The 62,350-nt window shown below is 34.8% G+C and overlaps 4 protein-coding genes and 2 pseudogenes across 12 annotated transcripts; 3 read left to right on the top strand and 3 right to left on the bottom strand.

The window, feature by feature from the left end:
• Positions 1-4,601: 4,601 nt before the first annotated feature.
• Positions 4,602-10,916, bottom strand: LOC108459820 (probable protein phosphatase 2C member 13, mitochondrial). Of its 6 annotated transcripts, XR_008281666.1 has the most exons (5): positions 10,627-10,916; positions 10,410-10,514; positions 10,216-10,341; positions 9,625-9,741; positions 4,602-4,965 (listed from the first exon to the last, which is right to left on the bottom strand). XR_008281666.1 is itself a non-coding variant. In XM_053027174.1 (3 exons), coding segments are annotated over exons 1-3 (231 nt in total). In that variant the 5' UTR covers positions 10,629-10,916; the 3' UTR covers positions 9,820-10,217. The 6 variants fall into 6 exon arrangements, 1 of the variants encoding a protein (XP_052883134.1); XR_008281669.1 differs by lacking the exon at positions 10,216-10,341 and having other exon boundaries at positions 9,625-9,783; XR_008281667.1 differs by lacking the exons at positions 4,602-4,965; positions 9,625-9,741 and adding an exon at positions 9,820-10,132.
• A 1,491-nt stretch (positions 10,917-12,407) lies between these two features.
• Positions 12,408-19,334, top strand: LOC108460562 (cyclic nucleotide-gated ion channel 1-like). Of its 4 annotated transcripts, none has more exons than XM_017760086.2 (8): positions 12,408-12,686; positions 13,486-13,619; positions 14,093-14,660; positions 15,123-15,335; positions 16,239-16,519; positions 17,406-17,517; positions 18,060-18,296; positions 18,432-19,334. In XM_017760086.2, exons 2-8 carry the CDS (start codon positions 13,591-13,593, stop codon positions 19,128-19,130), a joined length of 2,139 nt encoding a protein of 712 aa, XP_017615575.1. In that variant the 5' UTR covers positions 12,408-12,686; positions 13,486-13,590; the 3' UTR covers positions 19,131-19,334. The 4 variants fall into 4 exon arrangements, with proteins under 4 accessions (XP_017615575.1, XP_052882946.1, XP_017615579.1 ...); XM_053026986.1 differs by lacking the exon at positions 12,408-12,686 and adding an exon at positions 12,759-12,912; XM_017760090.2 differs by lacking the exon at positions 12,408-12,686 and adding an exon at positions 13,016-13,135.
• A 2,513-nt stretch (positions 19,335-21,847) lies between these two features.
• On the top strand, positions 21,848-24,421 carry LOC108459868 (protein phosphatase 2C 51-like). The gene is made up of 3 exons (XM_017759265.2): positions 21,848-22,774; positions 23,453-23,558; positions 23,631-24,421. Exons 1-3 carry the CDS (start codon positions 21,977-21,979, stop codon positions 23,924-23,926), a joined length of 1,200 nt encoding a protein of 399 aa, XP_017614754.1. The 5' UTR covers positions 21,848-21,976; the 3' UTR covers positions 23,927-24,421.
• Positions 24,422-32,588: 8,167 nt separating this feature from the next.
• On the top strand, positions 32,589-34,902 carry LOC108458338 (rust resistance kinase Lr10-like; annotated as a pseudogene).
• A 247-nt stretch (positions 34,903-35,149) lies between these two features.
• On the bottom strand, positions 35,150-37,857 carry LOC108458337 (LEAF RUST 10 DISEASE-RESISTANCE LOCUS RECEPTOR-LIKE PROTEIN KINASE-like 2.4; annotated as a pseudogene).
• A 3,745-nt stretch (positions 37,858-41,602) lies between these two features.
• LOC108459227 (glutamate synthase 1 [NADH], chloroplastic-like) lies at positions 41,603-58,567 on the bottom strand. The gene is given in 23 exon segments (XM_053027046.1): positions 41,603-42,392; positions 42,790-42,824; positions 42,827-43,046; positions 43,268-43,535; positions 43,744-44,049; positions 44,303-44,571; positions 44,669-44,880; positions 45,238-46,843; positions 47,120-47,281; positions 47,554-47,708; positions 48,008-48,060; positions 48,062-48,875; positions 49,028-49,497; positions 49,589-49,659; positions 49,755-50,098; positions 50,168-50,350; positions 50,533-50,633; positions 51,174-51,283; positions 51,772-51,868; positions 52,110-52,330; positions 57,164-57,277; positions 57,523-57,642; positions 57,756-58,567. Coding segments are annotated over 23 exon segments (6,603 nt in total). The 5' UTR covers positions 58,158-58,567; the 3' UTR covers positions 41,603-42,122.
• Between the last annotated feature and the right edge of the window lie 3,783 nt (positions 58,568-62,350).

The following is a 62,350-nucleotide window of genomic DNA, read 5'->3' as shown; positions in this document are numbered from 1 at the left end:
ATTGCTTATGCTTCTAGACAATTGAAGCCACATGAGAAAAATTATCCGACACATGATTTAGAGCTAGCTGCTATTGTATTTGCATTGAAGATTTGGAGACATTATTTGTATGGTGAAAGGTGCCGGATATTTACCGATCATAAAAGCTTGAAATACTTGATGACTCAAAAAGATTGAATTTGAGGCAAAGAAGATGGTTGGAATTGCCTAAAGATTATGAGTTAGTGATTGATTATCACCCAGGTAAGGCAAATGTAGTTGCTGATGCTTTAAGTAGGAAACTTTTATTTACATTGCGAACTTTGAATACCAATTTAGCCATGTCAGATGATGGTTCTATTTTAGCTGAATTGAGAGCTAAACCGGTATTTCTTGAAGTGATTTGTGAAGCTCAGAAAGATGATAATGAGTTACAAGCTAAAAGAGCTCAATGTGAGTCAGGCATAGAATCAGATTTCTGGATTGGTTCTGATGGTTGTTTGATGTTTAGAGACAGAATATGTGTACCAAAGAATGATGACCTTATTCGGAAGATTTTACAAGAAGCACATAGCAGTCCTTTATCTATTCATCCAGGCAGTACAAAAATGTATAATGATTTGAAAAAATTGTATTGGTGGGTAGGAATGAAAAGAAATATTTCAGAGTTTGTTTCAAGATGCTTGATTTGTCAACAGGTAAAGGCCGAACATCAGGTACCCTCAGGATTATTGCAGCCTGTGCTAGTTCCGAAATGGAAATAGGATTGAGTTACTATGGATTTTGTGACAGGATTACCGTTTACACCGAGAAAGAAAGATGCAAGATGGGTTGTGATTGATAAGTTAACGAAGTCGGCTCATTTTATCCCAACAGTATGGATTATTCACTTGACAAGTTGGCGGAGTTGTATATTTCGAGATAGTCGCTACATGGGGTACCATTATCGATCATTTCGACGAGATCCAAGATTTACTTCACAGTTTTAGAAGAAATTACAAGAGGCTTTGGGCACAAAGTTGAGTTTTAGTACAACTTTCCATCCTCAAACCGACGGTCAGTTAGAGAGAGTTATTCAGGTACTTGAAGATATGCTTAGATGTTGTGTATTAGAATTTAAAGGTAGTTGGGAAAAATACTTACCATTGGTAGAGTTTGCCTATTATAATAGTTACCAGTCAAGTTTGAAGATGACACCTTATGAAGCTTTGTATGGACGTAAATGCCGTACACCTTTATATTGACAGAGCTTAAAGAAAGCCGATTTACGGGTTGATCTAGTTAAAGAAATGAAGAAAAGTGAAAGTTATCGAAATTGTTTAAAAGCGACTTGACAGTGCGTAAGTCGATGCAGATTTAAAAAGAAAAGAGATCGAATATTAAGTTGGTGACAAAGTTTTTTTGAAAGTATCCCCGTGGAAGAAAGTTCTCAGATTTGCCAAGAAAGGCAAACTAAGTCCACGTTTTATTGGACCGTTTGAAGTAATTGAGAGAGTCGGACCATTAGCATATCGGTTAACTTTGCCGATTGAGTTAGAGAAGATTCATAATGTATTTCATGTGTCTATGCTACGTCGTTATCGTTCAGATCCGTCACATGTGATTTCTCAGACAGAGGTTGAGATTCAGCCAGACATGACTTACGGTGAAGAACCGATAAAGATTCTAGCTCAAGAGGTAAAGCAATTAAGAAATAAAAGTATTGCACTTGTGAAAGTACTATGGAATAGACACGAGGTAGATGAGGCTACATGGGAACCCAAAGAGGCTATGCGAAAACAGTACCCAAATCTCTTCACAGGTAAGATTTTCGAGACGAAAATCCCTAAAAGGGGGGAGAAATGTAACATCCCAAAATAGGGCCTAAACGGAATAGTGGTTGCGAAACCACAAATCTGAAGTAGAAAAATTTATTTTATTATTATTTTAAGGTTCATGGTATGATTGCATGATTGTGTGAAAATTTCGTGATGAAATTCCATGCATAAAGTGCTTAAGTTGAGGTTAGGGACTAAATTGAATAATTTACAAAACTTGCATTCTAGAAGTTTTTAGTATGAAATTACTTTGGAATATTAATTAGGAGGGTTTAAATAACAATTTTACCAATTTTAAGTTCATGGACAAAAATTAGGACATGGAAGGAATTTTTGAAAGTTTAGTAAGGAGGGGTAATTTGGTCATTTGGATATTAAATGAATTAAATAGGGAAAAATAACATAAAAATGGTCATCTTCTCAATTAGTTTCTGCCGATTTTTGCTCTCCTCCATAGCTGGGGTTTCTTCAACTTTCAAGCTTCATAGTAAGTGATTCCAAGCCCCGTTTTTAATGATCTTTACGTTTTTGGAGTCCCGGTAACTTGATTAAGCTTATTCTAGCAATAATTCAGCCTAGAGTTCATATTTGGAAAAATACCCATGGCTGAAATTTGTGTATTTTGGTGTTTTATGATAGAATATAAGGTTTTAAATTATGTTAAACAACTTATGCTACTCGGTTTTAAGTGAAAACGAGTAAAAGGGCTTAAATTGGAAAAAATACCAATAGTCATAAGTATATGTTAGAGTGTGATTTTGATATTGCCATAGAAGGAAAAATGATCAGCATGTCATAAAACATAAGAAAATAGGATGAAGTTTAATTTACGAGCCTTGGGGCAAAAGTGCAAATATGTGAAAGTTTAGGGTAAAAATATAATTTTGCAAAATTTTGGGTCAAGGACTGTTTTAATAAATGTGAATGTTAAATAAGTTAAATTTGCTATTATAGATCAAGAAGAACGAAATTGGGGAGTAGATCGGGAAAAGAAAAGTAAAGGACTAAATTGTAAAGTTTAGTCACATTTTGTATCAAGGTAAGTTACAGTAAATAAATGCAATATTATTTTATTTTACATTATTATTGTCAATTTCCAGCATTTATATACTTATGTTATGAAAATATGTAAAGTCGAATTTAAGGTGGAGTGACAGAGGAAAAGTGTTAGAAAGCCCTGTTGAACCCTAGGAATGTTAGGATATTAGGGTTGACAGACGTAATGTAAATGAGCCATGTAAGTCCATATTAGAAATATGGCTTTGAAGATAGGATTGAGCCATGTAAGTCCATATTATATATGGCATTGGAGACAGGAATAATTCATGTAAGTCCATGTCAAAGACATGGCATTAGCAGGATATTGATAGACAGGAACGACCCTAGTATCCTTAGTATTCCGAGTGGTTCAACGGGTCAGGATACGAGTTAAATTACAGTGAATTAACAGCAAAGGAAAAGTAGATTATACTTATGAAAAGGAAAGGTCGTAAGAAAGAAGGTAAGGGAATAAAGAAGAAGATAGAAATTGAGAAGTAAAGAAATTTATGATGTTAGATGATATTATGCATAATTATCCATTATGTTGAATGTTGTGATTTATTTGCTTGTAAGCTTACTAAGCCTAGTGCTTAATCTCTTTATTTTCTTCTTCTTATAGTACTTATCTAGTCACTCGGGATCGAAGGAAACGCCGGAGGCCGATCACACTATCAAAGAAATAACTCGGTATAACTAGACGTTTTGTTTTGGGTATGGCATGTATAGAAACTTAGCTACTTTTGGTATAATATAAACAATGAATGATGTGTAAATACTTGCTAGTGATTAGCTAATAAAATAGCCGATGATATATATATTTATTAATATGTATGATTGATTGATGATTATTACATGAAAATTATGAAAATGTGAAAGTAACCTAAAAACAGATCCAAGTAATGAAATGATGTAACTTTGAAAATCACTAAAATTGTAGAAAATAGTTTGAAGATGAATAATATATGAAATTAAAGCTTATTATGTATATTTTCTTATGGAATAAGCAAAACAGGTAAAGGTATTATATTTTATGAGATATCTGAGTTTTAGTGAAACAGGGTCAGAGTGATTTCTGGATCCCCTGTTTCAACTTTGGAAATTCACAATAAATTGTAAAAAAACTAATTAGAAGGTGTAATTTATATGGTTAGAATCCTTGTTGAATCTAGTTTTGAGAGAAACAGACGGCTTAGTCATATGAATTGTTTACAGGAAGAAACATGGCTCGTAGTAAGAAGAGGTCAGTGTAGTTGAGTTTTGAAATAGGGGAAACTTTAACTAATAAACTGTACTAATTTGCCAAGTCAAAAATTCTAGAAAAAAATTAGTAGATAGATATATGAGTCTAGTTTCAGGAAAAATTTACGGGTCTAAATTTTGAGTTTTGAAACTCGAGAAATGAATTTTTAAACAACCATGACGCAGAAAAATAGTTTATTCCAAAAATTAAAATAAGTGGTTTAGAGTTGTTTAAAAGGTAAGATAAGTTTAGTAACACCTCAAGCTTGACTCCGGTGACGGTTTCGGGCGTGGGGGTGTTACAGTACCAGATCCAACATGTTGAAATCGATACAACTTCTGTTATTTCTATTATTTCTACTACTTTTTCAGATTTGTCTTTGCTTACTTTGGTCATCAATTGCAAGACTATATTGGTGACCTTCCCCTGTAGCAAACTGAGACATGTATTTCAAGAAGGGAACTGCTACACTGATGCACTCGCTCATTCAAGCAGCAACCCAAAATACCTTACCAATCTAGAGATATTTTGAAACACTTTTCCATTTTTTATGAACTTTCTAATTTTACATTTAGTTTTGTTCATGTATGTGTCATGCAATTTCTTAGTCTAATGCATGCTCCTTTATTTAAATAATAATAATAATAATATGGGCCCTTGATGTATGCAATCATTGGCCATTAAGTAGTAGATGAACACAGACAGAAATTGGATGCAATAGTATAAAGTGATTTCTAATTATGCTGATTCCGGATGGTGGAATTTAATCACAATGCATTGAAAATTCCAACCGAAGGTTATCTTTTGTTCCATTCTGGTGAAAGCAATATCCGTTAACCTTTTAGCCGCTTTCTCAGCTTCTTCAGCTCGAGCAAGAACAACTACCTCCTAAAAACATAAACAAGTTGTTGGGAATCGATTTGTATAAGCAACGAAGTAGTAAAAGTGGAGAAGAATGAATACAAATATTTTATGCAGAAAACCCTCAAAGAAGAAAACCATAGGCAAAGCAGGCTTTGACTTTTCATTAAATGAATAAACACACAAGAGTACAATATAGAGAAAATAACCTAAATCTAATTGTTAAATATAACTCCTATTTTCAGTCAAATTTGAAAAGTAATCTTTTAGTTAAACTCTATATACTTGTTTCAAACAAACACTGATTAGTTTAGATTATTATTATTTGACCTATGAATTTAGCCTATAAATAGGCTCTTTTACAACCTTAGAAAAGTACACCCATTAGATATTAAAACTCATAACACATTTAGAGAATTTTATGTTTACGTTTTGAGGGTTTTTTATTTTCGGGTTTTCGGGGTTTAGTTTTTATCTCCATCTTTTGTACTCTTCGTTCTTTTGTCATTATAGTAAAATTATCTTTGCCCGTGGTTTTTTATCCTCTTTGGAGGGGTTTTTCCACGTTAAATTTGTGTGTTCAATTTCTCAATTTATTCTGCTATTTTTTTACCTGTTGCTTAATCGGGTCGATCCTAACAAGTGGTATCAGAGCTAGTTCAATTTTCATAAATCAGCCCGTTTAGAGATGACAGCAACAAGATTTGAAATTGAGAAGTTTGATGGTGAGACAAATTTCAGTCTGTGGCAAGTTCGGATGATAGCAATTCTAGTTCAATCCAGCTTGAAAAAGGTTGTTACCGAAAAAAAGCTTGAGAATCTAAATAAAACAGAATGGGAAGAGTTTGATGAAAAGGCTTTGTCTGCAATCCAGTTGTACCTCACAAATACGGTATTGCAGGAGATATTGATGGAAAAGACCTCATCCGCCTTGTGAAAAATGTTAGAAACTCTTTATACGACTAAGTCTCTAGCTAACTGTTTAGTGTTGAAACAACGTCTATTTACGTTTCAAATGAATGAATGTGAGCTTCTTAGAGATCATATCAGTCAATTCATTACTCTTTTAAATGATTTAAAGAACGTTGAGGTTCATATTGATGATGAAGATCAAGCTATGCTATTATTGTGCTCTTTACCTCCTTCATACAAGTCTTTCAGGGAGACCCTAATTTATGGCAGGGACAAACTCTCGTTTGACGATGTGAAGTGTCATTTGTTGAGTGGAGACAAACTCGACAATGAGCTTCATTTGGATAGCAAGAAAGATAGGCAAGCTTCCGTTTTGGTAGCATCAAAGAAACGAGACAAAAGGTGTTGCTATTGTAAAAAGTTAGGTCACGTCAAAGCAGATTGTTATAAACTGCGAAATAAAAGAGCTGCTGAGAGTAACAAAGAAGATTTAGCTGGTGCTAATTTGGCCAATGAAAATGGTGATGAATTCTTGTTAGTGTCAACAAGCGATAACTCCAAGCTCACGTCCGAGTGGATCCTAGATTCAGGATGTTCTTTCCACATGTGTCCCAATAGAGAATGGTTCTCCACATACAGTTAGGTTGAAGGTGGAGTTGTGCGCATGGGAAACGATTCATCTAGTAAGGTAATTGGTATTGGTACTATTAAAATTAAGATGCACAATGGGACAATTAGGACACTCTCAGATGTCAAGTATGTACCTGATTTACGAAAAAATCTCATCTCTTTGAGTATTTTAGACTTAAAAGGATGTGGAATTAACATCGAGTCGAGTGGCATTAAAGTATCTCGTGGAGCTCTCGTTTTGTTAAAAGGTAAAAGAACCGGCAGTCTTTATATTCTGGAAGGTTTTACAGTGACTGGTGAAATCGAACGTCCCTCGTCCGTTATGGAGTTAAAGTCAACTTGTTTGGAGCGGAGGCAACTTGGTCATAGGAGGGAAAAATGTATGACCGTTTCGTTAAAGAGAGGTTCTATTTTGGATGCAGGTTTTGAAAAGTTAGAGCACTGTGTTCATGAAAATCAGACCCGGGTTAGTTTTGATTTGACAGTTTACAAGTCAAATGCTAGAAGTCTTCTAGTTTCTAAGCACAGATTCGACTGAGTTAATTCCCTGCATAGTTCAAGATAGGCTCGTGGAGGGCTTTGGAAAAGATGGCGTTGTGGAAATATGAGTCAAGGTGGAGATTTGTTAAATATGACTCCTATTTTCAGTCAAATTTGAAAAATAATCTTTTAGTTAAACTCTGTAGACTTGTTTCAATCAAACACTGATTAGTTTAGATTATTATTATTTGACCTATGAATTTAGCCTATAAATAGGCTCTTTTACAACCTTAGAAAAATACACCCATTAGATATTAGAACTCATAACACATTTAGAGAATTTTGTGTTTACGTTTTGAGGGTTCTTTGTTTTCGGGTTTTCGGGGTTTAGTTTTATCTCCATCTTTTGTACTCTTTGTTCTTTTACCATTATAGTAAAATTATCTTTGCCCGTGATTTTTTATCTTCTTTGGAGGAGTTTTTCCACATTAAATTTGTGTGTTCAATTTCTTAATTTATTCCGCTATTTTTTTTACCTGTTGTTTAATCGGGTCAATCCTAACACTACTAAATCTGCATTACCAAAACCCCGAACAAAGAGCAAACCAGTAAGCAAAATCTTAAATCTCATATGACACTTACAAAAGGGGTATAAAATACTCTTTATAATTACCACGAAACTTTCACCAAAACTCATATACGACTACATCTTGTTGCCCTAAAAAAAACTCTTGTTGATTAGCATAACCAAACATGGATAAAATGACCCCTTTAAATAGGCTTAGATTAAAGTTATAATCATACTAAAAATATCTTTGAAATAATCAAAGTTTAACTGGGAAAATAATATGAGGCACACTCCACAGAAGTAATCATGCATGCAGCAGCAGAAGAAGAATCTAACTTAGAACGTAACCTAATATGTGGATGGACATTATATGAAACAAGTTTTACCTCATTAAATAAATAATCCCAATATCTTTTACAAGCAAGCACAAGCAACTCTAACTCTTCATCTATGACTATATCCTACGAGAACTAATTCATTAATGAGATGTAGCAATTAATAATATGAAATGCTTGTAGCTTGATGATCACCTGGATCTCTGGTTCTACAATAACATATTTCTTCAATACGCGATTATCGAAAGCGCGAGTTATACTTATCATGCTACAAACTAATCTACAAAAAAATGATGGAGTAGCATATATCAAGTAATATATCTTTAGTGTGATAGGTAAGCTACAATTTTACTCACCTGTTCTCGTACTATCATTAATAAACCTTCCAGCATCTTCTATTCTCTTCTATTCATCAAGTTTATCCGTATTATGTTCTTTAGAAAGAAGGATTGCTTAACAAGGAAAAACAAGGTGTTTTCAATTTTAGGAATCCTCTTTGCTAAGAAATCTAACTTTCATTATCATGTCACTTATTTTAATAAAATATAACTCTCCAACAAGTATTGAGCGCAATGGTAAAACATATTACATAAGAGAATTTAAATCAGATTGTGTTAAAATAACATATTACATAGAAGAATTCAAGTTTTCTTTTTGGTGAATTACAAGAGGAGGACAAAACCTTAACAGCAACACGACTAGTGCAACTTAAACCCAGGTCACACATAGGGCGTTGAACACCTTAACCATTAGGCCAACACATGGGTTCAGAGAATTTAAAATTTTTAAAGGGCTAATCCTGAACAACAACGTTATGTTCTCAAATCTCTACATATATATATTATTCTCGACAAATATGTTATTAACAAGTTTATTTTATTTTAATAAAGTTAATTTAATGCAAGTAAATTCTTCAACAAGGTTTTACAAAACACAAAAATATATAATTTTCTTAATGAATATTGGTAACAACATTGTTTTGAAGAGTAACTACGAATCTCGATAGAATTAATCTCCATGAATTGTAAAACGAATATGAAAAATACTTTAATTAAAAAAGAACATATAAGCATTATGACGTATTACTAGATCATAATATAATAATTTAATTTTTATGAAATTATAATTAAAATAATTTACATTATATTATATCATATAAAATTTTAAATTTAAATTTTAAGATATAAGTAACAAAAATTAGTATAATATCGATAAAAATAAGTATATAATATTTCTCTAGTTTAATTTTTTTATTTCCATTTATATGTGAATTATTTAAAATATGAATACTAATTTATTAATTACTTTATTAAATAATAGTAAATATATATAATCCATAATTTAATTGAAAATTAAAATTAATAAAATTAATTATTTAAATACAAGCTGAATTAAGAAAACAGCTATTTTATAAATATATAAAATTTTATTTTTATATATTTATTTCATTCATATTTAAATAAATTTATAAAAAATATTTAAATTTTATTAATTTTAATGTAGATTAATATCATTAACATCTATTTTAAATATTTATTAAATTAAAAAAAAACTTTCCTCGTCTCGTTTTATGTTTCCACTTTTAATTTTGTTTAAATTACATATAAAAATTTTATGTGAAAATTTCTACTCCATAAAAAAGATAGCCTTCTTCCTACTTTTAGCAATTTGGCAGAAGCATATGGATTAGATTGAAATAATAGTATCTAAAGAGAAAATATGCTTAACCATGTAATAATGCAGTTGGAAGTAAGATGTTACCATTTCCAGCCTTGGATGCTATACCCCTTGAGTCCCCAACATGGGCAACATATAGATGGTTACCAACCACCACTGCTGTAATAGCAGCTGAACCATCATCTCGATAAGTAAGTCGTTCTAAATCCAAGAAATCTACATCAGTCTGTTGAAATGTTTCAGCTACCCAATGCAACCAAAATGAGAAATGTTCGGGTATGTTTAATATTGTTTCTAAAAAGTATTTCTGGGATGAAAATATTTTTTATAAACTGTTTTATTTTAGAGAAAAAGTGCATCTATCAAGTCAAAAATTGATCTAAAAACACTTTTTTTAGAATTACAAAAGTGTTTTCATTCCTAAAGTAGGCTGAAATGGGCTAGTAATTCAACCCCATCTCTAGCAACACATCATTAGAGATGTTCAACATACTCATGGCAAGTTTGGTGTTGGTCATCAATTGTGGATGCTTCATTAGAATATCAAAAAGGTGTGGCTTCAAATACTTGGCAGCACGAGCACCAAAATGCCCTATAATTGCACATCATGGTGGTGACTGCCATCATCATAATGTATTCTAGCATAGGCAAATAGACGATAAGAGAGACTCTAACCATCAAAGATTCCAAACATGCACACACTGCCCATTAATGGTGGAAATCTTAATATCGTAGGTACCATCCATGGTTACTCTATGCCCTCTTCGAGATGTGTAGCCATAGCTTAATTTTCCATCTTCGCTACAAATCAAACAAACATCTCTAATAGCATCAGATACAGAAATAAAAAGAAGAACATTAATATTTACCTTTTCCCCCTTCCGCTAACACCATCATCATCTCTCAGTCCAGACAGATCCACATCCGTTCTTACACCTTCTACCAGATACTGCTCCCAGTCCAACCCCTGCTGCCTATGAATTACAAGTCTTTAACTTATTCATATAATTAAAGTGAAACACAATAATTCCTCCCTCTTACAACTCTTAAAAAAAAGAAAAAAATAGAGAGGAATCCAAATCTTACATTTTCCAAAATTTTCTGGAGCAGATGATAGATGCAACCAAGGAAACTAAAAAGAGGCAATATTTTCGATCAAAAATTTTCTTTTAAAGGAAAAAACTTTGGATCACGTGGAGGATCGAGGACAAATGGGCAGCAACAATCGGATTTTGTTAGAGACATAAGGCAGGAGAGAAAGGGCTGGCAATTTCTATTGTTTGGAGTTGTGACCAGAGAGAGATGGCAATCTGGCAGTGGCTAGTAGCTTCTCTAGGCAAGTCCATGTCCAGCTTGCAAAATAATGATTTAATTTTGTTCTATTGGCTAACACGTCATTTCCTTCCTAAATTTCCAGTAGGAAATTATTGGATTTTTTACATAAAGAATATGAAAAAATTAATTACGAAAATAGACCGTTTTAATAGTATTATTTTTTTTGTCTCCTTAATCATTAGATTAAAAAAAAGAATTCTTTTGTACCGTTATTATGTCAGATGATACTATTAATTATTTTTAAAATACTCATAAAAAGAGTATTTATGGAGAAAAAAATATAGGTACTTCGAAAAGTAAATACAAGTATCGTCTTGTATAATTGTGGCATCGGAATTATTTTTAAAAAAATTGATGATTTGGTGATGATTAAGGGAAAAAAATGTGGTGTCGCAATATGTAGGTGGCACCGACGAATATAGTTGAAAACAACCCATTTTTGTAAATAATTTTTTTCATAACTTATTTTTCGTAATTAATTGTTTTTTATATTATTTATGTAAAAAAATCAAATTAATTGATTTAACTAGCAACCCAACAACAATAAAAAGTACCAAGGTGATTATACATATACTGCACGAAACCATATAACCTTTTGAAATACATTTTCCTTTCTATTTTTATTTTTTGAAGAATCTTAGTAACTCGTAAATAATTTTCATAGTCTCCCTCCAATTCATAAATAAGAGGATAACGAGTTTCAACGTACTCAAACTAACGTTCTCCTGAATTGACAACAATGTTCGTGTTTAAAATAATTTCTAAATCAATAAAATTCATAATTAAGACTTTTAATGATATTTAGGATTGACTACGAGTCTTCAAGGATCGAAACAACTCAAACTAGGAGAGAAAGCCTGTTATGATTTAGTTGTATCTGTACAATCTTAGACATGTAACAATACAACTTACTAATACTATATAATTTTTCTTACTGACTTACCTTTACCGACATAACTAACCACCTGCATTGAAACAACTTTACTATGACCCAAAATCACCTATTTTAACCCAAAACAATACCTTAATGAATTCAAAATTTATAAAACTCAAAATTCAATATTAAAACACCATTCTCACCCATGTGAACACATTCAAACACTATTAACACATTCCCGATGAACGATTAAGAACCCATATGACAAATGAGTTGTGTTTGTCTAGATGATCATTTCGAGCAAGAAACTTGCGGGCGACTTCCCAATTTGATAAGAGTCTTGAGGTGGGCATTGGATGCGAATAATACCTACAAAAAAAAAAGAAAAGTTCATGAAATCGAAAGAGAAAACAAGTTACGAACACAGCCAAAGACATAGGAGGCAGTAGTCGTTCTTGATTAGTGTGGGATTCAGGGTCAACGACAAGACTCTCTTTGGCTCTGCCAACCAAGTTGACTAATGTTTAAACATCTGACTAATCATGTTCCGCCACATCACCACTTTCGCAACAGTATCAATTAACCGCACGAACAGCGATGTCAACATGGACAGGAACGAAGGACTTTCTTTTACCCGCTATGGTATTATTGTGCTTTCCCATAAAAGAAAAAAAAAAAAACAAAGGTACAGAGCTTTTCTCCAGTAGGACCCAAGACCCAAGACTTTATTGCTTCCCTAACATCCCCCTCTTTGTCTCTAATTTATTTACTATTTTCCATTTAAAAGGAAATTGAGGTGACCCTACCCTAGACGTTTCCCGGAAATTTCTTCCCCTTTCTCCATCTCTTGTTCCAGGAGGAAAACAGAGAGGAAATTTTAAATGCAATAATCATTCATCTTCAACCTGTTTGTTTACTCCACTGAGATTTGTTAGTATGTTCCTTCTTCCTTCCTTCCAATCTTCCTTTACTTGTTTTTTTGATATTTCGTTGTTTAATATTCATAGATTTTTATTTTTCTCTATATTTTGTTCTTCAATTTCCAGAAGAATGTTTCGAATTTAAAATTTTCCCGACACTTTAGGGCTCTACTTATCGAATTTAAAAAGTTTGACTTTGAAGAAACTGAAACTGAAGCTGAAGGAATTGCTTGCTTGTATGTATGTATGTATGTATGTATGTATGTATGTATGTATGTATGTATGTATGTATGTATGTATGTATGTATGTTGTGAATCGTTTATAAATTGTTTTCTAAAATTTGGTTTTGTTTGTTTTGTAATTATTTCTAATTCACTTCTTCCATTTTGCTTTTTCTTTTTGGCGAAAATATTACTGTCAAGTACGTCATGCCTTTCAGATATTTTTGGCAAGTTGTTGGAGGTAGTGGCTTATCTGCAACTCCATGAAACGCGCCATGTCACTTTTTATACTTTTTTCTTTGTTTCCCCCTAGTAATTATTATGCTTATGAAACGATTTAATCGAAGTTATGCTTTGATTATCGTTCATGTTTAGGGAGAGTTGTTGACTAAGTTTTCAGCTTTCTTTCTGATTGGATGTAACTAATTTGATGACTGTTTCCAGTTGTCTTTAATATATGTCGTTTCACTGTCTAATGTTTGTGCAATACTATCTATTTTTCCTTCTGTGCTTGTTTCCAGCTGTCCCTGGTCTGCAATTGTGATTGGAATGGTCTAACATTTGGTTTCATGTATTTTCTTCTCCTTTTAGGGTCCGGCAATCAGATTTTTGCAGTACACGAACAATTTCCTTAAATTTCTGTGTTCCAGAGCTGATACTTCTTCTAGAGATGAGATCATTTAAAAAATTATAATTATGAATTATCCACCAGAGAAGGTTGTGAGGTCAGTACACTAGCATTTCATTTCATCCATTGATTTTCTGCTGCAAAAGATGAATACTTTTTCTTTGGGGGATGCTGGGCTTGATTCTAAGTCTTAGATGTACCTTTTTAAAAATAAAAATAAAAATTCAGAATACCATTAAAATAATATTAGATATTCAATTTTGCAAGCAAAATCATCAGCTGTCATTCTTCATCCTTTTGCTTTATGCGATGACGCTATCACTAATACTCGTCACCTTTAGCTTCTGTTACTGACACCACTTCGTTTTGAATGAGCTAGCCCTTCATCTACTGCCACCATGCCTGTTAATTCTCCATTCATCACATGACAGTTATTATACTGTGCCTGAAAATGTTATATATGTGCGATTATTCTTGGAGTTTGGTTTTTCTATTATTAACCTTCACCCTATTTTATTTTAATTTATATAGAATAATAGACTGATTTTCTTCAATTGAATTGTCTTCCAGGTTCCAGGACTGGAATTCGGAGAAAACCTGCGAAGGACATTATGCTAATAATAATGGGATAAATTCAGGGAAATTTACATTTGCAATAAATTCATTTTCAGAAAAGTTTCAAAGAGGGGTTGAATCTGGTTCTGAGAGGATTAAAGCGATCAGAAAGTCATTTAAATCTAGTTCATTCAACCATGTTGTTGCTAAAGGCTTTGGTTCTAGTAAGAAAGTTCTTGATCCACAGGGGCCATTCCTTCAACGCTGGAACAAGATATTTGTATTATCATGTATAATAGCAGTCTCAATTGATCCACTGTTCTTTTACGTTCCAGTGGTTAATGATGACAAGAAGTGCCTTGCCTTGGATGAAAAGATGGAGACCACTGCTTGTGTGCTGCGTTCATTCACTGATATCTTCTATATAATCCATATCATTTTTCAGTTTCGTACTGGATTCATTGCACCTTCTTCTCGTGTATTTGGAAGAGGTGTTTTAGTTGAAGATTCACAGGCAATAGCAAAGAGGTATCTGCGGTCATACTTTTTAATTGACGTTCTAGCAGTTCTTCCCCTACCACAGGTAAGCGAACCTTTTAGGCCTATGAAATGTTCTTCTCTTGTATTTAGCTGGTTTATGTGTGACAGATCATACTCTATTTAATCTTTAAAAGTTAAAATGAGTTGCATGGATGGAACCTTTAACTTATTGGGTAAGAAGGAACTTCATTCTCACTTTGAACTGTGAATAATATTTAGAAATTTCATTTCACTTGAGTTGTTAAACCATTCTATAATCTGTCATACCAATAGTTAGTATCAAGCTGTTAAAAGAATAACTTTAATTGTTCTAACCATTCTTCACTTTTTTAATGGAAATATGTTATTTTATCACAATTCGTTGTTGTAGGAACTCCCTTCTCTACATTATCATGTAGTCCTAATTCCTGTTCTAGTATATGTGATATTTCGTGGAAGTCAAATTTTATGATCATTGAGCTTGATACTATTTGCTTGGACTTTTAACTTGCTGTTATTTTCGCAGCTGGTGATTTTAATTATCATACCTGAAATGAGTGGTTTGAAGTCATTGAATACGAAGAACTTGTTGAAAATTGTTGTTCTCTTCCAATATCTTCCAAGAGTTTTTCGAATTTATCCACTGTACAAGGAAGTTACAAGGACCTCTGGCATACTAACTGAAACTGCATGGGCTGGTGCTGCATTCAATCTGTTTCTTTACATGCTAGCAAGCCATGTAAGTTCGTTAGACTGGTAGTAGAATATTTTTGACAATAACTATGTACCTTTTCTTATATTTGCTTTTGTGCATGTATGTTTTGTGTTTGCCTTTGGCCCTTGAATGGTTTATTGCTCGTTAGACCAGACATTTCAAATTAAAACAGCATAACAAGTATCTCTCTTACCATTTGAACTTTGGTTTATATGGAGGAAAGGTTTATGTGTTTTTGAAATCAATCTGTCCTATTTTACTAACTATAATTTCTGGTAAGCAAGTGATATATGTTGTTTCAAATAGAGGTTGAAGCTTGTGTTTGGTAATTTGAAAGCCATACCTAGTTGTTGGTTAAGTTTTGATTGAATGGGTGGAAGAGTTAAGCATGATTGTGAAATATGAAAGGTTCTCTATTCAATGTCAGAGCAAGTATATGCATAATGATCAGGCATGGGATAGTTTTTATAAACATAGTTTTCAGTTTTTAACCATCTGTAATGTTCATTCATTGTCCCCTTGATCCTCGCAACAAATTAGTGTCAAAATTTTGTTAAAAAGTTGAACTTGTTCAGAGTACTTGTGCATTGAAATGGCACTCTCCTGTCAAATATATAAGTTTCTTCTTGTCCATATATATAAGTAAAAGCTTATTACTTCTATTTTACAACAAACTGGCATCCTCCTTCATGACTTTAAGCATGCTGATTTTGCTTTTGAATTAACTCTGGGGTAAAATGTTGTATGGCTTTCTTATCTCAAATGCATTAGATAAACTTTGCAATGGATCGAATGTAGGTAACTGCATATGTATAAGCCTGGAGTAGTTACATTTCCTGTTCAAAATATATCTCTTTCTATGACTTACAAGCCTATTTCATTCTCCTGCCATATTTTTTAATGGTAAAATGACTAGCTTTTTTGTAGGTTTTTGGGGCTTCTTGGTACTTGTTTTCCGTTGAAAGGGAATTCACATGCTGGAAAGGCGCCTGTGGGAATAATACTACATGCCACCGCTCATTTTACTGTGACAATGGTGATTCTTATTTTAGGACATTGCTAAATCAGTCATGCCCCATTCAAACACCCAACACAACGCTTTTCAATTTTGGAATATTCCTTGATGCTCTTCAATCTGGTATTGTGGAGTCAAAAGATTTTCCAGAGAAATTTTTTTACTGTTTCTGGTGGGGCCTGCAAAACCTAAGGTTTGGTCAAATTTGATGCTTTTTTTTTTTTCCTTTTTTTCATGAAGTGTTCACTGGTCATTGCTTATTTCCTTTTACTAGATGGGCTGATTTAAGCTATTTTTGACTAAATCTGTGATACCGTATTACATACATTCTATTCCGTCTCTAGCATGCTTGTTGGCATACCATTTTTGACTTCTTTCACACTAATTTTAGTTTATGCCCATGTGTCTCATTAATCTGCCTAATTTCCATCAATATAATATATTGAGTTCAGATTGACAAGATTTATGAATTTAATTAATTAGAACTATCCAAGCATTTATTTACTCTTTCAACATTCTTTAACTCTATTTCAGTTATCTGGTTAACTCATACGTCATGATCTCTCAGAATCATGATAATAATAAATGAAATGGTCTCTTGTTTTCATTAGTGGTCTTTGCTTTGAGTGGGTTGGGTTGAAAAAGTACACATCCAGCCTACACAGAACATATAATGTGATCAACCCTCATAATATATGTGATGATCAGTGGGAAAAGTAAGGGTGTAGGCATTTCTCCTCTTTCTATAATATGGTTTATTGTTTTCCTTTCTTGGGTAGGGTGGAAACATTATTAGGCTTAGTTTGATGTATTGATGAAATTGAGATTACTCCCTGACAAAGCAGCACTATTCATTAGCTATTGTGCTTCAAAATACTGTGGTTAAATGGTTTTAAGAGGACATTGAGTGGTGGTCTTAATTGCGACCTTCTTTATTTTGACGTGTTGAATCTATGTCTATCTTCACTCCAACTGTGCTTGTTCTAATTTTGGCATATAATCATTTACTTCCCATTTCCTTGTTTTCTTGAGCACATTGCCGTTAAGTTCTGAGAATAGTATCTAATTTCTTTTTGCAGTTCTCTGGGTCAGAACCTTGAAACTAGTACCTATGTATTCGAAATCTGCTTTGCAGTTTTCATTTCGATCTCAGGCTTGGTTCTCTTTTCATTTCTCATTGGGAATATGCAGGTTTGTACAGTTTATCTCAGTCTTTGATTTTGTATGTGCAGCTCTTTGTTTTGTAGCAATGGAACTGGTTTCTAATATCTAGGACACGATATTTTTGTTGGTAATTCTTTGCACTCCGAAAGGCTTTTGCTAAAAAAAATAAACAAAAAAAAGTTTCTATCGTTAGGATTTTTGAAAATATTCTGCATGAGCTACAAGCTATTCAGTATTAGCTGAATTCTTGCTTGTGGATCCCCTAAACAATTCTTCTGAGAAGCATAAGAAATATTTTTACAAAGTTAATAGCTTTTTTGTTGTTTTCAGATTTTATAAAGTCCAAGTATCTGCATCTTTGTCACTTTCCTAATTACGAAGGGGCAAAAAATTTGAAACATCACTCATGCGGTTACCAGTGCAATTCCTTCCTCTGTTGCTTTTTCCAAATATCCAAAAGGAGATATCGAACATGTTTAGGATGTTTAGCCTTTTTGATGCTTTGATTTCACTCTTACATAAGGACCCTAAATTATAGGTTATGACTAGTCAAATTTTCTGTGGAACAGACATATTTGCAGTCCACAACTACCAGATTGGAGGAGATGAGAGTGAAAAGACGTGATGCAGAACAATGGATGTCCCACCGCTTACTACCTGAGAATCTGAGGGAGCGGATTAGACGATACGAGCAATACAGGTGGCAAGAAACTAGAGGAGTTGATGAAGAGAATTTACTTCGTAATCTACCAAAGGACTTAAGAAGGGACATAAAGCGCCATCTTTGCTTGGCTCTGCTCATGAGAGTAGGTGCATTGACCTTCTACTCATTTGTTTTAACTGGGTTGCATACTTTTTAGGAGTAAGATTGGTACATGTTATTATTTGACTTGTCTTTTCATTGTGAACCTATAATTTTAAGGTTATTTTACTCCTTTAAGGTGCCAATGTTTGAGAAAATGGATGAGCAATTACTGGATGCAATGTGTGACCGTCTCAAGCCAGTTCTCTACACAGAGGAGAGCTACATTGTTCGGGAGGGAGACCCAGTTGATGAGATGCTCTTCATCATGCGGGGCAAACTATTGACAGTGACAACAAATGGTGGAAGAACTGGCTTCTTTAATTCTGAATATCTGGGGGCAGGAGACTTCTGTGGAGAGGAACTTCTCACATGGGCTCTAGATCCTCATTCTTCATCGAACCTCCCTATCTCAACAAGAACTGTCCGTGCCCTTACAGAAGTTGAAGCTTTTGCTCTGATGGCTGATGACTTAAAGTTTGTTGCTTCTCAGTTCCGTCGGCTTCATAGTAAGCAGCTGCGCCACACTTTCAGGTTCTATTCACAGCAGTGGCGAACTTGGGCTGCTTGTTTTATACAAGCTGCTTGGCGCCGTTATAGCAAAAAGAAACTAGAGGAATCTTTGAGAGAAGAGGAGAATAGATTGCAAGATGCTTTAGCCAATGCTGGTGGGAGCTCGCCAAGTCTGGGTGCCACTATTTACGCATCACGGTTTGCTGCCAATGCGCTTCGTGCTTTACGGCGAAACCGTTCTCGTAAGGCAAGAGTAACAGAGAGGGTACCGCCTCTGCTGCTTCAGAAGCCAGCAGAGCCTGATTTTACTGCTGAAGAACAGTAAACAGGTAGGCTTTCGTTGCTTTTTTTTTTTTCTTTTGGCGACTTTTACACTTGCTGGCATCATGTAAAGGGTTGTGTTTGCCCTCCCTAAAAAGGAAAGATAACTTGGCTGAAAGCTGCCATTTGTTGGGTGTGAGGTCTGTATATGATATGTAAAATCTTCAATATTTCGTTGTTTTGTTCTTTAATTTTCAGCAATCAACAATTTGTTTTCATGCAGTTTACTTTACGTACGTGTATATATCTTTGTGTTTGACTGTCAAATAAGTAGTCTGCACAACAAATTCAAGAACTTTTGCAAAAGGAAGCTGCATAATGCAAAGAGTTCATAAGTGCGCCAACAAAACAATTTATTAACATCATAAATCACCCGTTGATTATCTTGTTACCCCATTGTACCAGGCTCATGAAAATTTATTAACATGACAGTGTGAAACCCTACACAATTTCCACTATTTTACATAATTCAAAATAAGATATTGTGTCTGGATCTCTTTAAACCTAATCACTTCCACACTTGCATATCTAATATATGAATTCTTTACAAAATGCCCACTCACGTGCAAAATAAAGTAATATTCCTCATCCCATGACATCTGCAAATATAAACAAACAATTTACTCAACAAAACCAGCAAGAAAATTCAAAAACATAGGGACCATTTCTTTGAATATAACAACAAACAGTGAGACATTATTAAAAGTAAACGACAGAACATTGTAGGCATCCACCGTTTTTAATATTTAAACATATTTCAAAAGCTTTTTGCTTGGAATTATGCCTATTTTAAACAAAATCAATTGGCACTCATTAAACATGTTTATGCGATTTATTTGTTTTGAAAGCATGTTCCGTAGCAAAATAATATTGAGTTAATTAGAGTTGTTCCGATAACGTAACGTGACGTTAAACATTTAAATCTTGTGATTGTATGTAGAGTGTGACAAATATATTTTATAAGTATTAATATATATATATATATCTATTATTATATTATAGATTATAATAAAAATATAATTTTGTATTTTAATTACGTTTATAACTAGAATACATAAAATATTATTAAAAATAAATATCTTAATAAATTAATATTTTTATTAAATTAGATTTTGAATTGGTCTTTAACTTTTACAAATTGTATTTGGGTATTGAGTTTAATTTTATTATTTTTGACTAGAGATTTGAGCTACAGTAGTTTATTTTGAGTTTGGGTAATAAGTAATATTTTATTTAGGTTTGAATTTAGTATAATATATTTGGGTTTGAAAATAAATATTTTAGAGTATCAATATTAGGTTTATAAGTTTAATAAGAAAGATTAAAAGTTATTCAATTGTCAATATAATATAATAATAAACAATAAAAGATATTTTTATCGATTCATATATATCACTGAATAAATTTATTTTACATACAATAAGTATTTTAATTATTTTATATAAAAGAACTCTATTACATATATATATATATATATATATATATATATATTTATGTTTTTCTATAAGATAAATTTAAATTGTGCTGTCATTGTATAAAATTAAAATGAATTATTACATTCTAAATTAAAATATTTATAACTTAGAAAATCCAAAATTATTTGAACCTTTTAGAACTCGCCCAATTCGATCAAAGCCTAAATCTGAAAAAGATCCAAGCCTGAGTTGATCCAAATTTAAAAGAAAATTGAATTTAAAAAATCTGAATATGATAAAATCCAAACCCGCTCGAGCCTGTCTATTTGTGACCTCTAATCTTGTGTTATTTGGAGCTATTTATTTTTTTTCTATACTTTTTTTTTTGTTTTGTATTATTAGAAGTCTAGAACTTAATCCTTCTAGAATCTCAAATCAAACATTATTAATGCATAAGAAAATTATTTGTAATTATCGATTGAGTTTTAACTCAATTAGTATCAGCATTATTATTAATAAAAGAGGACATGAGTTTAAGTGCGTTGAAATACATTATTCTCCTATTTATGAGTTGAGGAGAGACTTTGAGTAATTCTAGACATCGTGTCAAACGAATAAATATTATTAAAATTTATAATAAGATGAATTCAAATTAAAATTAACAATTAAGTTTGAACCCTAAATGAATTTTCATTTTGCATGATTATTAGGTTTTATTATTTATTATTTTCTTTTTTTTTTATGAGTTAAAAAAAAAAAAACCCTAACAATCACTGCAACTCGAACTTAGGCTATACCTTTCAACCACCTCGTATGTATTACTGACTTAAAGAATAAATGAAGAAAGGGAGGTGGAAGAGTACTTATATCTATAATTACAGCAAATCCGTGTCGTAAAATAAGTCATGCTCTCATCTTTATCATCGGTAATTTAACTCCAATCAATCTGATATTTTTCAATTTTTAACTGTTGCTAGTAAATGGGAAGATGCTCAAGATTTGGACACGGCACCACATGGCCCAATGTACGAGGACCAAATCCCACAAGTTACCGACCACAATCCACCACGTGTTCCCTCAGGTCAACATTCCTTGTCAGACAAAATCACATTAATCACGAACGAGACGCCACGTAATACGATTTCTAGAGATCACCGGTGGGCCCCCGACGAATCACTAACCGTAAGTTCCAACCTCCACGTGTTTCCATCCGAAATCTACACCGTCCACGTCTCTCGCTTGAAAAATCCCATTAAGTGGTACATAAATCCCCATGTGGCTACCACCCATCCCATCGCGCAAAATCCAACGGCCCATATTCAATGCTTTTTCACCCTACCCTACTTATATCAACTTACTTTTATTTTTGTGTCCTCCAGTTGTCGCCTTGCCTTTCGATTCCATGCAGAAAAAGAAGAAAAATAAATAAACTGCAATGAAGAAGGACAAAATACCGAAGCTTCAATCTTTATCGACCAAATATCCTCGGAGAATGACGTCAGATCCCAGCGAAGTCAGCCGTCTTACTGTCATCAGGACCAAGGATGCTCGCCGGAGGAGGTTGGAAATTAGAAGGTTGAAGTATACATTTGAGACGATGATGAATATAACCATCACAGAAAACAGCAACAACGGCAATAAAGACAAGGATGATCTTCTTCATGGATCAAAACTCAGCAACGGTTTAACGGAAATATCTCTTTCGTTGTCCTCTCCATCATCAAATCAATCAACTTCGGCGGAGAACGGCATCGTTTTAGCTCGTTTTGGAGAGAAAACTTGCATGAAAAACGATGATGCGTCAACCTCAGCCTGCACGTCTCATGGGTTGCTGTCAGTTATCGGTCGGAGATGTGAAATGGAAGATGCAGTGAAAGTAGAGTTAGGGTTTATGGCGAAAGGAGGGGAAAAGTTTGATTTTTATGGAGTTTATGACGGGCACGGCGGGTCCAGGGTGGCGGAGGAGTGTAAAGAAAGGTTGCATAAACTGTTGGTGGAGGAAATAGTAGAGGAAGGAAGCGGGAGTGGGATTGATTGGGGAAGAACAATGGAGAGATGCTTTGAGAAGATGGATGAAGAGGTGAATAAAGGGAGGATGGCAGATGAGATGGTGGGGTCAACGGCGGTTGTGGCGGTGGTTGGTAAAGGAAACGTAGTAGTGGCCAATTGCGGGGATTCAAGAGCTGTTTTATCGAGGGGTGGTGTTGCTATGCCCTTGTCTTTTGATCACAAGGTAACACATATATCTATTGTTTTTCTGAAATTATATACACATACCATGCTCCGTCACAAGTTTTAGTTTTACTCTATGTTGTGCTATCAAAATTGACATTTAATGCGAGTATTGATGAGTTGTAAGCCAAGCCCTTGATGTATAGGAACCTTTTCAAGCAGAATGTTCTTAAAGGTTTAATTGGAAACTATGAAACCATGAGATCTTCAATTCAATGGAGGTGTAACTTCATATATATGGGAAATGAATGGAAGTATCTGAATCTCAAAGCTAGACTGAAGCTCTTCGTTTTCCACAAATAATGTCTAATTAGCAATAAGAGGTTTAAGCTCGCCATCCCTTTAGGGTGATCAAGGATGATGCTTATATTTATATACTAATTTAACTTTACATCTCTTTCAATATGCCCCCTTTTTCTTTACACTTGTTTTCTTTGCCTCTACTTTGACTTATATTGATACATGCTTAATCATTATGTTTATATACTATCTATTGTCGCTCCTTCCAAACTGTTATTATTGCGATGCACAGCTTTTATAAGTAGAACTTGGTCCTACGAATTTTATTGAAATGAAAAAAAGAATTTATTCAATAGTATATTATACTGAGTTTAAGGACGAAGGTAAAGGGGCAGGTAGTGGTGGTGGCCTCCCATATTGATACTTTGTTTGTGCAAAGCCCGACAGGCCTGATGAGTTGGAGAGAGTTGAAGCTGCTGGTGGAAGGGTCATAAACTGGAATGGATATCGAGTGCTTGGAGTACTGGCCACTTCAAGATCCATAGGTAACCAAATATTCTTGCAATTAGATGCATAATATTCTATTCATATGTAAATGTAATTTGGAATGCATGCAGGTGATCAATACCTCAAACCCTTTGTGATATGCAAACCGGAAGTGACCGTACGAGAGGTAACGAATGGTGACGAGTTCCTGATACTGGCTAGTGACGGACTTTGGGATGTGGTATCGAATGAGGTGGCGTGTCGAGTGGTAAGGCGATGTCTGAACGGCCAAATAAGGAGCAAAACAGCTGATGTTTTGAATCAAAACGGTGCTTCTGAAGCAGCGGCGGTGTTGGTTGAGCTCGCAATGTCTAGGGGTAGCAAAGACAACATTAGTGTGATTGTGGTCGAGTTAGGAAAAACGTAGCACAGTCGTGTGTTGCCTGAATCTGGAATTGCTGACTGAAGGATTTGGTTTAACCATTGGTTGGGGATGGAGTTGGATCAGACATTTGATTCCATTTTTCATGGTGTTTTTACTTGGAACACCACATTTTTAAAGTTCTGTTGGTATATTATAGATAAAATAAAAATAATTTTATAAATATCGGTACAAAAGCTGTTTTAAGGCAACTAAAACTAACAATTTAATTTGCATGATTACAGCAATTTGATATTTCGAATTTACAATATAGATTGTTGATACAGTTTCTGGTTGGGTGGAGTAGGGAGAAAATAGATGTTGATGTGAAGAGGAAGATAAAAAGGTATTTCCTCAAGAGCATATTTAGATATGTATATAAGGTGGTTTCTTCCTGCTCGGATTTTTGGTCGGATTTTAGGTCAGGTTAAGATGTATTTTATGATAATTTGTCCCTTACCTTATTGGATAAGAGTTATAAAGTGAGTCTTTTGATATAAATTTACAAGCATACGTTGTGTAATTAAGGGCTTATTACATAAGTTTGATCTCAAAAATTTATTGAGTAAATTTTGTTATTCGAGAACATGAGTTAAAAAGGTTATTGGAGAAATAGTTTGAAGAAAACTAATCATATTATAGAATACTGCAAATTGTAGTTTTAAAAATGTCTAGAATTGTATTTCAAGTAAAAGGTGCGTAAGAAAGCCAAAGGTTGTGATTTTAAATTAGCTGATTATGAGATTCATAAAATAGGGTAAGTAAAAGGTTATGATCGTGAATTAGAAGACCGTGAGATTCATAAAATTTTGTAAGTAAAAAATTGTAATCGTAAATTAACAAATTGTAAGAAAGTTAGAGATCGTGATCGTAAATCAGTGGATCATAAAAAGGTCAAAGTGGTAGTGATCGTAAATTAATAGACTATAATAAAAGCCGAAGGTGATCGGGTTAAGATATATTTTATAACATAGATCATTGAATTAAGTTTCAACGTTGACAAACCTTTAATTAATGAAAGGTTAAAATGTGATTATAGTCTTTGTACTTTTTGAAAGTTAAAAATTTGGTTTTTGTATTTGTATTTTTAGGAATTTAATACTTGTACTTTTTAAAATTTAAAATTCAGGTTTAATTATTAACTCTATGATCACTTGGGTGTAATTAATCTGAATTTAATAGTTGAACTTGAATTTTGATACAATGTTTAGAACTATCCAAGCCCCATTCTAACCTATAAATAAGAGAATAATGCGTTTTATCACACTTAAACTCACTCTTACATTGCTAACATAGCCATGCCGATCGAATTAAGATTCAATCGACTTAAACTTTTATATTTTTTGGCCAATATTTGTTTCGTCTTTAGGTGTTTGCTGCAATATTCCATTTTTTTTTCGATAAATTGCTTTGTGTTCATTATCCCAAAAAAACACACTTCACAATATTCATCCTAAACCTGAACAAATATTTCGAGTTGTTGAAAATTATAGAAAGAAGACTGCTTAGATAATTGAGGTAGGTTGAGAGGCAGTTTTCATATTTATATTATTAGACAAACATTTTCAATTCTTAAGGAGAGAGGCATGACTCATGAGAGGAAAAATCCATAATTTGATTAGTCAAAGTCTGAACAAATTTTTAAATGGGCAGTCCATCTTGTTTCATGAATGAAAAATCCAAAATCTATGGCCATAAACTTTTCTCATAATAACACTATTAAAATAAAGCCTATAATTTTCATCAAAATATCCATGATAAGTCCCAAAATAACTTTTTAATAGCAAAATTGCACCTTTAGTCCCTTCTCTTATCACTTCTCTTTAATTAATACCAAATATGACACTTAACACTTTATATCTTCTCAATCCCATACATTGAAAATATCAATAAAATAATATTTCCATCGTAAAGTACTTGATAAATGGCTAAAGTATCCGATTATGGCAAACTTACCATATTACTCTTTTTGTTTCTTTGTACAATTTTTTCGCAACAATGAGCACTTATCCAAACCAAAAATCAAAATTCAAATATATCCCTTAAATAAGTCCATAAATGATGAAAATTTCACTTTTACCTATGTTCTAGTCAAAATGAGAAATTTATAATTTGGTCCCTATACTTTTCATTTTATTCAATTAAGTCCAAACTTGCTTTTCCTTGATAAATACATGTCTCATGTCGACTTAATATTTAAAAATCATTATCAATCCATAATTTCTCAAATTAGTCACTTTACACTTTAGTCCTCATACTTTCTTAACTTTACAATTTAATCATTTTTTTTTCACATGCAAAATTTACTTCATTGATTTCCAAAAAAAAAAATACTTATAGTCCCTTCTAAAATTCTCTCTATTTTCTCATTATTGAATTTTCTCAAAATTCACTATAGTAATTTTCAGAATAGTGTTATTTATTGTCTTGTAAAATTTAAGCGATGTTACAAAAGCTTGAACTGTTTAAGGACTATTAATTACCTAAATTTTTAAAAAACGAATGAAGATTCCAATTTGATTGTAATTGAAGATGATTTTTTATAATAATAAAGAATAAGATATTTAAAAAAAGTTGGGATTGAAGATAATTCTCTAGAATAATTTAAAAAAGAGAAGATGAAGACATATCAAGAAGAGGGAATGAAAATGACTTAAAACTAATGCTTTTAGAAAAGGTCATTGTAATTGATCGATCACTTTATTATAGGGACTTCTATTATTAAGTGGATCAATTTAGTCCATATATTATTAAAAGGAATTAAATAATGTCAAATTGGAATATAGTTAGCATTTATTGTATAAAAAATGTGAATTATTGTTTACAGAGTTAATGTCTTTAGTCTTGAAAGACTCAAACTTATCTTTCCTCGGAACAAACTTGATTAAGGACTTCGCTATGATTAAGGACTCCACTACGGTCATTGCTTTGGTAAGTTCTTTGACCTCTCGATGTTGCAATTGTTGCTTCGCCTAAGGTTTCAGCCTATCTATAAAGGAGAAAAATGCCTCTTTCTAACCCAAATAAAAAATATAGAGCATAATTCACTGAAATCCTTCATATACTCCTTGATTATGCCTTGTTATGTAAGCCAACGCAACTTAACTGAAGCCTCATCCTCGACATATTCTTAGTAAAATTGCCCTTTGAATTCCTTTTGAAACTCCTCCTAAATCCCAATTGTGGCTCCACTTTGTTTCTTATCTGTGGAGCTACAATGTCACTATAAAATAGTGACATCAATAAAATACTTAGATGCATTATTTAACTTAGTAGCAGCATCCTTGATGCCTCTAGCACGAAAGTATTGTTCCATTCCCTATAAAAAGTTGTCCACATTTATCGTGAACCTCATCCCCTTAAATTCTTTCTGCTTGAGGACATCAACCTTAGGCTCTGCTATCACAGCCAACACGCCATTACCTAAAGCAGCTTTATAGATAACAAGCTCCCTATTCAACTCTTCAATTTGTTCCTTCAAAGTTGTCACCACGACCTCAAGAGTATCACCTCTCTCTGCCAGCTTACCCACAGAGGTGCTAAGAACCCCTTGCATTGCGTTCACACTAGTACCGAGAGCCTCTGCCACCTGTCCCTTGAGTTGCTCTTTCACTGAGTCCAGGTCTGTGGTTCGCCCCTTAACTACTTCGAGTATTTCCTTCATGCCACCCACAAATTCCTTGAGGGTGGTCACTCAACCTTCCAAAGCTAACAATATATCCCTTGATCTACTAGCTTTCCTAGCCAAACACTAGTTCTTGATGCCAATTGTCATGAGCTCTTGTTTATTTACTTCTTTCTCCATCTCAATCAACACCATACTAAACACTGGCTCTTGATACCAATTGTCACGAGGCTAGAACTTTAGTTTGGCAAATCGTGCAGCCTTGGGCAAGAACTTAGCTTCAAATTCGCCTAAGTCCACCTAAATCTCAAAAAGTGAGAAATCACAAAGAAATTCTCTAATGCACCAAAACTTAGTGGAAGCAAACACAAAGGTGAAGAAGCAACGAAAGAACTAGAAAAGCCACAAGAAAGCAATACACAATGTGTTTGAGTAAATGCTCTCAATTATATTTAGTAACTCTGAATGGAATACATTAAGTGATTGCAAATGAAGAGGGAAACCTCTATTTATAGTTGAGATCTCTTTGATGCAACAACTCAATTTAAATTACATCGACAATCAAGATTAAAACCTATCTACAAATGAGAGTTCTAAGGGATTTAAGCTCTATACAATCTAATCCCTTAGGATTACAAATATTCACCATAGTAACTCTAGTTTTACTGGAGAATTTCATTAAGCTACCAAGGCTTCAAGTGGATGGCTTCTCAATGTGTTCCATTAATCATGCCAATTCAAGTGGGTTAAAAGAGCCCCATTTGATCAATTGACCTCATTGGGCGATACTATGCACATTGATTACAGGCTTTGATCCGCAGATTTTATTGTTTCGGTTTATTACTTAAATGAAACAATTTGAGTGATCTGAATAGTATCAATACAAAATTGATTGTGACGATTTAATAAAAAAAGAAGACATACTATTAAGCATCATGCAATGGAGCAAGACAGGTTAAATGTTGTCAAATCCATCACCGCTCCACAGTTAACATGTTTGTTCTACCACCCGCCTCGCTCCACTTTGGATATATAATCTGAAAAATCATTATCACCGCATATATATTAGAAGCATTCATCCCCATCCCATCTCACCTTGCCTCACTATGCTTTAATTTAATTTTTATTTCTAGCTATTTTAATAATTTTACTTTTTTAAGACAAGTAAATATTTAAACATAATTTTTAAAAATATAAATATAAAACATATGAATTTTTCAGATAATATATTATTATATTATTATCATTTTAATAATTATTTTGAGATGGGGTGAGTAGAGCAATCAATGACTATAATTGTTCTACACTCATGTGAAAAGAATTATCTCATTATAATATTTCCATCATAAAGTACTTGATAAATGACTAAAGTATCCGATTATGGCAAAGTTATCATATTATTCTTTTTGTTTCTTCGTACAGTTTCTTCACAACATTGAGCACTTATCCAAAACTAAAAATAAAAAATGAAATATATCCCTCAAATAAGTCCATAAATGGTGAAAATGATACTTTTATCTATATTCTAGTCAAAATGAGAAATTTGTAAGTTGAGCCCTATACTTTTCATTTTATTCAATTAAGTCCAAACTTGTTTTTTCTTGATAATAAATGTCTCATGTCGGCTTAATATTTACAAATCATTATCAATCCATAATTTCTAAAATTAGTTACTTTACACTTTAGTTCTCATACTTTTTTAATTTTACAGTTTAGTCATTTTCTTCACAATTTCACATACAAAATTTACTTCATTGATTTCCAAAAATAAATACTTATAGCCCATTCTAAAAATTCTCTTTATTTTCTCATTATTGAATTTTCTCAAAAATTCATTGTAGTGATTCTTAGAATAGTGTTGTTTACCATATTGTAAAATTTAAGGGGTGTTACAAAAGCTTGAAGAAGTTTAAGGACTGCTAATTACCTTAAAAATTTTAAAAAGAATGAAGATTCCAATTTGATTGTGATTGAAGATGATTTTTTTATAATAACCAAAAAGAAGACATTTCAAAAAAAAAAAAAAGGTTGGGATTCAAGATAATCCTTCAGAATAATTAAGAAAAAACAAGAAGACATATCAAGAAGACAGAATGAAAATGACTTCAAACTAATGGTTTTAAAAAAGGTGACTGTACTTGATAGATCACTCTATTACAATTAAGACTTATTTGGTTCTTTTTGACTAAATTGTACATTTATAAAGAGACTAATTTGATCTGATCCCTATAATACAAGGGCTCCCAGATTCACTTCTCATTATGTGGTTTCTCATTACCACCATTTTCACCATTGTCATTTTTAACATGTCATTCTTCGTCTCCCACAACATTACCCGTCTCATTGGTCTTGGTAGACTCGAACTTGTCTTTCCTCGACACAAACTTAATTAATGACTTTGTTACAATCATTGCTTTGGTAAGTTCTTTGACCCCTCGACGTTGCAATTGTTGCTTCGCCCAAGGTTTCAGCCTATCCATAAGGGAGAAAAATGTCTCTTTCTCACCCAAATAAAAAAGTATGGAACATGATCCACTAAACTCCTTCATATACTCCTTGATTATGCCTTGTTACGTAAGTCAACGTAACTTAACCTTCCTCATCCTCGACATATTCTGGGTAAAATTGCCCCTTGAATTTCTTTTGAAACTCCTCTCAAGTCCCAATTGTGGCTCCACCTTGTTTCTCATCAGTAGACTTACAATGTCACTATAAAAGAGCAACATCAATAAAATACATAGATGCAATATTTACCTTAGTAGCAGCATCCTTGATGCCTCTACCATGGAAGTTATATTCCATTCCTTATAAAAAGCTATTCACATCAATCGCGGACCTCATTCCCTTAAATTCTTTCAGGTTGAAGGCATTGACCTTAGGCTTAGGTATCGCAGCCAACACGTCATTACCTAAAGCAACTTTACAAATAGCAAGCTTCCCCTTGAAATCTTCAATTTGTTCCCTCAAAGTTGTCACCATGGCCTCAAGAGTATCACATTTCTCTGTCAGCTTACCCACAGAGGTACTGAGAACCCCTTGCATTGTGTCCACACTAGTACCGATAGCCTCTGCCACCTGTCCCTTGAGTTGCTCTTTCACTGAGTCTAGCTCTTGGTGCGTCCCTTAACTACTTCGAATGTTTCCTTCATGCCACCCACGAATTCCTTGAGGCTGGTCATTCAACCTTTTAAAGCTGACAATATATCCCTTGATCTAGTAGCTTTCCTAGCCAAACACTAGTTCCTGATGCCAACTTGCACGAGCTCTTGATTATTTACTTCTTTCTCCATCTCAATTAACACCTTACCAAACACTAGCTCCTAATACTGTCACGAGGCTAAAACTTTAGTGTGAGAAACCATGCAGCTTTGGGCAAGAACTTAGCTTCAAATTCGTCTAAGTCCACCTAAATCTCAAAATGTGATAAATCACAAAGAAATTCTCTAAGGTACCAAAACTTAGCGGAAGCAAACACAAAAGTGAAGAAACAATGAAAGAACTAGAGAAGCCACAAGAAAGCAATGTACACAAGGTGTTAGAGTAAATGCTCTCAATTATATTAGTAACTACGAATTGAATACATTGAGTGATTGCAAATGAAGGTGGAAACCTCTATTTATAGTTGAGATCTCTCTGATGCAACAGCTCAATTTAAATTACATCGACAATCAAGATTAAAATCTATCTACAAATGAGAGTTATAAGGGATTTAAGCTCTGTACAATCTAATCCATTGAGATTACAAATATTCACCATGGTAACTCTAGTTTTACTAGAGAATTTCACTAAGCCACCAATGCTTCAAATGGATGGGCTTGTCCATGTGTTCCATGAATCATGCCAATTCAAGTGGGTTAAAAGAGCTCCATTTGATTAATTGACCTCATTGGGCAATATTGTGCACATTGATTACAGGCTTTGATCCGCAGATTTTATTGTTTCGGTTTATTACTTAAATGAAACAATTTGATTGATCTGAATAGTATCAATACAAAATTGATTGTGACGATTTAATAAAAAAAGAAGACATACTATTAAGCATCATGCAATGGAGCAAGACATGTTAAATGTTGTCAAATCTATCACCGCTCCACAATTGACATGCTTTGCTCCACCACCCGCCTCGCTCCACTTTGAATGTATAATCTGAAAAATCACTATCGCTGCATAGATATTAGAAACATTCATCCCCATCCTTTCTCACCTTGCTTCGCTCTGCTTTAATTTAATTTTTATTTCTAGTTATTTTAATAATTTTACTTTTTTTTAAGACAAGTAAATATTTAAACATAAATTTTAAAAACATAAATATAAAACATATGAATTTTTCCTATAATATATTATTACATTTTTATCATTTTAATAATTATATACAAAGAAAGGTAAAAGATTATTTCGAGATGAGGTGAGTAGAGCAAGTAATGACTATAATTATTCCATACTCATGTGAAAAAAATTATCTCATTTTGTCTTGTATCTACATTTAAATAATTTGTTCTATCTAAAATAAGTGATTTAAAACATATGATGGTTCAAGTTTTGCTATTTCTAATTAAAATCCGAAAATAAAAGATAAATTAGAAAACAAAAGTGAGAAAAAAATCACCTACATTAGAAGAAAAACGATAGACATTAAAAAGAACCCATAAAAGTCAGTCAACTTCTTAGTCATACCAAACAAAATGTAGTAAAAACTATAAAGGGGAGAGGAAACTTCAACGAAGGTGGAAAAACTAAAGTCTGTCACGCTGACCCCACTATGATCACAACAACGAATCGGTATTCATTCTCATGTTCAGTGTTTTTCCTCAAATTTTACTAAACTCCAACTAACGGGGATAAAATAAAATTAGTAACAAAGTTAAAAAGGGTTGCTAACAGTCAAACATGTCTAACATTTACTTAGAAAAGAGAACAAAGAGAGGTCGAAGAGTTGAAGACCCAGTTAAACGAGACAAAGCATTATAGTAAAGTAGCAGCTGCATTGCGTGCATAATTGGAACTCTCAACGGCTGAACCACCTATGTCAATGAAACTATTTAAAGCCCGTTTCACTTCAGGGGCTCACAAGTTAGTACGAACAATGTTAATTTACTCGTTATTCTGCTTTATCTTAGCTGTGAATGTTGCAGAAGCAGTGTCCATCCAAGACGACTGCAAGGTGGGCGGTGCAACCACCAGGATCCGCCTGTCCGTTTCCCCTTCCGTTTAGAAGGCCAGCAGTCACCCCACTGCGGCTATCCTTATCCTGGGTTTCAGCTTTCCTGCTCAGAAAACAAACAGACCCTGCTGAAGATACCACGTTCGCTGAAGCTGTTGGTGAAGCACATAGATTATGAAGCTCAGCGGATTGACTTGTTCTTTCCCGGCCGTTGCCTCTGGCAGCAGCTTTTAGATCTCAATTTATCTGCCTTTCCATTCGTGAAAGAACAACCAGGTTTCAGCCGCCTAAAAGTTTATAGATCCCAACTAGCTGAATCCAAATATACCTTGTTTGAATGTTCAAGCCAAGATAAGGCTTTGTATAGTGGATATCAAGTCGCTTGCTTAAGCACCCCTGGCTCCCAAATTATAGCTTTCCTTCTGAATACTATGATTATCCAGAGAACCTGTTGAATTGCAGCTACTTTCGCAACTTCTCAACACCCATTTCTCCTTATGGTATCACACCCATTTCTCCTTATGGTATCCGTTTTCAATTACGTTGGTATAAACCAGACTGTGGTGATTGCGAAGCTCAAGGAAGGGGATGTAGATTGAACAACAATAATAGCACCAAGGAACAAACCGAGTGTTTTTATATTCCCAAACACCATATAGGTATGTTCTAACTATTATAATTGCACAATGTACGTTAAAAAATCATTAGCCTGCATCAACGTGACGCTTAATGTTGTAAACTTACAGTGAACCCTTTTCTTAGATTTCCCATGTATCAAAGCTGAATAATTTTAAATGTTTGGCAGGTTTGGGAGAAAGGCTAATGGTTGCAGGTAAATGGAATTTTCCTTTTAGCTTCAATTATTTAAGACAGGATATAACAGAGGGATGTATGCTGATTTGCAGGTATTGTGTTGGGTTCTTCAATTGCTGCAGCAATTGCCATTGCAGTTGGGTGGAGATATCGGTTAGACAAAAAGGAGAAAGAAAGCCAAGTCAAGATTGAAAAGTTTTTGGAAGATTATAAAGAGCTTAAACCCTCAAGATACTCCTATGCTGATATTAAAAGGATAACTAACCATTTCAAGGACAAACTGGGACAAGGAGGCTATGGAACTGTCTTCAAAGGCAGACTTTCCAGTGATGTTTTAGTTGCTGTCAAGGTACTCAATAATTTCAAGGGAAATGGTGAAGAGTTCATCAACGAGGTGAGTTCGATGGGCAGAATCCACCATGTGAATGTGACTCGCCTGGTTGGGTTTTGTGCCGATGGATATGACCGAGCTCTCGTTTATGAATACCTACCAAACGAGTCATTAGAGAAGTTCATATTTGCAGCCAAGGGCAAGGATCGATCCCTTAGTTGGGAAAAACTTCAGGATATTGCTGTCGGTGTAGCCAAAGGCATCGAGTACCTGCATCAAGGTTGCGAGCAACGTATCCTCCATTTCGACATCAAACCTCACAATATTTTGCTTGATCACAACTTCAATCCTAAGATCTCTGATTTCGGCCTTGCTAAATTGTGTTCCAAGGAACAAAGTGCTATTTCAATGACAACAGCTAGAGGTACCATGGGCTATATTGCACCCGAGGTACTGTCTCGCAACTTCGGAAATGTGTCATATAAGTCTGATGTTTATAGTTTTGGAATGCTGTTGCTTGAAATGGTTGGGGGAAGAAAGAACATAGATGTTACGGTCGAGAATACAAGCCAAGTGTATTTCCCAGAATGGGCATATGATCGTTTGAATAAAGGAGAGGAGTTCGAGATTCGAATTGAAGATGATGCACAAACAGGGATAGCAAAGAAACTCATGATCGTTGGACTTTGGTGCATTCAGTGGTATCCTGTTGATCGTCCTTCGATGACAGTGGTGGTTCAGATGTTAGAGGGAGAGCTTGACATTCTTACAAAGCCACCAAATCCTTTTGCGTCGACAGATCCAACGAAGACGATGGGTGCCACCATACCTAGGAAGCCGGTTAACAGAGATCTACCCACTATTGCAGAAATGGAATAGGAACAATCTCGAGCCTCATTGTTAGTAGTACTAGAATCAGTTGAAACTTGAAATCATCAATTAGCACACTCATATTACACCAATGCTAAGATTTTATTTGAACTCATAAATGAAATGCTGCATGGCTGTTAGTATATAAATTCTACTAATAAATGATAAGATTCTATCTTAAATGTTGTTTGATTGTCAAAATTAAGGTATTCATCGTTGGTATGTGTTCCATTTCTATATCGAACTCCTGACTACTTGATTAAAAAATGAGGTGAACAACCACCACACCACACTCATGATTATTACATGATACTCTTATCAGTATGATTATATATTACGATAAGTGAGTAAAAACCCTCTCATGAGATCACGCATTGTTAAGAATCACTTATATACTAAATAATCGTAAATGAATTTGATATTAACTCATTATATGGTGATAAGGAGACATTTTTATTAATTGAAACATGAAGCGAAGGAGCTAAAGTCTAAAACACACATCCATTAATAGTTGTATTACATGATGCTGAATATTATACAACTGAAAATGAAATGCTAGAAATTAAAAGCTTACAGTTGCAGAACTATAAGTATAAAAGGTCCGAATAAAGTAAAACATTACACTTAGAGATCCACACAACTTTTTGACGTAGATGATTCCTCCGATTCATTCTTTCTAACATGATCTTCAATTGACTTTTGGAGAGAAAATAGTGAAGGTCTCGACGGCAATGCAAGGTGATCAAGTTCATTTTCGAGCATTTCCAAAACTTTGCTCATTGAAGGACGGTTAGTGGGATTCATTTGTATGCACCAAAATGCAACCATTATCATCTTCCTTGCTATTTTGTCATCAACTTCAACTTCTATTACATCCCGTAATTCTATGTTCTCTCTTTGTTCAAATCGATCATAAATCCATGACGGAAAATAAATTTGATTGGAATGATCATCAAATGCGTTCAAATTCTTTCTTCTTCCCACCATTTCCATTAATAACATTCCAAAACAATAAACATCGGCTTTATATGAGATACTTCCAATATTTCTGTAAAATAATTCAGGAGCAATGTTTCCTAATGTACCGCGAGCCGCTGTGAGAGAAATAAGACTGTCGTCCACTGAATATAATTTTGCAAGACCAAAATCAGAAACTTTAGGGATAAAGTTTTCATCCAAAAGAATGTTGTGCGGCTTGATATCAAAATATAAAATTTGCATCTGACAACCCCTGTGCAAGTATTCAATCCCTCGAGCCACACCCAGTGCGACCTCAAACAGTTTTTGCCAACTTAAAGTGCAATTCTCCTTTGAAAATATAATTTTATCCAAAGACCCATTCACCATGAAATCATATACAAGAGCTTATTTTGATCTCTCTACACAAAACCCAATAAGTTGCACTACATTAATGTGATGAATCCTTCCAATAGTAGCAACTTCATTGATGAAATCTTCTCCATTTGCTTTGGATTTATCCAACATTTTTATTGCCACTAGCCGACCACTACGAAGCTTTCCTTTAAATACAGAACCATAACCACCTTGACCTAATTTAACTTTAAAACCTTCCGTAATTCTTTTTATTTCAGAATATGAATATCGAATAGGCATTAAATTATTTTGACTTTGAAGAAAGTTTTCAATATTATCGTCCATCGATAAATGCCTCCTCCTTAGTTTGCGTATAACAAGTGTAATGAGGCAAAATATCCCCAACAAAGTTCTCGCTAACAATATGCCTGTTTCCCATAAAGGTGCATACACAAAGGATAAATCAGCATTCATGATTATGTTTGTTTGCAATTCTCAAATTATTTATTAACCTTATTATTTGTTATGTATCTAACTGTATTTGTTATGATATATTCTACCTAAAAGAAAAGCTAGAAGGCATGGCATGCATAAAGATAACATCAAAAAGTGGGGGCGGAGAAAGAGATTTACCTGATACTGCAAGACAAACGAAGTAGGTTCCTGTTTAAAGCGCCAATTGAACAATAATATTACTAACTTGAATACAATTCAAGGGCAAATCCAATAAATAAAGATACTTATGAAATCTGAAAGATTAACCTTTTCCATAAGGATAATTATAATGGTCGAAGATTCCCGGCAGAAGAAAGACCAAATTGCTTCCTATGTATGCTCCAATTGGAAGTAGCAAACGGTACACCAACTGTAGCAAGCTAGAATACAACCCCCCCAAAAAAAAAAAAAAAAAAAGAAGAGCAACCAATCATTAAATAAGACCTTGAAAAGTTATAGATTGAAAGAATCTAAAGATCGAAGTCTCTTACACTTTGAGAATCGGGTTTGAAGGCCACTCAGTATCGCCCATATACCAGTACACCTCGACGCCTTCCAACAGGTTTTTGTAAATGTAAGACGGGGATAAGCCACTAAAATTGGAAAGCATGACAGGAAACTGGGTTATAAATCTGCACGAATGATGGAAATCGGATATTTTTGAAAACGAGACCGGAAAGTAGAAGTAGGTCCAAGGAGAAGAAGAGCTATTGGTTGGGCAACGAGAAGCATCGACATAAACTGAAGAAGACTTCATCCTTGTCGTGCAATTTACCAGATACATCAACATGATGTCTGCTCTATACCATATTATGTTTTCAACAATGGAACTGCGAGGAATTGAGCAGTTTTCATCAACCAGACTCACATCCACAAGTCGAAGTGATTGGTCAACATAAGGGATGTTTAGGACATAAAAGTTTCCGTATTTCATGGGAAAACTGGTGTGGTTTCTCTTGCACTCTAATTCATACCGACTGTAACCGCATCCACGAGGCTGACCTTTTAGTCGGAAAGGGTGACTGATATTAACGTTTCCACACAAAGATGGGCCGTAGTGGTTGCTTTTGCCTGCTCTACCATCGGAAACATCTGGAGATAGAGATAAAATAAGGGCAAAGATGCTAAACAAGACAAGTCTGGGTCTTAACATCATAAAGTTCCGGTGGAGCTCCGATGAAGAAATAAACAATGGGACGTTCTTTAATGTAAAATGCCAATCATTCATTTATTTCATGGCTGCAATTGGGAGCAAGTCTTTCTTTAAAAAATGAGTCCACTAATAAAGCTAATGTGGAAAATTCTTTCATACAAGTCGTGGGTCAGTCAATGGCGATGCTCATAAAAGTCTTGGATGTATTAATTCAGATGCAGGCAATAATCACCAGTCAGCAGTAGCAGTGGCTCCAGTGATATTAATTTTGATGAAATTAAAAATAACAAAATTAAAATAAGTGGTAAAATATATATTTAGATACATTAGTTTTTAATGTAATGTATGTGATTTTGAGTCAGAGAAAACATCGACTCAGAGTCTCCACAATTCTTATTTTGGGTTAAATTTATTCTTGTTAAATTTTTGTTTATGTAATTAATTGTAAAATTTTCGAATTTTAATGCATTTTATTTATGTAGGTGGAGTTGAATATCGTGTGACTGAGGAATCTTTGATGGATAGCATAAGAACAGACATGCATGAAGTATTGATTCTTCACTAATTCATTGAGCAAGATTTAGATGTCAATGTCAAATGAACATTAATACTAGTATATGTTATTTGTGCTACTGTTCACCACTCTTACATACAGGTCTTATGGGTCCATGGATCTGTTGATGAGATAATTTCTCTTGAAGATCCATTGGAGTTTTGCCAAGATTATACCTAATCACCAATTACATATTATAGAAGGAGCTAATCATGGGTAGACCTCATATCAAACTGGGTTGGCATCTCCTGTTGTGAAATTTATAAAGTCAGCCTCAAAGCAAGACAAGGTTTCCTCCAAGTAGGTAGGCTGTAAACACAAATCTAAATTTTTCTACACCAACAAATGAGATACTTTCAATACTAACTAAAAATAACAGGTTTTTTAACTGCTTCACTAGTCATAAATTATTGATTGCTGAAGCTATTTCACCTTATACATTGATGTCATTTTGATGCAATACTTTCTAATTAATTATCATCATTGGGTACTCAAATTATGATGCTCCTAGAGTTTAGACAATCTTGTTAAGAGTATAATTGGATATTTTTTGCCATTGTATGAGATTATGAATGTTAGAAGTTGTGTAATCCAAATTCTTGTTAAAATGAATATAAGTGGCAAGATAGGGGATCTACGAGGGTGAAGGCTGCAACCCATCGTAGATCCCCAATAAGAGTATAAATGCAGGTTATTAATTTCGTGCACAGGTCACATTTGAATCAAATAATTTGTGAGTTCAAGTCAAAGCAGGCATCATCTTAGAGTCTCTATAGTTCTTATTTCGTAAAAACCCTTGAAATAGTATAGTTTGACATCTACTTAAGATTTGTTAATCGGTTAATTTGGGTGTTTTGATTTTTATTTTGGAAGTTAATGATTACTTGATTAAGTTTTGTTAAATTACTTATTGTGTGTATGTTTAATTTTTATATTTTAATGTGATTGAATGAAGGATTGATCAAACGAATTGCTATAATAACCACAATAATGCTCCAAATCCAACTGAACTTGTAGGTTGGATTTAGAGTATTCCATTTCGCCTCTCTTATACGGTCGTCATCAATTATCACTATCCAATCCTTATAAGTCTTTATTACTATCTTCGAATACTTATATTTTTTCATCACACTTCCTTTTTGATACACTTTCTTAGTGTCAATGGACACTTACTCAACTTTTTTTCTAGCCTTAATAAATACTATTTCCTTCGTAATGTTTACTTCAAGATAATCTCACTTCACTTTCGTCCTTTACAAATAATTCATTATTGAACATTTTCGGAATCTCATTTTACTTTTATTAGATTGATAATATATGTCAATTTCTTCTCTTGAAAATTTCATTGTATTAGTTGTCAAAGTCATTTTTTCTTTAATAAAATATCTCTTCAATATTAGATTCATTTTCCTTAAACTATCATCATAATCTTATTCATACTACATTTTTCTTCTCATATGATTGCTCACTTGATATCATTCACTTCATTAATCACTATCTCTATCAGGAGTTCCAAACTTCCTTAAAATCCTTATAGATTATTCCTCTAAGGCTCTTTACTCTTTTCTTTTCTAACCATCCAAATCATTTCAATTTCCTCAAATAATTACTCTTATTTTCTCTTGTACTTGTTTTCCTTCAGACGTCGTCAAGAATGCCTCAAGTCCTTGTATTTGAACTACACGAATCGCAATGTTTTCTCTCAACTTTTCTTAATCAAGAACTCTCTCGTTTGCACTTTTTTTCGACTTTGTGTTATCACTACTATACTTCCAAATCCGTTATCTTTACTTCTATCATCATTTCATAGTCAAATCTTTTTAAAAACAAACTTTAAATTAATCAAAAAAAAACTTTCTTTACTATAAACGATTTATGCAATTGACTAAAACTTATCAATTGTGATTAGTTTATTGCTGACTTATATACTAAATATATAGAAAAATAATACTCCTCTGAAACGAAAGAATAAATGAAAAATTGAGTTAATATAATATTTTTTCTCTAATCAGAGCTCTCAATTCTAAAGTAGCAAGTAATCGATCTATGGATTCTATTAATATGACAAATTGATTTAGTCTCTTAAATTCAAATATCATTTTTTTCAAAAATAAATTATACCAAATATTTGTCAAGGAAAATCTTACCCATTGCATTTCTTCTCTTCTTAGCTTGTGATTGACCGCTGGTTGTGTCTAATAATGACGAATTGAAGGAGATTTTGGACGTCTTTGGTTAAAGTTTTTGCCCTACATTGGTGCTTTCAAGTATGATGTTGATTCATTTGTTGTCATTGTTCAGTAACCTAGAAGAAGTAATATTGTGAGACTTAAAAGGGATAAAAGATAGCGCGAAGGATAAGAATTGTAGCCTAAAGTTTGCTAGCAAACTTGAAGCTTCAAATGAACAACAATTGGAATCCTTTTGGCTTCTGAACAATAGCAGTCCCTCCAGTCATGTCATTTTATCAGTTTTGAACAATACTTAACAGAAGAGACCATTAGATAAAGTGCTATCTAGGACTTGTGGGAGAAGACTTAAGTCCTTGATTGATTAGTCTGAAAAATATTAGCAAGATAGGCGTTGAGAATCAACTGGTAGAGATAAAAAATTCTTTTAATAGCACCTATAGGATAGGGATTAGATCCTAGGAAGATGAGTTCATTTTTCAATTTCCATATAATCCAAAGGGTGCAGACCATAGCAATGCAGAAACTTCTTGAATCCGGGGAGTTGATGTTGTTTACTTGGAGCCATTGGAGGATCCAATTGGAGATGGATGAGTTCGTAAAAGAGTCGGAGCACGAGAGGAGAATCAAATCAAAGTGCCCTAGCAAAACTACAATTTAAGAAGAGAAGTTTGAGGGTTTCCCTATTTTCTTTGAAGAGAAGACAAAAGTTATCATTGGTAGAGAGCCTCCTTGAGAGGTCTTTTGTGGGGAGGCAATTATTACAAATCCTCCACAGGAAAATAATGATTTTGAAAGGAAATTTAAGCCGCCAAAAATTAATCTGAACATTTTGCTGAGATTAAGGAAGAGTGGTAATGGAGCTCCTCTAGAAAAGAAGAGAATAAGCATTTTTAACCGCAAAGACCTCTTTGTGATCTAATTTCCAGATTAATCTCCCTGTATGGAAAGTGTTCTACTAAAAAGATACGAGGCTTTATTAGTACCAAGAGATCTAAGGGACCTAGTTTGATCCCAACTGTTGATATGAAGGTGGAGGTTTTGAACTTGGAAATCAGAATCATAAGGTTAGACTGTGTCAATAAGGGGCAGATCCAACTGTTTTACCTGCCCTAAAGTTGAACATCCCTAGCCTTTGGGTTAACAAATTCAAAGGGAGTACGACTGCAATACTTGGCTTTTAGAACTTTTGAGAGCAGACAATTTTGGTCCGTCATTATTCGTCAACGGACTTCCGATGGGAGGACTTCATTGAAAAATTTAATTTTACGAATTCCCAAGCATCATTGTAAACAAAACTGTACATTATTCCCTTATGACAATCATGACATTGAGAGACAACATTCAAACAAGCTGGATAAAAACTATAAAGGAAGATGATACAAAATGAAACACATGATTACCCCCCGATTCTATACCAGCCCCCAAAGAGAATATTTATTAAGAGAAAATTTATTGATTTTTGCTCAACATTCCTCGAGTCCTTTACCCTACTAAAACTTTACCAAATCCTTTATCTCTGCTAAATCAATTCCAAGTACTCTGCTACGGGCTAACATCCCTTGGTGGTTATCCACAGGCTGATGCTTAGTTCCCGCAGTCTGCTGACAACTCACTTAGGAAACCACTTCTCTATTTTGCATCAGATTAATCTTTCCATTTCAGCTCATTGTCACAAACAATAACATCAAAGATTACCTATGTCATGACTGTTTGCTGCCTTTGAGCAAGGTCTTGATGTCTCTTGACAAGATCTCGGCTCCCGCCATCCTCATCCTTGCTAGTCAGGTATTTGTCAACTTGCACAGCAGCTTGCCTTCCCTCTGAGATTGCCCACACAACCAATGACTGACCTCGTCGACAATCTCCAGCTGCAAAGACCCCATCCACATTGGTCGCAAAGCAGCCATATTCTGCCTTAAAGTTTGACCGGTTGTCTTGCTCCACACCTAACTTGCTTGCCACTGTCTGTTAAAATTAAAGAACACAACTGATGAGGCAAGCTCAAACCATGCAACATAAATTTTACCTTTATGGAACTAGAAGAACCTGATTCGGTAGCAACAAAAATAAAATCAAGTTACTAAATTCTCAGTTCTTTCGTGTGTTTCAAGTGTACTTTTGGGATGTTTATGTTTCTTATTTAATCATATCAAGGTTTATGTCAGATAATTTGTAAGACAGAGGTTTGCCAAATATGGGGTTCTTTTATTTTTGTTGGGTTATCATTAACTTTAAGTTTTCACTTAAAACTTCACATTAATAAAACTTGAGTCTTTCAAGAAGATAAGTTGGGCATCAATCAGCATTAAAAACTTTTTTACCACAAAAAGCATTATAAAAAGGGAGTGATCAAGATACTCACTGATTCAGGCCCGAGGAAACCCATGGCTAGCAGGAAAGGTCAGCCTCAATTATTTCTTCAGAACCCTCAACTTCATTGAATTTAAGCTTTCCAGTTGCATCCGTTTCCCAACGCACATGTACCACCTCAAGTCCTTTCACAATTCCATTCTCATCTCCGAAAAATCTCTTAGTCAAAACTTCATAAGATCTTGGGTCTTTTCCAAACTTGGCAGCAGCTTCTTGGTGCCCATAGTCCACACGGAATATGCGAGGCCACTGCAGTACCAACAAAAACAGTGGAAACAGTTGCATAAGATGTCTAGACCATTAAAATATTCCAAACTCTGCTATTTCAAGTACTATCTCTAACTGAATTTTCATTTTGTCATCTACTTCCAATGCCAAAGCAGATTTTTTTTTTTTTTTGGGGGGGGGTGGCAATCTACTGTAAACAACAGCATAAAATTATCAAGGAATGAGAAGAAACACTGTCAAACCTGTGGCCAGGGATTGCCAGGAGCTCTAGTTTGTGGTGGCTGAGGAAGTAACTCTAGATTTACAATGCTACTACATCCATGGCGGATAGATGTCCCTATGCAATCTGTCCCGGTGTCAACACCACCAATAACCACTACTTTCTTGCCCTTAGCAGATATATATTTACTATCTTGGAGATCACTATCAAGCAAGCTTTTAGTATTGGCATGAAGGAAATCCATCGCAAAATGAACACCAGATAATTCACGTCCTGGAACAGGTAGGTCCCTGTATTAATCAGATAATGCATTCCATTATGCAACCATGATATAATGAATATTAAATATTGTTTATCTAATACAAGTATTTTCCTTTCTGGTGCCAACATATCAGATTGTTAGTCAGAACCCACATAAAGAATAAAACATTATCAGCAAAAATAAACAAAAATCTCCAAAGATAATAATCAACAGGTCTTTTCCCTCTTAAGGTTTACCTTGGTTTTGTGGCTCCTAGTGCCAGAATAATGGCATCATTATCCTCTTGTAGCCGATCAAGGGTATAGGAAGGATCAATTCCAACATTTGCATTGACCACAAATTTAACCCCTTCATCAGCCATAAGGTTAACCCGCCTTTGAACTACATCCACCTTATCAGCCTTCATATTAGGCACACCATACATCATAAGACCTCCAATTCTGTCAGCACGCTCATACAGAGTCACTGAATGACCCATTCTATTTAGCTGATCAGCAGCAGCCAAACCCGCTGGTCCACTTCCAACAATAGCAATGCTTTTGCTGTGGCCAGAAAAACATAATCAAGTATTACGTCTTTAGTGTAAAACTTCTAAAATATGACAATCTTGCAAAGAAGCAGAAGTCTATGTTGAATCATGCCACAAGATTTGAAATATTAACTTGAACCCTTAATGAATGAACTAATTTTTAAATGTTCAGACCATTAATGAAAATAAAATGGAGTGGCTTAAAATGAAGAGCTTGAAAATTAACATTGTCCTCTGGTTAGCATACACAGAATAACAAGCCATACCCTGTTCTCTGGGAAGGTGGTCGTGGCACCATCCACCCTTCCTCAAATGCCCTGTCAATGATAGCACATTCAATGTTTTTTATGGACACAGGATTCTCAATAATACCCAGAACGCAAGACCCTTCACATGGTGCAGGGCACACTCGGCCAGTGAACTCAGGAAAGTTATTTGTCTCTAGAAGACGATCCAATGCTTCACGCCACCTGTTTTGATACACTAGCTCATTGAATTCAGGTATTTTGTTTCCAAGAGGGCATCCAGAGTTTTCCTGCATTTATGAATGTAAAATAGATTTAAATTTATGTTCTGTTTCACATAATTCATATCCAAAATGACAAAAGAACAGTAAAAACAATAATTAATACCTGATGACAGAAAGGAGTACCACAGTCCATGCAGCGAGCAGACTGAGTCTTCCAAAGTACAGCAGGTTTTGATTCCTCCATGACCTCCTTCCAGTCATTCATTCGAACATTAGGGTCCCTATATGGAACACCTTCACGTTCATAAGCAACAAAACCACGATGCTTCACAGCATTGGAAACCCGAGTCGGCCTCTTGGCTGATTCAGCCTCTACTTTCTAAAAATACCAAAAGTCAAATTAGATCTTAAACAAATAACGCACAACAACAATAGAAAGTACGATGAGGAAAGCCATACATCAGAATGAAGTGGGAAGAATACACAAAGGTGTGATGCAAGTTCAACAATTGAAGATTTGTTGAGATGAGCCAAAACACAATTGAAAAGGAAAAAAAAAGAAGAAACAGGCAGGAGGCACGCTTAGCTCAGCAACATGAATTTTTATATAAAAACCAAAAAGATATATGGGGAATGAGAGATTTTGGTTGGAAAAGGTAGAAAGAGGAGTTTAAACAAGAGGCAGAAGCATAGACACTGTGAAGAGATACATGATTTGATAATAACAAATACTACATACCTGAATTGATTTCTCATTCAAAAAATCTGCAGCCAACTTTTTGAGCTCTTCAAAAGCATCTTTTGCCATCAACTCTGGCTCATCTTGCTCCTCAGCTACTTTTGCAGAACTAACAAATGCCTCCTTAGAGGCTTCGTCATACTTCATCTTTGCTAGAACACGTTTATAATCCCTAGGGAAGACTTTAATGAATTTGGGCAGAAGATTCTCAAAGTCAGCAAGTAATTCTCTTGCCAATTGGCTATTTGTATGACGCTGATGTTGCTGAATCATCATTTTAAGAGTCAAAATATCCTCTTCTTCCTCAACTTTATCAAGGTCTACCAGCTCAGGATTGCATCAAGAATGAAATTTCCCATCCACATCTAAGACGTAAGCAATACCACCACTCATACCAGCAGCAAAATTCCTTCCAGTTTTTCCAAGCACAACAACAGTCCCACCAGTCATGTACTCACAACCATGATCACCAATGCCTTCAACTGCTTTGGCACCTGAATTACGAACACAAAATCTTTCTGCTGCCATTCCATTGAAATATGCTTCCCCAGTAGTAGCTCCATAGAGAGCTACATTACCGATTACTATATTTTCCTTGGGATCAAAACGGCTTCCTTTTGGAAGATAAACTACAATTTTGCCACCTGATAATCCTTTGCCAACGTAATCATTGCTATCACCTTCAAGTTCCAGCATGATGCCAGAGCAAAGGAAAGCTCCCAGGCTCTGCCCAGCGCTTCCCGAGAGTTTGATATGAATAGTACCAGCAGGAAGCCCTGCCTGGTTGTAACGCTTAGTTACTTCATGGCTAAGCATTGTTCCAACCGCACGGTTCACATTACATATAGGTGTCTCTATGTATACGGGGCTACCTTTCTCAAGGGCAGCTTTAGATAGTTTAATGAGTTTTTGGTCCAAAGCCATATCCAAGCCATGATCCTGTTTTTTAATACAATATTGAGCAGCTTCAGGGCGAATATCAGCAGCAGGTCTGAGAAGCAAGGAAAGGTCAATATTCTGAAGCTTCTCATTATTACTAAGGACTTCTGTATCAACTTCAAGCATGTCTGAACGACCAACCATCTCATTAAGCGTTCGGAAACCAAGTTGAGACATTATCTCCCTGACCTCCTCAGCAAGCATAAAGAAAAAGTTAATAACATGTTCAGGTTCTCCGGAAAACTTTTCTCTAAGCACAGGATCTTGAGTAGCAATGCCCACAGGGCAGGTGTTCTTGTGGCATTTTCGCATCATGATACAACCCAGAGTTATGAGAGTGGCTGTGCTAAAGCCAAACTCCTCTGCACCAAGAAGTGCAGCAATGGCCACATCTCTTCCTGTTTTAAGTTGTCCGTCAGTCTGGAGAACTGTGCGGCCACGAAGATCATTGGCAACCAGAGTTTGGTGGGTCTCAGCTAAACCAAGTTCCCATGGGAGCCCAGCATTTTTTATACCAGTCCATCGCGAGGCACCTGTACCACCATCATGACCAGATATTAAGACATGGTCAGCATGTCCCTTGACAACTCCGCTAGCAATTACACCCACTCCAGCTTCAGACACTAGCTTCACACTGATTCGAGCAGATGGATTTGAATTCTGAAAAACAAAAGAAAGCATCAAAAAGACTTATCATAGAACATTGACATCATAGAATTTGCATCTTAAGAAAGAAGAACCATAAATCAACTCCAAAAAAGAAACAGGGGAAAAGGGCTACTTTAAGAGCATACATAGTCATTACGAATGCAGAAGCAAATAAAAGAGAAGAACAGGCAGAAATTGTGTGATCTGTTTGTAGTGATGGACTCTTAGTTGCAATCACCAGGGTTCAATCCCTCAAATCAAAAGAAAAAGAGCAGTACATGCTCCTACCTTAAGATCATGAATTAGTTGGGCAAGGTCCTCGATTGAATAAATATCATGATGGGGAGGTGGACTGATAAGTCCCACACCAGCTGTAGAGTTTCTAGTGACTGCAATATCTCCAATTACCTTATGACCTGGAAGTTCACCTCCTTCACCAGGCTTGGCTCCCTGAGTAAGGAAGAAAAAGAAAGTTAATCAACCACAGAAGAATTTTGTCCGGTTCATATCTTAACATCACCAAATGTCAATCGTAGGTATCAGTTAAAGATGCAAAGTCATTCGGAGGTGCTTTGCAGACAACATCTGGCATGAACATAAAACCATAAACAAGAGGAATCTCTATTCCAATCAGAATAGTGGCACCAAATACAAAATAGACAAGCAGTGGCAGAAATAACAAAAATAAATGTAAATTACCATATATTATGATAGACTAATACCTGAGCCATCTTTATTTGTAATTCATCAGCATTTGTAAGGTAATAACTTGAAACTCCAAATCTCCCACTTGCGACCTGCTTGATAGAACTTCTTTTTGGATTTCTTGAGCCATCAGGAAGACGTTCCATACGAGATGGTTTCTCGCCTCCCTCACCTTTCAGCAAAGATGAATTAAGAACATCATAATTAGGTTCTCTAACAAAGAAATAAAGAAAAGCAACAACAAAAGGACATGATTATAGACAAGCCCCAAAAACTACAGCTAAAGAACTCTAATAGAATGGAAATATGAGAATTAAAAAACAAGTTTCAGAACAATTGTGTGCCCTTCAAGAAAAGATATTTCGAAATAGACCAGGACTTAAACTACAAATTTCCCATAATAGGTTCATAACAATTTTCAAGAACATACCTGTATTTGATTTCCCCTTTATTGCATTTTCAAGAACATACCTGTATTTGATTTCCCCTTTATTGCATTCATAGCAATAGCCAGTGTTGTGTGCCTCCAATGATATTGATCCATAACTCATGGCCCCAGTACAAAACCTTTTCACAATTTCACTGGCAGGTTCCACCTCGTCCAATGGAACTCTAACATCTGCCTCTTTGAACTTCAACATCCCACGCAGATTACAGATTTTGTTCAATTCATGGATCCTTTTGGCATATTCCTTATAAGCAGCAACACTATTGCTTCTGGCAGCTTCTTGCAGCTTTTCTATAGCAAGAGGATCATTCAGGTGGACTTCACCACCTTTCCTCCAGTGATAATCTCCAGGATTGGGCAGTGCTACAGCTTCTGCACTTTTGGGGGCAATAGGCCGAGAAGGAAATGCTAACTCGTGCAAATGAAGCGCATCTCGAGCTAGCATCTCAAATGTTGCTCCTTCAACTCTGCTTGGGGTTCCTGCAAAGCATTTCTCTATCACTTCTAAAGAAAGGCCAAGAGCTTCAAAGATCTGGGCACCCTTGTACGAGGCTAAAGTAGATATCCCCATCTTGGCAAGAACCTTCATCATTCCATAGTTGCTTGCCTTGAAATACTTCTTGACCAGCTCATCCTTTGAGTGGAACTCACCGCTAGATTTCAGTGGAATCTTCCCATCTACCTGTAATCTCCAAATAGCCTCTATGGCCAAGTACGGGCATATAGCATCAGCACCAAATCCAACCAGTGTACAGAAATGGTGCACTTCACGCGGTTCTGCAGATTCAACTACTAATCCAACCCGCTTACGCTCAAGTTTCTTAACAAGATGATGATGAACAGCACCAACAGCCAAGAGGGAGCTCACAGCAACACGCTTTGATGAGAAAGCTACACATTTAGAGAGGAAAGTTAATACCTTAAAGCATGATTCATGAAAAGAAAAGATGGTATGGGCGATAGATGAGGCGTAATGCAATCCCACATATTTCAATCAAATGAGAAAACTATAGTTTTATATATAAAGGATTAGGAACAAGTACCTCTGTCAGAAAGCACCAATAATGTATAACCCTCCTTAATTGCATCTCGTGCTTCAGCACAAATCCTGTTCAAGGTTTCCTCTAATCCCTTCCTCCCACAGTCCTTTGAATAAGTTATGTCAAGAACTTTACTCCGCCAACCTCTGTAATTCATCTTTTTAATCGCTTCTGTCTCTTCGATTGACAAAAGGGGCCCCTTTAGGGAAAGACGATGGCATTGCTCTTCTGTTGTTTCAGTTAGATCTCCTTCTGGACCTACCATTCATTCCATGGATGTTACTATTTTCTCTCGAATAGGGTCAATGGGAGGATTGGTGACTTGAGCAAACATTTGTTTAAAATATTCAAATGTAAGCTTCTCTCGGTTGGACATAATTGCCAGAGGAGTATCATTTCCCATTGATCCAAGGGCCTCTGTACCGTCTTTAGCCATGGGAAGAAGCAGCATCTCCAACACCTCAACAGTGTAGCTGCACAAAGAACAAAAGTCAAATATAACAGAAGGTTCCATAAATGCGTTGCAGTTAAGTTAGGAGCAGAGACGGACAGATAGTTACGTACCCAAAAGCCTTCAATGGAGCCAATAAACCATGAATTCCCATGTTCTCCAAGTTGTCATCATCATTCAAAGCCTTCAGATTTAGACATCAATGACATTTGACCAGAATGAAAAGCATGCTTGGGGAAGATGCAACAAACAATTATAATAAGGAAATAAATCACTTACTGGCAAAGTTCCAGCTATTGCAGGAATGGCCCTCTCAGATTCCTGAACTGAATTAACTATATCTTTGAGTTCAATTTTTTGCCTCTCCAGCCATTTGCCATAAGGCCTAGCAAGTGAATATTGTTGCTTCAAGGCTTCATCATCAACAACAATATGCTTCTCAAAATCTACCAGAAGCATCATCCCAGGGTTTAGTCTTCCTTTTCTGAGCACATCTTCGGGTGGAGTATCCACAACTCCAACTTCACTAGCCATGATGACTCGTCCGCTATGTGTCACATAAAACCGACCAGGACGGAGTCCATTGCGATCCAAAGTGGCCCCAAGGTAGTGACCATCAGTAACTGCATATATGGTTTTCATCAGTTGAAGCAGATTAACATCATTTAAGTTCCTTAGACAAGTGTACTTACATGATATTAAAGCAGGTCCATCCCATGGCTCCATTAGAGCCGAGAAATACTCATACAAGGCCTTCCAATGAGGGTCCATATTTTTATCATTTTGCCAGGCTTCTGGGATCATCATCATAACTGCTTCTGGAAGACTTCTACCAGCTCTAACCAGAAGCTCAAGGACACCATTAAAAGCACCTGTAAGATAAGGGGAAGAAAACAAAACAAAACAATTAATAATCATTTAGACATCAGTCAAGTGGACACTGAGTATACATGGCACCCAAAAGTTTGAAACAGGAAGAATAAAAAACCTTCACGTAAGACGCAAGAATACATTTAAGAGATGCAATTACACAATAAGAGATGAAAAGGTTTAACTGAATCAGATGAACTGGCATCCACAATGGGCAGAAGTTTTTTCATCTCATTCTTTGATAGACCAAGCTCCTTGCACTTCAATGATCCCTCACGTGCCTTCATCCTGATAAAAAAAGAAATTCAGCTAACCACCTTCAAGGAGGATTCATTTAGCTTTGCACACACAAAAGCTTAACAGCAGAAAATTTTTGAAATGTGGATTTATTTAGCACCCAAGTTATGGAGCAACAAGACAAAACTAGCTTCTTTCACATGTAAATACCACTTCTCAGCACTAAAGAGCAAGTAAAAATTTCTGAAATTAACAAAAAAAAATGACATAAAAACGATTTTAAACACAGAACCAAAACTATCAGTTACTAGCATTATTTGTGTTATTTACCAGTTGTTACAATAAAGATGAGCAAGTATGGCATGTAATAGATAAATCAAATAGTAGGATATAATCTTTGACAAGTACAGAACTGAGCAAGAAATGCAATTATCCAGTTGCTTCAATTTCAGCAAAGAGGAGAATCTTTTCTCAGCTTTATATGAGTTCAAAATTTTTAACCCAACAATTCCAGTTAAAAAGGAGGGAAATAGTAAATTTTATACACATACACTGATTAATCCAAAATTTGTGAAATTTTAAAATGCATACCAGTTTACATTGCCTCTTAATGTATTAATTTCCCCGTTATGGCCCAAGACACGCATTGGTTGGGCACGATCCCAGCTAGGAAATGTATTTGTTGAAAATCGTGAGTGTATCTGCGTCAATAAAAGAATCAGAATTGTCATTCACAGCCCTCTCTACTCTGCTAACAATTTAGGTTCTGATTTGAAAATTGCACATACAAAATGTTGGGAATTTCAACAATGTTCTATACTGCAGTGCCCGGAGGTCCGGACAAAAAATCACACAACCCTAAGCTACCTGATTAGGCAGATATTTCCTTTCCTCCAGTAAATAGAAATTTCATCCTCACACAACCGATCATAGAGAGCATTGCAGCAAGTTTTTCCATACATGATTTACTTGCAATGAGGTTTCTTACCAACTCACCCAAGGCATCCACTCCAGCATCCAAATTCATATAGTTATCAAGGGAGTGGAAGAACTTAGAGACCATTAAAACTTCAATGCCTCAGAAGTCATCCCTCAACCTTGCATTTCTTCAGTTACCGGTGGTTCCATGCTGTTTGTGAAGTATTGAGTTAGTGGTGAAGGAAAGAAAGTGAATGGATAAAATATTTACCAGGGCCATGTAGCTCGTAAACCTTTCATTGCCAAGATCTGCATAATAGTAGTTTTGCAGTTGGTCAGGCTTCAACTGCCCTTTATAAATGACAGTCCTGCCACACCCAGATAAAGGTCTAAATATTCTTCACGTACAAAATTTTGGGGCAAGTTTTCTTGTTATAAACACAACTATCTAAAGCACAAACCTAGATGAAAGAGAACATATATAAAAGTCCCTAACAAATTCCTTGTTAGCAATCTAATCTGAAAACCAACTTATCATAAACCTTGCATTTCCCAGGAAAAACTCCATTTTCACATACAATACTCTATCTAATCTAGAAATAACTTAGCTTTATTCCTTCTAGCAAATTGATGAATGTGCACTTGCAATATGTCAACAAAAAGAAAGGAAAACTTACCTGTTGTTCAAGGTCAGCCTTTGATCTGGATGTGGGTGCAAGAAACACTTGCTCAATAACAGGCTCTGTCTGCAAAGCAGCATTGCCCAATCCTGAGTTATCCGTTGGTACAGGTCGCCACCCAAGCACTCTATGCCCGAGAGATTCAGCAACCTGCAAAAGCCAACCAAATTTTCTGTCAGCAGCTATTGCCAAAAGATCTCTATTGATATTAAGCTACTTAACATGAATTGCTGCCAGACGACAATCACTATGGCTGTTGGTACCAATTAAGGGTGAAAAACATGATCAACCCCAGAAATTATCTTTCAAGATACTGTGAAAGGATACTCATTAGTCTGTGTTAGAATTAAGTGACCCAAATTCTTATTTAAATAAAATACGATGGAAAATAAAATAAAAGTAAAATCCATATAGAACTAGACTTCTTTTATTTTATTTTAGAATAAGGTTTTTAAACCTTATTAAACTCCATCTATTTTATATTGATTAGATAAGGTGTTTCAATCCTACTAGAATATGGCTTTGCAAGCCTATAAATAGACATAGTCTATTCCTCTTGTATTTGAGTAAAAATTTTTCGACATAGTGAATTTTCTTCTCCTCTGCCTGTGGTTTTTTTCCTAAAGGGTTTCCACGTAAAATTTATGTGTTCTTTATTTTTATTTATTTTATTCTATTTTATTTTTCACAAATTGGTATCGAGCTTAGGGTTATTCATCTCGATCACGGTAATGGCGTCTTTGAAGTATGAAATTCACTGTTGATCGCAACACCGATTTGCGTTGTGGCAAATTAAGATGCAAGCGCTTCTTGCACGATGGATCTAGAGGATGCCTGCTAGGATAGATAAGATGCCTTCGACATTAACGATGAAGAGAAGAAGCGTAAGGATCGAAAGGCATTAACACAATTACATCTCGCATTTGTCCAACGAAATTTTGCGGGATGTGATGAAAGAGAAAACCGCCACGCATTATGGAAGAGGCTAGAACAAATATGTATGTCGAAAACTCTAACAAGCAAGTTGCATATGAAGCGGCGTCTTTATGCTCATCGTTTGGAGGAAGGTGCGTCAGACACGAACACTTAATGTGTTTAAAGAAATTCTCTCAAACTTGGAGGCCATGGAGGTTCAATATGATAAGGAAGATCTAGGGTTGATTCTACTTTGTTCGTTGCCCCGTCTTATTCAACCTTTAGAGACACGATTTTATATAGCCGCGAGTCTCTCACAGCTTGATGAGGTTTATGATTCTTTAACCTCGTATGATAAGATGAAGCATCTTGTGGTTAAACCCAACTCTCAGGGAGAGGGTCTCATTGTTCGTGGGAGACAAGACCGGAATGTTGATGATGATCGTAGTAGAACACAGAACGGAATCCTCGTGGTAAATCTAAGGGTAGATCGAAATCTTCAAGCAGAGGTAAAACTTGCAACTTCGCAAGAAGAAAGGGCACATTAAATCGAAAGTGCTATAAGCTACAAAATAAGATTAAAAGGGAGGTGCGAATCAAAAGGAAAACAAATTAAAATTCCGGTGAAGCGATGTTGTAGAAGACTACAGCGATGGTGAACTTCTAGTTGCTTCATCAATGATTCTAAAGTAAGCGAGGAGTGGATACTTGATTCAGTCTGCACCTTCCACATGAGTCCCAATCGGATTGGTTTACAACTTATGAAACAAGATGTCAAGGTGTTGTTTTGATGGGAAATAATGCTTCATGTAAAATCGCAGTGTTGGAACAATTAAAGTTAAGATGTTTGATGGAGTTGTCGAACACTTAGTGACGTGTGGCATGTTCCGAATTGAAAAGAAATTTAATTTCGTTGAGTACTCTTGATTCAAAAGGGCAGATACACAAATGAAAGTGGGGTTTTAAAGATTTCAAAGGGTCCCTTGTTGTGATGAAAGGGCAAAGAAAGATTGCCAAGTTATATGTTTCTGAGGTTCTATCATTCTCGGTGATGCAATTGCCGCTTCCTCTTCCTTGTCGATGATGATATTACTAAACTTTGGCATATGCGCCTAGGGCATATGAGTGAGAATGGCATGGCGAATTAAGCAAAGAGGACTTCTTAATGGGCAAGGAATTTGCAAACCGAATTTCGTGAGCACTTGTGTTTTGGGAAGCAAAAGAGAGTTCGATTCACTAGAGGAATCCATAACACGAAGGAAACGTTGGAGTATATCCATTCGATCTGTGGGGCCGTCCGAGTGCCTTCGAGAGGTGGAGCTAATTATATGCTAACCTTTATTGATGATTTTTCCGAAAAAAGTTTGGGCGTTCTTCCGAAGCGAAAAGCGATGTGTTTTCCACATTTAAGTCTTGGAAAATTATGATTGAAAAACAGACGGAAAACAGATAAAATACCTCCGCATGCATAATGGCTTAGAGTTCTGCTCGATGAGTTTAATAGATTGTGCAAGTCGAAGGATCATGAGACACTTGACAGTTCGTCATACTCCACAAAGAAAACGGCGTTGCAGAACGAATGAACGAACGATCATGGAGAAGGTTCGATGTATGTTGTCAAATGTCAACTTATCAAGTCATTTTGGGCGTAAGCGACTCTCATCGATATATTTTTGATCAACCGATCTCCATCCGCTGCCATTGAGAAAAAGACTCCACAAGAGGTATGGTCCGTAATCCCGCTAATTATTCGATTTAAAGATTTTTGGGTGTCCTGCGTATGCTCATGTTGATAATGGAAAATTAGAACCGAGATCCATTAAATGCGTTTTCTTGGTTATAAAGTGGTGTAAAAGGCTATAAGTTATGGTGTCCTGAAAATAGAAAAGTTGTGATTAGCAGAGATGTTGTTTTGATGAAACTGCTATGCTACCTAACTTATCTCTTAAAGACTCTTCCAATAAAGAAAACCAAAAGCGGTGGAGCATCGATTAATACGTAATCAACTCCTCAAGCCAAGACAAAATTGAGAATAGAGTTGCTTCTTCACCGTAATACTCTATCGCCAAAAACAGACAAGAAGAGAAATTAAACCTCCAAAGAAGTATGCCGAGGTTGATCTAGTTGCTTATGCTTTAAATGTGGTGAAGATATAGATGCGAATCAAGAGCCATTTAATTATTCGAGGCGATTAGTGTGAAGACTCGTAAAAGTGGATGTTTGCTATGCAAGAGGAGATGGAATCACTCCACAAAAATGAACATGGGATCTTGTAAAACTTCCTAAAGGTAAAAAGGTCATTCGTTGTAAATGGGTGTTTAAAAGAAAGAAGGGACTCAGAGTTGAAGAACCCGGATATAAAGCAAGGCTTGTTGCAAAGGGTTACATCAAATTCCGAGTGGACTTCATGATGTGTTCTCTCCAGTTGTTAAGCATAGTTCGATTCGAGCTTTACTTGGTATTGTTGCCATGCATGATTTGGAGCTTGAGCAGTTAGATGTAAAACGCATTTTGCATGGAGAACTTGAGGAAGATATTTACATGCAACAACCGAGGGTTTTATAGTCTCGAAAAAGAGGACTATGTTTGCTTGTTGAAAAGTCCCTTTACGGTTTGAAACAATCACCAAGACAAGGGTACAAGAGGTTTGATTCCTTTATGACTTCTCATGATTTCAAAAGAAGTAGTTTTGACAGTTGTGTCTACTTTAAGAAAAATGTTGATGGTTCTTTTGTGTATCTACTTTTTATGTTGATGACATGTTGATAGCAACAAAAGATAAAAGAGAGATAAGAAAGGTTAAAGCCCAACTAAGTAAAGAATTTGAGATGAAAGATTTAGGACCAAAAAGAAGATACTTGGTATGGAGATTCTCGAGATAGAAAAGCAAGTAAATTGTACCTAAGTCGGAAGGGTACATTGAGAAAGTTCTTTGCGGGTTCAATATGCAGAGTGCTAAGCTGTTAGTACTCCTTTAGCGACCATTTCGACTTTCATCGGCCTTATCTCCTCAATCGATAATGAGATTGAGTACATGTCACATGTTCCATACTCTAGTGCAGAGGATCTCTCATGTATGCTATGGTTTGTTCACGCCCGATTTATCATATCACAATCGGTGCAGTTAGCGGATACATGGCGAATCTCGGTAAAGAACACCGAAAGCGATTCAATGGATTTTAAGATACTTACGAGGCACTACTAATGTTTGCTTACAGTTTGGAAGAACTAAAGATGGAGTTATAGGGTATGTTGATGCTGATTTTCTTGGAGACCTTGATAGAAGAAGATCTCTCACAAAGTTACGTCTTTACAATCGGAGGTTGTGCAATTAGTTGGAAAGCCACTTTGCAAACTACAATCGCTTTGTCTACCACTCGGTTGAGTACATGGCGATTACTTGAGGCTTGTAAAGAAGCTATTTGGTTGAAGGACTATTTAGTGAACTCAATGAAGACCTTCAAATCAAGACATGATTTTGTGACAATGTCAGTGCCATCTTTCTTACAAAAGATCAAATGTTTCATGAGAGAACAAAACACATTGATATTCGGTATCATTTTGTTCGTGATATTATTGCTCGTGGTGATATTGTTGTGAGCAAAATTAGCACTCATGAAAATCCTGCAGATATGATGACTAAGTCACTTCCTATAACCAAGTTTGAGCATTGCTTAGACTTGGTTGGTGTTCATTGTTGAAGTTAAACTCTTAAGGGGTTTTTTGGAAGAGGTGAAGAACTTGTTTATTGAAAGTTCGCGATGAAGAACTTGTTCATTGAGAATTTGTGTCAAGGTGGAGATTGTTAGAATTAAGTGACCCAAATTCTTATTTAAATAAAATACGATGGAAAATAAAATAAAAGTAAAATCCATATAGAACTAGACTTCTTTTATTTTATTTTAGAATAAGGTTTTTAAACATTATTAAACTCCATCTATTTTATATTGATTAGGATAAGGTGTTTCAATTACTAGGACTGCAATTCCTGCTAGAAATGCATAACATTCAGCTGGCTTATATTAATATTAAATATAATAGTGAACAACTGTGAGTGTATAAATTTACCTTAGTGAATACATTTTTGCTTTCTTCCCTTCTGCTCTCAGATGTCGGCAAAAAGAACATGCCCACCGCGTAATCCCGTGGCGGTGGTAACTCAAACCCAACATCCTTTGCAACCTGATCAAATATGCTAAAAATATATATTCAAAAAGTTTGAGCATATGTTCACTTTACACTGTACTAGTAGAAAACAAATAAAATATGGGCGTTAAGGGGCACATTCCATTTATTATTCCATCACAATTCACACAATAAAAAGTAGTTGAAAGAAATCCGAAATGGAAAATATTCAAGGGGGTATTTTAAAAGGAACACAAAAAGATTTTTTTTTCCTTAAAAAAAGGTGGCTAACAAAAACAAACCTCCTTGTAAAAATCATAAGGAAGAGCCACGAGAATCCCAGCTCCATCACCTTTATTTGTCTCACATCCACAAGCTCCTCTGTGTGACATCCGTATCAACATCTCTAAAGCATCCGTTATCTAAAAATGTCCATAATAAATCAGAACAAAACTCAAGCATCATCAAGTACGTACATATATGTACGTACACACATAAAAAATTTACATTAGGCTACACGTGTCCTAAAACGTACAGTTTTCCGAGTTCTGTCACCGGATAGCTCGGCGACAAAACCAACCCCGCAGTAGTCCTTATCAAAAGACGGATCATACAAACCGAGTGGCTTCTCAGGCACCCCGGACAATGAGGACCGCACCACAACCCGGAGTTTAGGGGCCCTACTCGGCCCATCCGTTTGCCATAAGTGTAACCACTCCAATCCAGACCCCCGCAATCGAGTCCCTAAAAATTTCTTCTCCAAAGCAGCGGAGGAATTTTTCTTAACGGAGCATCGCACTGTTCTTGTTTTGCTGCGGACAGAGGTAATGACATTCAGTTGAAGAGCAAGAGAGGCTTTGTTGAGTGAAGGGAGAACGCAAGAGCTGTTTCGAAGTTGAAGGAGAGAGCTAGACGTCGACGCCGACGCCGACGACATTATTCAAAACCTGTTGTTTCAAATATTTTCTTTTTCTTTTAAGATTATAATTCACTTATATTAAAAGTAGAGATTGTTTCCGGATAAGAATCAGAATATATTTTGCAGTCGAAGTCTCTCTCGTTTTCAGATTCAGATCCGTCGACTAGATCTATAGAGATATGGAGAGAGATCTGAAATTCAAACGAAAAATTCGAATAACATTTTTTTTTCTGATTGGTTCTCCAGAAAATAAAATGAAGTCCTGGTAGATTATTTTTAGCTTCAAATTCCAATTCAATGAAAGGGAAGTCCTTCAAATAGGTTGTTATCACGTGCGGAATCACCGATATGGAGCTTGGAAGCACTCGACGAAACTAAGAACCACGAAATATTGAAAAGAAACAGTCAAATGGAGAAGAAAAAGAGAAGAGGCAGGTTTTTGAAGGGATCAGCACAGAATTTATAGACAGAAAGAGTATCTCCCTTATTATTTTTTTCTATTTTTCAAATAAGAGGGTGTGGGACCACAGCTGGGAAGCTCTAAATTTACCAAATTTCATTTTTATTTCCAATTTGGATACTTGTCCTTTTATGACACTGCATTTCTCTCTAATTAGTATAAAAATAGTTAAAAATGGTGAAATTAGATATTATATACTAAAATAAAATAAAAAATTAAGGAAAACTACTTAACGCGTCTTTGGAAGGGTTGTGATTGTGGTACGATCAAATCTTTTATCTTATAATTATAGTAATTAATTTTATAATTATTATTTTTAACTTTTTCAAGGTAAATGTACAGTCTATTCTAATAGAGATGTACCAATTTGAAACTAGGCTAAGCTCAACTAAAATTTAGGCTTTTTAAGCCGGGCCTAAAATTTTGCCCAAGTCTAATTCGGATAAAAATGCTAAATCTAAGCCCAACAAATTTACTCATATTAATTTTATATTATTTTTATATTATTTTTATATAATTTTAAAATATATATAATTCATCAAAATAAATATTTCCTAACAAATTGAAAATAAATTTTAAAAAATATGTATACTTAAATAACACTAATATAAATACAACTTAACAAGTAAATACCTTTAAAATAATAACAAAATTAACAAATGTCTTTAAAATAATAACAAAATTAACAATAAAATAAGTTTTATACAATATCAAAACAATAACAACAAAATAGTAGTAACATAATAGTAAAATGGTAGCAAAATAGGGAGAAAATAACAAGAAAATAATATTAAAAAAATAAAAATAAAAACAGATTTTTTTTGTCCTTTAGTGGATTCGAGCCGGGTCAGGCCAAAAATGCCTTATCTGAGTCCTGACCCATTTTTTAAACGGACCTTTTTTGTCCAAGTCTATTTTTCAGGCCTATATTTTTGTCTAAATCCTCTCACATTTTGGGCGGGCCTTCGGGTTAGGTCAGGTGACCCAACCAATGAACAGGTCTAATTCTAAAGGCACCCTTAGATGCTGATCAAATTTAGATATTATTTAAGGCTCAATGAAATTAATTTTTAGAAAATTGATTTTTTGTTTAACTTATAAATTGGTATTTAAATTATACAATTTTTTATTTATTTTGGTATCTGCTAATCAAACCGTTAATGAAACCGTTAAGATTTTGTTTATCATTGAGATTGAAATACTTTTCAACCCAAATCTTGATTTCAAACCAAAAAATTTGATAAACAAGTACATTTTCAAACTAAACTTTGATTTTAAACTGGGATTTTAACCTAAATTAAAAAGTCAAAATTTTTAGCTTTTGGCTTTTGGAAAAGTATTTTTCAATGAATTTATATTTTTTCTCATGGTTAAATTTTTTACTTTACAAAATCATATCTAAAATTGACATTTTATCTTCTCAAAAATACTTCTCAACACCATTAATAAACTAGCTCTAAGTTTATTTTAAAAGAATCTTAACCCACAAATTAGCACCTAAACTATGTCTTTTTTACCATTTTGATACCTAAACTTTTTTATTATCACAAGTGGTATCTAAAATGTTCTTTTTCCAAGTTGGTATATATATTGGTATATATATTTTCTTTTTCTTTTTACTTTGTTACTTTTTTTTTTAATTTCTTCATAACTACATTGATGGTCTAACCGGTCAAGCCATCAATTCTCAATTTGATCAGCTCATTCGGTTTAATCAAATAAATTATCAAAAAATTCATATAAAATATTTCAAAAATAGAGAAAATCGGTTCAATTGGGTTTTTTTTTTTACCTTAGTTCAGTCAGTTTATATTGTTGGCAAGTCAACCGGTTCAACCCCTATCTTTGGATCAGTACCCCGATCAATTCCTAATCTAGCTCTAAAAACATTGATTTTAATCAATGAAATAGTTTTTCGATCCCATTAGGTAGAGCAAGCAAGCAATGAAGTTTGAAAATAGAATTAATTAGTAACATTCCGATTTTCAATGGTATAGAAAATATTAATAATTAAACGAGGATAGTATAGAAATATATTAAAGTTTAGTCTTGTAAATTTGTTGATTTAATAGTTAATTAAGGTATAAGAATTAAATTGTAAAAATCTTATCACTATAGTTTTTTTTTATTGCAAAAGGTTTAAAATAGAAAATAAACCATTTTAATTCATCAATTAGTGGAGAAGTATGTTAATATCCACTAAATTTGATTGATTATTGATTAAGGCTTAGTTAATTTAAGTTTAACTAATTAACTTTGATTAATTAAGCTTAAATTAAAGTATAAAAGAAATATTAATTATTGAGGGATCATTAATTACACATTACTATCATCGAGGAGCATGTACTAAAGAAGTCATCTAGGTATACATATATACTTGTTCTATATTGCTATAAGTTGTAATGGTAATATTGGTTACTACTATTTTGTTTATTTTGGTTGGCTATCTTTTGGATGAATGTATGCATGATTAGCTTTTCCATTTTTTAAATGGTTTTATATATGTTTTATAATTCTAATATAATTCCTGAATGTTTTGACAAGTTTTACTTCACTTTAACTATGTTTCAGGAATGATGTTTTGGCATCGGGATAGGTGAAAGTGTTACAAGATCTAACCACAAAGTTATTAATTGGCACCATTTCTCAACGCCCTATAGACCATTGGAGTATCAAACCCTCCGAGAACTCGTCAATGAGCCCTCACAAATGTGAGTTCAATGCTGTCACTTCACACATAATCAATCCTCAAAATGGTATCAAGATAGGTCACTTTATAACCTTCCCCTTGACTGGGGAAGGGGGCAATTATTATACATTACCAACAAGGGACATGCGGCAAGACCCATAGGTGGTCCACATTGAACCCCTCAAAACAACCCTTTGTCGTGACCCCTTACAAGACACCCTCGTTCAAAGATGAATGGTCTCAAAGACGAATAGACTCACCTATCATCTCATGCTTAAAGACAAATGACAACCTTTATATAAGCTCAAACACACAAGAGAAAGGGGATCTCTCCAAGCTACTTGCTTTTTCCTCCTCATTTCCTTCTTCCTTACCTTCATTGACTCTCCACCCTGCACGAACGAGCTAGGCCTTATCCCCTCCATTTTCTCCTCCTTGTTAATTCTAGTTGTGATTTTTTTTTATTCTATTGCCAATACATAGGATAATAATCTTATATATAAACATTTTGAATTAAATAATTCGAGTTATTTGAGTTAATCAAGTTATTTAGATCAACTCGAATAAAAAATTAAGTTTTTCAGTTTAACTCGAATATGAATTACATAATTTGAGTTATCCAAAATCCGAATAAGAAAAGGCAAAACTACGTCGTTTTGATAAATGTTTACCTTTTCTAAAGTTAAAAGTCAAAACCATATTTAAGTTAAAAAGTAAAACTACGTTGTTTTGACAAATATTTACTCTTTAAGTTAAAAGGCAAAATCATTATATTGTTTATGTAGTTAAATAATTTTATACTTCGTTTACTAGTTAAATAATCGGTTCATATAAACGCAACATTGAGTATAAATAATAGGATTTGTTAACTCAACTCAACTTGATTCGAACTTTTTTGACTCGATTCGATCTGATTCGAAAAAAATTCAAATTGAGTTTAGTTGCTAAAATAGAATTTGTCAACTCAACTGACTCGAAATTTTTTGACTCGATTCGACTCGACTCGATTGAATACTCACCACTACCTATAGTTACATATAGTTGAAAAGAATTCACTATTCA

The sequence above is a fragment of the Gossypium arboreum genome, chromosome 4, assembly GCF_025698485.1.
Source record: "Gossypium arboreum isolate Shixiya-1 chromosome 4, ASM2569848v2, whole genome shotgun sequence".
Lineage (NCBI taxonomy): Eukaryota > Viridiplantae > Streptophyta > Magnoliopsida > Malvales > Malvaceae > Gossypium > Gossypium arboreum.
Note: the sequence above shows the minus strand (reverse complement) of the source record. Positions and strands in the feature narration are given on the sequence as shown.

Bases quoted from the DNA above. Each gene is read 5' to 3' on its own strand.
- LOC108459820 (XM_053027174.1), bottom strand. The intron at 10,342-10,409 runs GTAAATATTAAT...TTTGATTTGTAG, and splicing joins GTTAGCGGAAGGGGGAAAAG to CGAAGATGGAAAATTAAGCT.
- LOC108460562 (XM_017760086.2), top strand. From the start codon at position 13,591: ATGAATTATCCACCAGAGAAGGTTGTGAG. The intron at 15,336-16,238 runs GTAAGTTCGTTA...GCTTTTTTGTAG, and splicing joins TTTACATGCTAGCAAGCCAT to GTTTTTGGGGCTTCTTGGTA. The intron at 18,297-18,431 runs GTAGGTGCATTG...TACTCCTTTAAG, and splicing joins GCTTGGCTCTGCTCATGAGA to GTGCCAATGTTTGAGAAAAT.
- LOC108459868 (XM_017759265.2), top strand. From the start codon at position 21,977: ATGAAGAAGGACAAAATACCGAAGCTTCAATCTTTATCGACCAAATAT. The intron at 22,775-23,452 runs GTAACACATATA...GTTTGTGCAAAG, and splicing joins CCTTGTCTTTTGATCACAAG to CCCGACAGGCCTGATGAGTT. The intron at 23,559-23,630 runs GTAACCAAATAT...GAATGCATGCAG, and splicing joins GGCCACTTCAAGATCCATAG to GTGATCAATACCTCAAACCC.